A 72,089-nucleotide genomic window follows, 5' to 3' on the forward strand; every position below is an offset into this window, starting at 1 on the left:
TACCGCAGGGGAAACACTGCGTTGCTCCAATTTCAGCGCTCGTTCACGGGGTTCGTCATTGCCCGCAAGCCTGTGCCAGCGGTATTTCCCGATGCTGATAATGTTGACCCGGTAGCAATACAGCATGAGCGACGCAGACGGATAATGGCGGCACAGGACGAGAAGCAGAGATGGTCAAACATCACACGCGCTTGATCTTCGAGGTGCACACGCCTCAGCTTTTCCGAAAGCTGTTCCATCGAAGTCTGCACACTCAAGAGCATAGCATCGCTCTTGGCATTGTATTCGAGGTAAATCTTGACGTTTGTACGGAGAGTGTCAACTTCGGCGTTGGCGGCCTTCAAGGAGCCTCCGCGTTTTCACGGGCCATGATTTCGGTATCCACTGAACGTACGGCGTCTGCGGGCTCAGTGAGCCCACATCTGACCCTCCAAACGGACAACTCGGTCGGAAAGACCCGTTAGCACGTCAGGAAGAGGATGTACATCCGCGAGAACATCAGCGAAGCCCACCGTGGTCTCAAGCCGACGCTGGTACGAGCATCGCCGTGAAGAGCAAGGCCAAGAGACTATCGGGAGGTTTACGTGACGGCTTAGTGTTACCTATTTGCACGACTGGGAGTGCTTAAATTGCATCCCTATTATTCGTTCAGCGGAGTGTCGAGAACTCGATGCCCTCGTAAAAGGCTTACCCGTGCCTGATGCCCTCCCGCTGTTGGGCCATAGGGTTTCATAACATCTATTAGCTTTGCTGGCGCTAGTAGCGTGATTTCATTTTTACTGGTTGGTCTATATAAGTCGTTTACAAGGTCCGGTGCAAGTGCAGAACTAGGGTCTTCAGGTCCACCCGAACGATCGTTTGCTATCCTATCAGGCGCATTGTTGTGGGAGCTTCCTAACTAGATTTGTAGCTAGAGCTCACGTGGAATTTCCAGCACCACTTGATCTTGAACGTACTGACGGACAAATATACATACGTGCGAAGGCCAACGCGAAGTTTTAGTACGTGGCTTGTCCTTGAACACATCCATGTCATGCAAAAACGTCTTTACCAGCGCCCTAAACTTCGTGCAGGTTGTGCCTAGAGCAGTGGCTACAGTAGGTGCTGCTTCGACAGAGTACACGCACATCGGCTCGATCGCTCTCCAACGCATGTCTGTCGAGTAGGTCATCTTAATCTCCTCTGCGGACAGGAAAGACTCGAATGGAATGTTGATTGTCAGCCATTTGGGTATTCCGGCTAGCAGCTACCTCCAGATGACCTTTAAAGGCAGATAGTTTTGCTGATACGTGATTGGACAAAATATCTACAAAGAAAACTTGACGCGAATTCAGTGTTTCTGAACACTTAAAGAAACTTACATCCCCAACCCTACTGAAGAAAAAGTCCCCTTATGCCAAAAAACTAAAATTCACAATAAAACTGCGCTAACCATGGGACGCCACCCAAAACTACCATAAGGACCCGATATGACAAGACCTCCGATAGATGATATGCCTGGCATACCCCGCCGCCCGTCTCGCGAGACGTAAATCCGGTCATAATAATTTGCGGGGTAATTCAGCTGTGCACCCTGACCTCCGGCAACTCCTCAGAGTAAAATTTAATCTGCGCCCATCGCCGTTCTGCTCACTCGCATTACCTTTGACATACATCAGAAATCATCGACATTTTGTACCTGTGCACTCTTTAAGTTTAGAGCTAAATTTTAGGATGACATATGATACCCTCTTATGGCAGTTTTTGGGCGGCGTCCATGGGTTATTGTGCATTTCAATCATTTCACTTAGCCTGATGCACGATTTATAATAAAAAGAGATCGTTTTATTAAATCGAGGTCAATAAAAAGTACAAATCGATCTAGCTATAATAGACTGGCTGATAAATGGAGCTATAGCAGTCAAATCGACCGCTCGGCATCGATCAACCATCAAATCCACATCGATTTTAAATGGTAAGTTGATCACAGATAAAACAAATCGATGTCTGCCTTTTCCCATCTCTTTTTACGCGTGATTTATACTCCGACCATGCTCGATCTAGGCTAAAAAACGGATGGACATTCCATCTGCAAAGCACAATGAATTATAGTCTTTACTCTTGGAATACAGAAAAAATATTGGTTTCTGAAATCAAGTTTACAAGCCTAAAATTATATTACCTCTTTCCTCTCCCTCCTGATATGGAATACAAAATTAGCAGAAATGACTGCTCTGAGGTGAATAACTAGGATAATATCACTATTGTGTAGCGTGAGAGGTAGGCAAGCAAAATGACTTGCTGCTTGCATCTTTCCTACCTGCTTGGCTCATCTCGCACCGCTCTCTGCATCTTTCTAACCCCCTGTTCACTTTTACTGTATCCGACACGCCTGTTGAATATGCTCGAATATGCAACTTTGCGATCGACTTAAGGTGCTCCTAAATATCCGCAAGAATAGAGCTGGCGTCATTCTCTGCTTCGCTGAACATTGGTGAGCATGTAGCGGGTTGACTTAGATTCCTTTGGTGGCAATAGCTTGGAAAATCGAAGAATGGGGGAGACCCGAGAGGACCGCAAACGCAAGGAATGGAATGGATGGTAGCGTGCTCTGTAAATGTACAGTGTACCATTTCGGAAATACACCTGGCCGTGCCAAGAATACCCTTTGCTAGGAATAACATGTTGGTTCCCGGCGTTACTAGACTCTTCTGTTTTGCTAAAAATTACAGAAACAGTACCGTACCCTAATGTGTTTATATTTATCAATATTCGATGGCTCAATTGTATCTCAATTTGAGATGATCACGATTCACCACTGACGAGGTACAGCACTCTGCTGCAGCACAATGTGCTGTACGTGTATTAGTGCACCCTGCTATTAATAATACATGAATCATCGTAATGCAGCGCTTTGAAGTAATATACGTGTAGCAAGTGAAGCTTTTTGCTAGACCCCACACCGAAGGGTTATTAATAAAACCAAACTTGAACCACGCGCGCAGGGTACCTAATGCGAGCGCAGCGAGCACGCCTGGCAGGCGGCCTGCGGTTTTCAGAGCCTGTGCGGAACACGCAAATGCAAACTAGTCCCGATCATGACTAGATACAAGCGAGGCTTTAACCTCCATGTGGTGGATGTTTCAGGGGTTACTACAGTATACCCCTGAGTATACTATCTTGAACATTGCTCTTCATGTACTAATAGTGAGTAAAACTGAGCGGATTTCATGTCTCTGTACATGTACTAGCACATCAAATTTATGCTTCCGGGCTCGAACTGGATTTACAGTACCGGTACAGTCATGCAACCTCAGCAGTGCACCAACAATTCGTACCTGTCCTGTGCATCATCAATTTGTTCCGCGGAATTTAAATTAGGTAAATGAGGCGAACATTCTTCGCGATTTTGATTCTTGCGGCTGTATTATCGGCAGCTGCGGCGTCGACGACAGCCATACGCGATTCCCGCGGTCTCACCAGGAGACGGCTTCGAGCTGCTGCGCTGACAATCGAAGACGACAAAGAAGATCGAGCGCTCCCAACGTCCGCATTAACAAACGCAGCTAAGTCTGTGACATCAAAGCTCACGGGGTACGCCCAACTTCCAGTGTGGTTAATAACGAAAAAGTCACCGAAAGAAGTCTTCAACCTACTGAAACTTCACGAAGCAGGGTCCAATTTGTTCAAGAACCCACGATGGAAAACTTGGGTCACTTATGTGAGCAAATTCGACAAGACCAATCCGGAACAAACAATGGCCTCCGTGTTAACGCTTCGCTACGGTGACGACGTATTAGCTGAGATGCTCGCGGCGGCGAAGATGAGCCGCAAGACGAAGAGCATTGCGAATAAACTTGAGGCCGCACAAGTGAACAATTGGATGGCCACAGGACAGTCGACCGATGAAGTGTTTAAACTGCTTAAACTCCATCTCGCAGGGGACGACCTTTTCGCTAGGACACAGTTGAGCACGTGGATCACCTTCATGAAGCGATTTAACAAGGACTTCGCAGACGAATCCACGACCTTGCTATCAACACTGTCCAAGCACTATAAGGACGGAGATCTGGCTCGCATTGCCCACAAGGCTTTGTTGATCGACAGCTCTAAGAAAATGGCTAATGATTTCCAGATCTTGCAGTTTGGCAAGTGGGCAAGTGAGGAGAAGACGCCAAGTGCTGTCGCGCACCTCCTAGTTTCGTCTAGAACTGTACCCGGAAGCGCTACCAGTCAACGAACCACACAGCTCGAAAAGGAAATCGTCGAAAACTACAAACGCTTTAATGCTGCATACACTTCGAGCCTACCGTAAATAGACTCCGTTTGTACATCTATCAAGCGTGGTACTTCGATTATCAGCTCGCTTGTGATATATATTATTAGGGGGAGTCGACATTAAAAAATGGTCCAAAAAAAATAAGCATAGACGTATCCAATTTGTAAGCGGGGGAGTGCACATTTACTGAGTAAGCTCAAATTCGCACTTAAAAGAGACTATTTGCATTTTAAAGCAACGACCCGCACATACACTGCTGGGGCGCCGACACAGGCGCGTGCCCTGGTGCACGGGCGCAGCCATTCCTTCATTTCCAATCCGGTCTGGTCGGTGGGAAGGAGGATTATTTAGGAAATAAAAGGGCTAGCCCATAAGGCACCTCCGGAGGTGGCTTACTTCGAAAGTGAGCAGGATATTGTCAAAAAGCGTAACCCGGAGAAAATTTTGAGCCCTTTTTTTTGCAATGTCCGACTCCCCCAATTACTACTGAAAGAGTCAAGACACTATTGTATGGGCCAGTACCAAACTTCGCCTTTGGTTTGCTCCTGGACGATGGTGACGTTCCAAATAGGATAGTTATTGTACTCGTCATTGAACGTTGGACCAGATTTTTTTGAGTCCCGTTACTGCAACCTCATTACGACAAAACGACAGGTCTTGCAGCAACCTATTAGCCTACCGTAACACAAGGCGTAATTTATTTTAGGGCTTTTTTCTTTTGAGAAATAAAATACCGGAACTGTGAAAGTTCCATAAGCCATTTAACAAATACCACAGTTGCCCAAGATGAATAGCGGCTGTTGGCGCACACAAAAAATGGACCAAGGCAGCGGCAAACACTTCGACGGCATTTGCTCCGATCAACTGCCACCGCCACTGCCCCCCCCCAACGCTACAGTCACGAAGTAATGAAGGCACCACTCTCTCGCGCACTCGAAAGGCTATGGTTTGCAAGCAAATACTGCGCTCTCGCCTCCAGAATATTAAGCTGATAGAAGAAAAGCTGGAGAAAATCTCACAGTATTATCTAGAGCTTATGAATGAACGAGACGAGTTGGCTCTGATGATAGCTCACGAGTAGGAGCAGACTATCCGCCTTGCCGCCGCTGCTGGAGTACCTACGCATGAAACAGGCTACGTGATGTCGTTCTCAGTGGCTCTCGTACAGTGCTGCGAAACTCTATTAGAACATATTTAAATCAGCATAACACAAAACTCACAGGAAGAAGACGAGGCAACGTAACTACTTAAAAAGTCGATACCATTTGGCGAAGGCAACTGCTCGTGCTAATGTTTTATGGTCGCAAGTAACTCCAAGTCAGTCGCCTCTATCTCCTTAGCAATTTGGTTTGCTACAGTGTTAACGTCTGGTTGCATAACTATCCTCCACATGATACGTAGCCGCATAATTGCGATATCGTCCTTTGTAACGACACCTTGTGCAAGCGGGAAGCTGCCCTTTAACACGGAAAACACTTGGGCTATAGTCAAGACACCACACGAAGTTCCATCGGGCTGCTTTGGCGACATTAACCATACTTTACGGTTCTCCACTGGGTAATCTTCATTCGGCATGGTTTTATCATGCCACTCTTTCAAAAATGGCACAACCGTAGACGTGTAAGTCGCTTCCATCGTATCGCTATACGAAGATCCGCACATTGGCTCGTAGTAGTAGGGTGTAAAGCACGGATCTTATCTTCTGTAAGCAATAGCGACAATGACGACACCCCAATGGATGTTGCTTAAATGCAGAGGCAACACAAGGTAGTGGAAGCTTAAAATCCGTGACTGTGGTGGTTTCGGACAGCCCATATTTGGAGAAAATGAATCCAATGCGTAACAATCTCCCAGCCCATCACAGATGCATCGAACACTGAAATTGATAATGCCATCAGAGAGCATTATGTCACGCGCAAGCATTCCAACGAGCGTGTCGACCTTAACGGCGCCTTCACCACTGGATAGTCGGAAATTAGAACTCAAACAAGCACCCTCTAGCTGTACCACCACTTCGTTTGCCAGCTCCTGATGTTTTTCCCCGCCGACAGTTAGAATATGTCGTCCGAATCAGTCTCCGCTTTAAACAACTCGGGTTGCAAGGATATTGTCGTTTGCAGCCATTCCATGCCAGCTCTCCATGCGTTGGCTGTTTTTACCACGTTGTAAAACTCCGACATTTTGAAGACGGCTTCACTGTTGTAACGGATTTGTACAGCAGCCAACAACATTGTAGAAGCAAGTCAGTCATATCAACACACCGAGCAACACACCGGGCAACTCAACAAGCAACACAACAAAAGCGTACCTTGTAAATCGTGGCGTTCCACCAGGAAATTATGCAATAATTGCTTCGGTGTTGCTGTCCTGGTGCTCAACCACGGGGTTGAAACACTTCGACCTGGGTCGCTTCTTCCGTTCTGCTTCAATGAACGCTTTCAGCTTGATTACTAGCGGTTTAGAAATCACAAAGTTATAGACGTAGTCCTTGGGAGACACAGACTCTCGACAGCTGTGTGCAACACGTGCATTCATGAAATCGTCGTCCAAGATCGTTGGGTAACCTGCCAAGATCTCGCTGACATGATTCCGGTCGGAAGTATTTGTTGCCCACACGATGACGCGAGACACAGATGGTACATGTTTATCCGGTAGCGTAATAACGGCTAGCTTATTAGGCTTTGCGAGTTTTTCCAGCCGAGCTTGCTTTAGTGTTTTTTTTGCTGGTTGCTTTGTAGTTTGGGTTTTGGAATACGTAGCACTTACAGACGACCTCCTTGTGTTCCAACTTTTTTCGATCTTTTCTTGGTCGCTTCTGCCTTTATTGCAGCTTTTGGGGGGTAATCGATTTTCACACTGGGTGGTGCTTCCGTAGATTTTACCGTGACCGCGGCTTTTGTCGGGTAATACTTCGTTAATCCGGGCGTCACGCCAGGATTCGCCGAAGTAAAAAAGGTGGCGAAGTCAATGTTACTGGATGGAGCTGTTTCATTCCGTGAGGTTGAACTACCAAGCTCACTTCTCTGCGACCACCCGGCCCTTGTAGGTTGTTTTTGCAGATCGAACTCACGTTTCTCCATTTCACGAATGAAATTCATAGTTTCAATGAGATCTGCTGGTGTTATGTCAGACGTAGTGTCAATAGCATCCAAGTCTTCTCCTGATCCGTCTTCATCTGGCACTGTTGTAGCGTCTGATGTTTGCTCTTCGGCTGATCCAACATCGTGTAGACCTTTGTTAACTATTGTTTTCCAGGCCTTCAGGGCGGAGTAGAATGCTGGACTCGACAATTCCGCTAAATGTTCCATCACAGGTTCAAACACAGCTTTTGCATAGCAGTATTTCTCTTCTGATGACAGAACAACAACGTTGGCACGCTCTCGGCGCCGCATCTCTACATATACGACACGGCGTTAAGGCTTACGCTGGGCTCCGCCGCCAATTTGATCATGGTTTTCTTCAGTTGAGTCATGGGTTGCTTCTTGTGTTGCGGAATAATGATAGGTCGCTTCGATCATCTCGACCGAATCAAGTTGTGTTTCGACCGCATCCGATCCCGCTTTCTTTTGAGTCAAACCATCATGTTCATAAGCTACACCTGCTACTTTCATCGAGGTTGAAGCGATGATATACCATCTCTGAAATCCTTCTCCAGCTCCACCATCGCCATCATATCCCAGCGTGCGTGAACAGTCATGGCAGCTAGATACTTGAAACGATGGACATGCTCAGCAAAATACATCAAGTGCTGACATGGTAGGTTGTAACTGCAATAGAATGAGCACGAACAAGTTCACTCGAAATCGTTACATTCATATGTGTACCCATTGGATCTCATCTTCCACATACCAGCCCCACCTTTTTTCTTTGTGCACGTAGTGTCCATCGAATAAACCATAAACTAGTCCCATTGAGAGCGTACTTTAGCCAATGAATCGTGGATTAAGGGCTTAGCAATGATACTTAGAAAGTCTGGAACAGTTCCCGGTAGACGAGAGGTAGATGCATGCTTTCCCATAGTAGCAAGAACCTGGCGAACGATTGTTCTTTGATGTGCCAGAAGCCCGCTGATTGTCGCGTCGAGTCGCGGTCTTTCGCCCAGAAGAAGTTTTACCTGGTTCCAATTTGATTCGATTCGATTGGTAGTGGTATTACCAGCTGAGAAAAATTTACTTCGTACGTGATTTGCCCACATTGACACGCACGTTTTCCAGTTTGCCGAGAAGTATTCTTTGCTCAAAACTTTCGTGAACTCAGCCAGCTCTAAATCGAAGCTCCTCCGACTTGCACTGAAAGTACATTCGAAACACCACCCAATGTCATATTCAGCAACACACGAAGCAACCCAGTGAGTCAGCAACATAAAGAGCAACACAGTCAGTCAGCAACATAAGAAGCAACACAACATATCAGTGAGCTGCTCCGTACCAATAGACGAACTTTGCGAACGCAGCTTCCATCGTTTCCCGCTGTGCCATCTTCAGGTTAAATTTTGGTCTTCTGCAACCTTTCTTCCAGTACGTGAGCGCGTGGAACTGACATAAAAGTACTTTGGTGTGAGGGAACGCCTTTTCCAGCACGCGCCATTCCACAAAGTCTTTGTCGATAGCAATTGTCTGGATTCGCTTCCAAAATGGGTTGTGGCGCTTGAAAAACTCAACAATGTACTCCATCGTAACAGCCTTTTGATCTAGTGCAAGAAAATCAATAATCGGGATGCCTCTTCCAGTAGCTGACGTAACTAACAAGCTCCCTGTGTACAATTCATTCATATAAATTGTTAGTTGTTGCTAGACGAAATGAATAATAATTTGTAAATATCATACTAACCCAAATGATACCCCAAATTGTTGGTACCGTGCGTCCAGTCCATTACCAAACTGTCGCCCCACTGCTCGAAGCATGTCTTCTGAAGCGATGTCTGCATAGCTATGACACAAGCAATCCCCATCTGATCTTGCACAAGAAGAACGTCGTTGTTGTCCTCCCCCACAAATGTATCCAGGAGCACCCTGGTCCGCTCCACTGTTGTAGATCCCAACACTTCTTGCAAAATGTTTCTAGTCTGCTGTGAAGTCAGAACCATATCTGTTAAAGCAAAAATAAAAAAAACAATGTTAATTTAAATTGATAAAAAAAACTTTGGCTGACACATCCTCGTCACGGTCACCAGAAGCACCCATCAAGCTTATCAGAAAGATATCAGTTGATATCTGCAGTGCTGGCCTTCATGTCTGCCAAAAGTCCGAGGTCTTCTCGAACCTTGGACGACAGAGGCATCGACTTAGCTCCGCGGTACGAATCGTAAATAGTCTTGCTAGTTTTTGTGGTTGTGCTTCGAGATCTACAGAAAACCATAATATGATAAGTCGGTGCTCACAAACGAAGCACATAATGTCAAACATTCTTACCTTCGAGTCCAATTGAACGGCGACTTCCCATTTGGCAACCCCTTTCTTTACAACTTTTGCTGATCGAATCGTAAAGCTTGCCTCACACCCGGTGTACCTCCACCCATGGTCTCGTTGACCTTCCCCACGTGGTGCTTGCATTACTCCGTGCGTACACTGCATCTGCTTAAAACTGTGCGATAGACGCTCCGGAATGGGTAGAGCTCCGGGGCGGCTAAGCAACACGAAAACAACACAACAATCAAAATCGAATAATAAAAGCGTTAGCATATCCTTTTAAAACACCACTCGTCAAACCCACTTGAAGATTACCTGTTGTGCTTCTCCCGAGTTTCAGAGCTTCGAATACGGTAGTGCAGAAAAAAATCTGCCTCGTATCTTTCGAGTGCTGTCTGAAACTCAGTCCAGTTGTTGAATGTCTTGACTGGAAGCTCTGGCACAAAGTTATCCACAGGTTTATGCGCTTTCAGCATCTTCTTTCGCTCTTTTCACGTTTTAGTCTTTCGTTGAGGTAGGCGCCGTCCCGTCGACAGTCTGAGAGGAAGTAGCATGGTGAGGATGTCCCCCATAATTAAACTTGGAACGCTTGGGTGGAAACGCAGTTGTTACTGCGTCATCACAATTCGAATCTTCGTACTCCGTTCGAGACGTTTTCTTTTGCGGTTTTGACTTCGACCTCGCAGTTGACTGACAACTTGTTCTGGCGTTGCATGTAGCAGCTTCAGCTTCGGCGTTCTGTCGGGTGATTGTCACTTACTGGCGAGCCGCATCTTTAATATCAACAGCAACAAAAAGTTAGCAACATTACAAAACAGCACACATAGCAACACAATGGAGCAGCACAGCAAGCAACGTACCAAGGCTGCCTTGACTAGCAGGTCTTGTTTCGACAGGTGCCGTAGTTCGTGAGTGTACGCCGTCTGCGTTTGCGGTCTCTGTCGCTACATCTCCGTCTACTGCGGCGTCTGCGCTAGCGGCTTCTCCGTCTGCACCTGCGTCGTAGACCTCGTCCTCGTTCACCAGACCCTCCATGTCAGCATCGTCATTCATTACATCTGCTTGGGTGGCGAACGGGTCATCGATATATATATCATCGTCCACAGGGTCCGTGGTGAACCCTTGAGCAGCGCGGACGTAGTCGACTGGCTTGTGGTATCGCAAATCAGCACGACGTTCTATAAACAAATAAAATATCGTCAGGTGGTGGAAGCAGCACGAGTACCACGATGACTTGAGCCCGTACCTCCATCTGTAGAGCCGTCTTCTCCTAGCCCTGGCGCTCCCTTTGCCGACATCCTCGCCGGGGCTGCGGCCGCTGCTGATTCCTCCCGCTTTCTTTACTTTAAAACGAGGGGACCGTGGGATCCGTACTTACTCGAACAAAGTAAGAAATTCGTATTTACTCGAACTTAGCTATCACAACATTTAAAAATCCGGTTTTTTTATTTTTTACGTAATATAAACCATGGTAAATTACCCAGCAACCCATGAGCGTCGTAGGCTGCTCTCAGCACTTTGTCGTGTAATCGTAGATAGGTTGCAGTAGCGACCCCCGATTATTTTAACATGCCATTTAAATTTGCGAAACTCCTCGAGTTGGCACCCCCAAAAGAGAACAAGGATCTAACGAAAGTGTTCCTTAGCATCTCGTGCATCTAGTGAGCTATTTGCGTCCTTTATTAACATGTCCGAGCCAAGCACCTCGCAGCAAGAGCTGACGCCAGGCCAGAAAGATTACGTAGTACGGGTGCTTTGACTTCATGTCCAAAGCCAAGGAAGATGGCCTCTTCAGAGGGCAGCTAACTCGGGACCTGGTAGCTGAGTGACTACCGATAGCACACAACACTGTTGCGACTGTGACGAGCACCTACAGAGCCGACAATAAGACCAAGTTTGAGGTGCACATCAGCAATTTAACGGTGCATGTTCCTTATCAGCTATTTTAACGTGAACCTCTATTATTTTATATGTGAACTCAACGCGGAAGGAAGCGTGATTACGATCCAGAATAAGATGCCTGCTTAAATACAAACATTTGCTTTTTTCTTGCACTCAAATCGTTACAATCGTAATCGGATTTGCTGCTGTTCAGTTGCGTACTTTCTTGTACTTTCTTGCGCAAAATCCATGTGGTTTTGAGCATTGCCCAATCAGATGACCGCCTCAAAGGCAGCCCGTTTCCCCGTAATCCTGGGGTATCTAGAAAGAGTTTTAACATAGTCTAGTAGCGCAAAAACGACTGCGAATCAGCTAATTCTGACCACTTATTTGAAATCTACGCCTGATTTTACCCCTTATATATAACTGCTGCTATAGGATTTGGGTTATTGAATCCTCATAACAGATAGCTACATTCTGGTCCAAGGACTTGTGACGAGTACATAGATAGAAAGGGCAACTTTCAACGTAGAATCCGATTTTGCAGTCAGATTTGCTTAATTTGGACTTATAATAGGTGAAAACGTAGCTAGAAAAACATGGATCACAAAAGCTTAAAAGTTTGGGTAAAGGGTTCAAAAAGGGTTGGCAAAACGTCGGACCAATTACAAGGTTGTTATTGGCTCAATAGTAAAAAAAAAAAAAGCTAAATGGCGCGTTGGTTAAATTGGGGAAAGACTAAATTGATCAGCTCAAACACTACAAATCCCAGTTGAACTTTTAGTACAATATTTAAAAAGTTATCATATTTTCTGAATCGTCTACCACCGATATTAACATAAAGTTAGACGACTAACTGATATATATCGTTAATAAAGCACATGACCACAGACCTCGACGGAAAGACGCCTACAAATTCCGCAGGATTATGATGTCAATTCACGGCGATGGGAGTAATCCACAGATGCGCACACTCCGTCCACAACGTCTTGTAAAAATAAACAGCTCATTGAATAAATTCACAGCAAGACAAAGCAATCCACGAGATGTTGGACCCTTAGCTGGCTCTATTTTAAGCCAATCACTTCTTGAACAGGTGTCACACCATGATTGGCTATAAATCGACAATGTTCCCCTTCCGAACGTATTTCAACAGCAATCCCTCGTGCAGCTACCTCACATTCTACACGCTGAGCAAGCCCACCGCGCTTTTCTCTCTTTCAAGCCATACTTGATTATCATTGTACAAACCTCGAGTGCATCTGCATCCTGTGGACTGTACTCTCTCCCCTGCGTTGGTTCTACCAAGCTGTTACGGATAAATTGCGTTTTCCTTCACCCTCGGTTGAGAGGAAACTAATCGTGTTTCTGTCGTAGATGCACTCTATAATGGGTAAAGCACTCCGGGAAATGCTACACCGCCAGGTGACGGAGGTTGAAGAGCAGCGCATACTAGAATATAAAAGAATGTAAAGAGGCACACCGCTTCAGTCAGCAACACGGCAAGCTTCACACTGTGTACAGAATTTTCACTCACACCATGTGTGTGTTTGCGTGTGTCGCACCATTGAAGTGCCTGTCGAAGTACAAAAAGCCTCATTGGTAGTAGTAGCAGCTTGGCAATTATTTACGAGCTCGATTTCCATGCAGTGAGAGGCAATAATCGCCCTACTGGGCGTCTAGCATTTGAGCAGCGTGAACCGCACAGTAAATGGTCCGAAGCCTGCACCTATTTGGAATGCGCTCTCTGTAGGCACTCCAGAGGATAGAATACCGCATCTCAACAAGGTGCAAGACTTTGTGACGTAATACCGGAAGACCGACTTGAACAACACATACGAATTGGAGATGTGGAGAAAATAATTAGACCAAAAGCCTGCACCAGACTAGCAGGAGATAGCACAACGTTTTCGTGTTCGTGTGACATGGATTCACATAGACGGTACCAACAGCAACGTGTTTTTTCACGCTCCTAATGGAAGTATGTAGTCTGTTCGATTTTAGGAGAAACCCGAAGCTAGCGACCAGCTCGGGTGTCGTGCAGTAACATTGCATCATCAGAGCCTTCTCGCCGAATCATCGTCTAGTGACGCGTTTGACGATTGTGTATTTGACATTTAAAAAAAGACCCCTAAATGTTTCGCAAGACCGAAGAATAAACTGAGGAAGTTATGGATGTTACTGTGCGGCTCGGCGCAAACGAGGCTAGAATGGTACGTGACGAGTAGACCGAAGCAGGCTTGGCAGTACATACGATCAGAAGAGGCTACCTGTTCAAATACCTTTTCACACAGCATTCGATACAACATGTTTAACCCTTTGAGACAGAAGCCTCGGGCTTATAAAATTGGATGCTTTTCATAATTTGTTGATGACGTGGTTTCCAGTACACGAAATCGATATGAAGCGATCGCCAAAACATTTTACCTGGGCTTGAACTTGGTTTTCTAATTATTCAGGCTTAGTACATAACACCGTCATATGTTACATCCTCCGCTCGAGAGCTGTGTCAATATATACGTGTGCTTCGGCACTGACCACCATGGAAAACGGATGGTTATCAATCGAAAACGGCATAACAAGAGGAAGGCGTTGGAGGATCAGATCGCGGACGAAGTAAGTCAAAACGTGGGCGGCCTAGTCTAACGGTCCTGCATTAGCGTTAGAGTAAATATCAGTGGCTCGTCGCAATAGTAGCTGGCACTAGACATTCGTAGTGGATGGGAGCAGTAATTTAAGCTGGTTTTGAAAGCAGATATCGATATACTGACTATTTTACAGATGAAGCGTCGAGATGACGTACATTGTATGACTGTTGTTCTAGCAGCTCTCACTTAAGAATCGACATTTGTTTTTTTGTGGACCACATTACCATTTGATTGGCTAAAACTATTGTAGAGCTAGATGCAAATCAAAGACAGTAAATCCTCGCTGTATCTGCAGTAAATACTTGGCCCAAGTTCCCCGCCAGTCACCAAAGTTCCCACCAATAGTCAGCACAATGGCTCGCCAGCTCAACCAGCCCAGCCTCACGCCCAAGAAGATGGCAATCCTCCTCTGTCTTTCCGGTAAGGCCTAAAGGGGGGTACTGCCCTATGGAGACAAGGCGGCTGCGACTCGTGCCTTCTTGTGTCGTCGCGAGACTATTTTAGCTGTTTGGGCCAAGAGAGATACCCTCAGAGGCTCTACTCGCGCGACTTCGCCGCCGCTTGAAAGGGCTGCGATACCCTGACATTGCTACCAGAGTGGAAAAGGTGCCCAGACGCAACGGAGTCTCTCCAGCGCCGTAGGGGTACCCCGCACTACAATCCTGCGATATCTGAAGGGCGAAGGCTTTCTTCGGTGAAACCTTGTTTGACAGCTGCTCATAAGCAGCGCCGCCTCGAGTTTGCATTAGAGCACGTCCGTGAACTACCAGGCATACATAAATTGTATTATTTTAATTATTAATGTATTTTTAGGACTCAGACAACCTCGGTTTGTTGATATCTACAACGTTGTATTGTCAATTCCAGTGAAAATTGGATACCGAGGGTGATTGACGGATAGTCTGAAAAATCAACACTTAGAAATGATTGGTCAAAACTCACCAGCTGCAACTTAGGTTGAACCACAAGCTGATATTGATGCGAAGTAGCGTCCGCTGGGGATGCTGGTATCTGCTGCTCAGGTTGACCAACAGGAGATGCAGCTCGGGGTGATGTTCGACGTCGTGTGGAACGTGGAGTCCGCGGCTGTCTAGCTGTACCAGGGGCTGGAGAAGGTCGAGCTTGAGCTGATTCACCAGGTGATCTTGCTGCTCCAAGAAGTGACGCTCGTTGGGCTGCGGATGACACTGGACCCGGGGTTGAGTATGCCCTAGTCGTCGTCGCTGGCAGTGCTTCTCGGTCTGGAGGTGTACGCCGTCGTATTGGACCTGGGTGGGGCGGTGTAGTCTCCGTTGGCGTCCGAGTACGCTCCGGATATGGAGATACACGGGCCGAATGTGGCGATACACGTGTTCGACCACCACAGCGTGCACCATCAGCTGATGCAGCACCCGCTGGTGGGGGTCCTCTTGCGCTACCAGGCGAGACGTTAGATCGGAGATCCATTACCGTTTGCTGACACGGGAAACGTTGCCGATGCGCTCTGCTCTGAGCTTGCAGTGTGTGGAAACCTGTCGCATGTAATGTTTCCGTATGATGTATGGTAGGATGACCGATTTCATAGGCCATTCAGCGCGGGTGATTAATAAATCAGGCAGTCAAGTTTTGAGTAGAAAGCACAATACATATCGACGAAAAATGGTTTAACATGTACAAGGGCTCAACCCATTATTATATGTATTCCACAGAATCGCTACCGCATCATACATTCGCTAGCAAGAAATACATCGGTAAGGTTATGTTTTTAGCAGCAGTAGCCAGGCCACGCTACGATTATCATCGTCGTACCTATTTTGATGGCCAAATCGGAATTTGGCCGATAGTTGAGCGTGTACAAGCTCAGCAAACGTCCGTCAACCGAATGGCTGGAGTCTGGGATACCAAAAACATCTCGATGACATCAGATGAGTGTTCAAAAATGCTTATCAATAAGGTTTTCCCTGCAATTCGGGCAGTGTGACCAGGTATGTAATTGCTTTCTGCGCGCTTACTTATTTTAATCTTAACTTTTTTAAAAATTAAATTAGGCTGTAAGCGTCGTCGTAGCCGTGTCCAACATGACAATGCTAGTCCACACGCCGCAGCGGCTAGGCTCATCGTGCTTTAAGCTGCTGAAGAGGATGACCGGGGCATCCGAATGGAGTTCCAGCCTCCTAAATCACCCGATATGAACGTCTTGGATCTTGGAGTCCTCAATGCTCTTCTATATGTGCAGTAGCGACAGCCCACACATGACATTGATGGCCTAATCGGTGTTGTGATGGCCACAATTCAGCTACCACCAAGTCGTACGTTGGACAAGTGTTTCGTTACACTACAAAACAATTATGAAGTGTATTTTAATGCACGGAGGCGACAACAACTTCCGCCTGCTGCGTGTGAGCAAGCTGTACATTAAGAATGGCGTTATTCCGAGCTCAATAGTGTGCGACCCGATTGGTTTCGCTAAAGGTCGAGCACTGTTGAAGCAGCTTAAATGATGCTTAAACCGTTGGTTTTTACAACATAAATATTAGTGTTAAATCGCCATTTGTTGTGATTGGTTGTTATTACAGCTGTTAATTGAGGTATCAGCGTAACAACTAAAAAAACCTATTTTTTTTCGTCGCTGAAACGATGCTTCTGAATAGTTTTTACAAGCTGGTTAAATGTTCCGTATCAGCACCGATTAAAAGATTCTGTAAATATCCTTTTCGCGTAATATCGCTAAAAATTGATACCACTGCGAAAAAACAAATAATGGGTAGGATTCGAGGCTGTGAATGGGCCGTATTATATAGCCCCTGAACGGCTTATGGACAAAGTAAACATATAGTGAGAGAGCCCTGATCACCAGCTTTCTTTTTAAGGTATAAATTGGCTGAATACGTTAGCTGAAGCAGAAGCTACATCGGCTGGAGTCAAATGTCGATTCTTAAGTCGACCAGAGTGGTATACCGTTGCATGTAGCTCAGTAGCAGTGATGGACGGTCGTAGCAGTATTACCGATGATTAAGTATGTATGACAGTCTAGTTACATATACGCTTTATATCTCAATTGCTAATAAACTCGTTTGGCTACTGTATCATAGATTAATGGAGATGGCGGTACCCCATAACAATAGAACTTGTTGTCACTCGAATTTCGTCACTGACGACGGCTCCTGGAGCCGACAACAACATCGTTGAGCGTGTTCATTATCATCTCCGCTCCTACGTATATCTCACTCCTAGCGTAAACAGGACTTCGTCATTAATATAGTACCTACGGTTTGTGTGTCGACTTTGTTCGCAAGCGAGACAATGTTAAATGACTTAAGCAAAACATATTACCGTCTATAATGAGGGTAGTAGAAAGGCTGAATGCATCTGACAACATAAGTTCCATTCCGGAAATGTTGATCTGCTCCTGAATGCCGTCGGCATCAGCACCGCCAAGGTGACGAAACTGACCCAGCCATAGCAGCAAGCATCGCGTACCTTACGCCCTACTTTTGATACCTTGTAGATTGAGCATTACGTGAAATCCACTCGAAACCACCGCAGATTAATGTGAGCCCAACACTGTTTCACAATAAGTCGGTGCCGGTTATACTTCAGTTTCATATTAAACAGGCCTATGTTATTGAAAATCCACCTCACTTTCATTGAAAATCCACCTCACTTTTAGAATAAACCGTTACGAGTTATTGTAAGTCCACCTCAATTTCACAATAAGTCGGCTCTGGCTGCTGTGAGTACACTTCCGTTTCCTATTAAACCGGCACAGGTTATTGAAAGTCCACCTCACTTTCACTGACGTCCCTGTTATTTTACAATTTCTAACATGTTTTTGGATATGTCGTAGTGCGGAGAGTCCGCGGCGAGGTGCAACCGGTACCAGATCCGGAGTTGGTACGTGATTACCACCGCTGGATGGGAGGCGTCGATGTACACGACCAACTCCGGATGCAGCGATACAGCATCCAGTTATGCTACAAGACATGGAAGTACTACAAGACGCTTTTCTTAGGACTGCTCGATATGGGGTGAGCGCATATATTGTTTTTCGCTACCACCGAGAGGTTAACAACAGATGTCCGGCAAAGCATTTCGCGTTCTTCGAAACACTCATAGAGCAGCTACTCGCAATTAACTCAAATGAGACTTACGCGACTATCGAGGTGAGCGCCATGTTCGATGTATCCAACAAAACAGTTTGGTTTAGCTACTGAGATACAACATAATTACACTGTATGCTGCATATTTAAACAGAGGGCCACTCAAGCGCGAGACAAAACGGCACCTTCTCCATCGCGGTCAGGATCGGTGCGGCAGTCGTATGAAGGTGACGCGGCAAGTGTTGATGATAGTCATCGGCTAGAGGAGAACCCTGACACTATCATCGGCGAGCAAGGTGTCCAGCGCTCGTGTACAGTGTGCGCGATCTACAAAGTGCAGCCAAGGAAATTTACAAAGTAAATCTGCCTTGAGTACGCGAACGGCAACAAAAGGTGCGTTGCTAACCGCTTCATCATGCGTGTGGTATGTATCTCAAATTTAGATGTGTTGATTCTGAGGAACATACCTATGTAATGTAACTCGAGAAGGGAACGACATGCTTCAGTATCAGCAATGGACTGGACATCCCACGGCTACTGCTGAACGAGCACAAGCTGCGCCATCGCCCACCACCCTCGCACCCGGGAAAGAAGCGTAGACGCCGAGAATCGGAGGCTGGCGAGGCGCATAGTGATGATGTCGCCGCCGAGCAGAGCGACGGAAATGCTGACGAGTCGGCTGGAAACACAGAAGGCGATGAACCGTAGTTAGCACGGTCTGTTTCCTGCTTGCTGTGGTGGCTGATCTGCTTCGGGTGCTTGCAATCACTTGAAACAAAACCAAATCTCTCCTTTCCTTGGTAAATAACTGGCTGCGTATCGTTGCTGGGCGTTTGCAGCAGTATAAAAAATGATCTATCAGTAAAAAGGGCGCTGCTTATGTTTTTCAAGCCAGCAATACTTAATGAAGAGACGTATTGAGACTACATAAAACGAATTATTTTGGAGGTGGGGTGACCGTCCTAGCACGTAATCTCCCCAAACCCTGAGCTTTCTTTTTTTAACCACACACAAGCAGCCATATAAACTTATATGTGACGAGTTAAGAATATACCCTCGTGAATAGGGCCGGGAACTAAGGGGTTAAGGGTCAGTACGGCTTCATCCGTTTAATTTTAGATGACAAGCAGCCCAAAATATACAGATGTTACAATTCCTGGTACAAACTGTTTTGGCCAGTACAATAAAAACTACATATTAGCCGTAATATTAGAGAACTTTCGATAGCGGACCAATAAAAACGACATATCGGCCGAAATATTAGAGAACTCTAGATAGCGCGACCAAATTCGTAAATAAGACGGAAATAGCACGGATGAACGTTCAAATAGCTGCCATCGGAATACCGAATATATTTTGGAACCATCGAATTGACCCTTTTTCTGACAATTGTCCAGAAACTAAAGATCAGCTACCAGAATGTGTATCTTACCAGAGGTGGGCAAAATATGCCCATTTTCTGATAAAAGGTTATAATTTGAAACTATAAAGTCATTTTTCTTAACTACTTTTGGATTAAAAGCATGAGACTGAGCATCAAATTAATAACCAGCCACGGCTGGGCATCGTCTTTTTAGAGAGAAAAAAAAGATTGGGTGTAGTAGAGTGTACTGGCTGGTGAGCACTGTGGCTTTGTCTTCTTGAAGTAGTGGTCAAAGTGAGCTCGTTTTCTCTGTACTTGGGCTGCATCAGGTTCGTCGAGTAATCGCTCAAAACCAATTGCTCCCATTGTCACAACCGAAGCCGCAGTGCGCTGCGTATGTGCGCGCTAATTAGCATTAGTACGATGCACACACATATTTTACAATCCTTCAAAGCTGTGATTACAAAAGGAAGAGCCAACTCGAGCCCTTGGGGTCGATTAGCGTTAATCGACATTGGTGTTTTTGAAGCGCAATAGAGTGCATGTTGAAGCCCCTATATAACTTATAATCATGTACACCAAGCTCATCTGCCTTCACCCAAGTTCGTGATTTCCTTTAACCCCAGTGAAAGTTATTCTAAGAGAAAGGATCAAATATTTCCGAGCCAAAAATAGGCTGCTTGATTTTATCCTATGGCTCCTTTTGCATTAGGATAAAATTGTCTAAATTCACTCTTCATCGCCCCTTTCAACTCAAGCGATTCCGCGCGGATTGCTCCAACTAGCATGGCCGACTCCGATGCTGAAGAATTGTTATCAGAGCGTGAAGATGACGGCGAGCTTGATAGTTCGACCATCTCGAAGTGGAAATGCGTCGAAGAGACGTCATTAGAGCTCGGGATTGATGATGTGGAGCAACACCTTCTCGCGAAGGCAAGACTAGAGGTCCCCCGGGTGGCTGAGCGTCTGATGGCGCGTATGTACGGCAAACGTTCACGTCCTCTCCAGCCTGAACTTCCTGTTGAGGACATCGTACAATTGTGGCTACAGTAGATCCGACCGTGCTGATGCTGACAATGCAGCATATAAATGCAAATCTGGATACCAGCGAGTTTGCAGCGGTGAATGAAGTAAAACAAATGCTTGAAGTGGAGCTGTCGTTGTGCTTCTACAGTATTTCGCCGACAAAGTTCTATGCTGATGAAAACAAGAGGTACTATTTTCCTGCAAACAAAGCAATAAATCGTAGGCGATATTACACGTTGTTGAATGCACTTGGGACCCCAAGTGCGGCTATTTCTACTTCTTCAGACTTTTGGAATGTCCCATTTTCACCGGACCGCCACTTATCTCAAGCAATGGATGCAATTCGTCGAGTGTGCTCCAAAATTGGATTTGTAAACGAAGTTTCGATTGCCAGTCTGGATGATGATTTGCTGAGACTTCGCTCGAATCGGTTGATGATCTCGGGCTGACGAGAACTCGAAATCCAGCAAAAGGGTAAGCATGTAACGCACATGTTGCTATATATACTAACACGATCATGTGCCTAGATTCGGCCCTGTACAACACGGCATCGTGTCGCTGGTCACCGAATTATTCTTGTGTAGTCATGTGGCGTCCAGAGGTGAGACCGTGGCTGACGTGCTGCGAATTCTGATGCGATCGCTCTGTGGTGTATCCACGGATAGCCTAAATAAACTTCCGGGGGTTGTCTTTGCTTTGGATCGTGGATATCAGTCCAAGGAAGTAAACCGCCAAATTATGGAGTGTGGCGGCTAGTTATCGGGACTCATAAACGTGATCGGAGCTTTCCGTTCACATACGGAAAACTTGGTACTCAGAGGCAGACAGTGATGACGGAGAAAGGTGTCAAAACTACAAAATGGGCTACCATGAAGCACTCTGTCAGATCTACCGAGAGCACTTCTACGATGTGCGCTTTGGTTTATCGCTCTGGGCTTGGCAGTGTTGTACTACGCAACACTTCACTTAAATCGGCTGGTCCTGGAAAATGGTCGTATATTCCATTGCCTAGACCACAACAAGCTCATCGTGACATCCAAGGAAATGAATTTGCGAGTTTTGAAAGACGTGTGCTTATTCTGACGGAATGTCAGAGAACTCCCGACTGGTTTCTCATGCGCCAATTTCGCATTACTGGACTTGTTGCAGTTCAGATTCTCCGCGCAATTGTTAAGGCTTCTGAGAGTCCTGACGAGCTAGAACAAGCCTCCGAGAATCGGTGCAGTGTTTATCACAACTTGGCGCAGCAGACTTCCGTTCAACTGGTGCAGAAAATATTAGGTATTATGACCGATTCAATCTCGGGTGCATCCCGATCTTCAACTGGTAGTGAGATTCCATCAGAGTCGGCTCTCAGCACAATGAAAAACAAGGAGTTGCAACAACTGTGTCGTGATCAAGGACTCCCAGTGTCAGGAAACAAACGTGAGCTTATCGGCCGTCTTTTGAACGGGGAAAGTGACACAAATTCGAAAAAGAACACGATTAAATCTCCCGCTGCAGCGCTACTTAGCGCTTGGTTCTTAGCTCCAATTTCGTCTACGGACATGAAAGCTGAATCTAAGAACGAGGAAAATATTTACTCACGTGTACCAAGGTTTCTTGAAGCACACTCAAACTTCCGCATTCTTCACACGAAGTCTTATGGTCTCCTTTGTTGGTACGCTGAACGACTGCCACAGCTACGTACCATTATTGATTTGTGAGAATGATGCATGATACAGCCCTGACGAGCGCTATTTGGCATTTTCTCCGAATGATATCGCATTGGTTACTCGGCCTTCTAGTAATGATTCGTTTTTTGCTGTACTGGAGTATAAAACGAAGACTAGAGGCAATACTGTCGACACAGAGCGAAATATTGCAGTGCGATGCGGTAAATTCGCAACTGTAGAGCTGAATTCCCATTCTGATAGTCGGTACTTGAAGACGTTGATTTCCGACCAAGGGCACCGATCTCAGCTGCTACACAACATCATTTCTGGGTCTCTAAGAGATGGATTCTTTGTGTATGCGTCGTCAACAGCAATACTTCGTGTCGCTCACGTTGTAATTGGTGACGATATTGTGGATGCTTATCGACTGGCTCTCCGGAATATCAAAGAAGCATGCATGGACTGGATCTACACACCCGACGCTCCCGTACCGCCCTTTACAGTAGCCGAATTAGGACATTGTGGAGACGTATCAACGCTGAAGCAGCATCTCGCGTTATGACGAATAGTTGTGGCTAAAACCGAAGACCGTAGAAGCTCACTCCCTGCAGCAAAACACATAATCCCCAGCGTGATAGCGATCTGGAATCAAGTCAAAGGAGGAATCGACGTACATTCCCGGTACCTGAAGAAAATTAAGCCATCGCACGAGCATTTACCACCCCTCGCTGCTATTTGGCTGCGGTTTTTGATGACTTAAGTTTACAACGCGTTCCAGTCAGCCCAGTTACTTAGCGTGCGTTGTACATGCGATCAATACACTGTACAGTGTACATGTACTCATTTCTGCGTATGCTTTGCTTAATTCAGGGAGCCGCGTTCTTAATGGACGAAGATAGGTGCAAGTCCTACAGCAACTACCAACAACACAAAAGTGAAAATGCATCATTTCGAGATTTTTGCGGAGAAGCCGCAAGCTGTTTGGGAGGAAACGCTTATGACGACGACAGTATCGATGCACCGAGACGGCCGCTTTCTGAGGTTGATACAAATGTCTTAAGCGCGAATGAGCTGGGAAGCATTTTTTTTGAAGCCGCATTCGTTTGCGTACCGGGTACGTGATTATTTTGACGATGACCCCGAATGGCGGAAGCGTCGAAAGTCCAGTGGAGAGCTTCACAACGAGGTATGATCAGCTCATTTATTATGTGGTTGTGAAGCTAGAAAATTGACACTAACTACGGTACTTCAGAGGTTGCTGCTTTCCGGAAAACAACTTCGATGTGTGCTGTGCTGTGAGCGAGATCATGGTGAAGAGAACACTACCCGCCATCGACTAGGATATAAGACTAGATACGAATACTCCTTATGCAAGGTTGCTCTTTGCGACACGTCACGCTGGGAGAACGGTGAATCTTGCTTTGACAAATTTCATTCATCAGCCAAGCTGCCCGATGCATGTCAGCAAGCAGCAACAAAGTCCAGGCAAATTCGTGCTCCACCCCCATTACGTAAAAGATCACAAGCATCGGTTGAACAGTTTGAGCGACGAGTCACCCGACACAAATCAAAGCCACTGCGGCGATCGGTAAGATTGTCTACTGAGTCCGACGCATAATAGTTTATCCTAGGAACTAGGATAAAACTCCATCTTTAGCGAAGATTAAGCGTCACACTTAAGCTTGTCTTTACAACATTAATGCGCATGCGTTTGGGCTGAGGTCCTCGAACCTTGCTAAACGAAGTCTTAACGTCATGATGAGCCTTAAGTTTTTTCAGTTTGTGCTCTGGTTGCTCCAAGAGAGGCCATCAAAAGTTGATCCTTCCCATTTATCCTACCAAAAAAGCTCACTGGGGTTAAAGCTGACTTTGAGGGTCTGCGGTCTTCCACATACTCTGAGAATCGGAACGCTTTCTACTTCTCTCCGACAACAGTTTTGCGGCGGGGACCATCTCCGTATAGTCGTTCTTGTGAGTGTTTTTTAGGAGCTAATTTCGGTCTCTACACAACGAGAAATACATAGAAGCACGAGCAGAAAATATAAGAACTACATTGTCTGCCTGGGCGTCATTTCGATTCACCTGAAGCTGCAAAGGCCGCTCTAAACCACTCCGCGCAAGAACTCGCGCGAGTTAATGTGACTGCCGGTAAAATTTATTTTAACTCGCGCAAGTTTTAATACGAGCTTCTAAATGTGATTCCGACATGTGAGATAATAGAGTGGACCCAGACTCTTGCCTCTTATTCGACTTTAGATGGTTGTGCGATTCGCTCACTGAAGAAAAGAAAGATCGACCTCCTCAACACATACGTTTCCATGTCTTATAAACTGTGTAGAAAGCTGAAAGGGGAACTGCAGACTGGAATACCAGAGTAGGAGATTCAGCAATGCTCAACTTCAGTCATTGTCTTGCCTTAAAGCCATCTAAATATAGGCTTCAATCGCTATTCAACTGTGTTTCAGAATATTTCTTATTCCTTATTTTATCACTTTGTCCAAAGGCTATTTTGATGTCGCGGTAATTTAGAAAAATGTCTTCGGTAGTCATAGCGTCGGGAACCATTCCTAGATGCATTATCTTGTTGTGGCCAGGTGTACCTTTGAAATGGTACATGTAAACCGAACAAGCGCACGCAACATCCATTTCATTCCTTGCGTTTGCAGTCCTCCCAGTTTACAAAGATAACATCTAAACTACACGAACAGCGCCATAGCATGAATGTCACGGGCGATTTTTGCCAAGTGGCTTGACACAAAGTTTAGAACATAGCACCGCACGTGCTTACTGATCATCGGCAATGCAAGCGTCCATGGAGGCTACGACGCTGATACAATTATAAATGTCGAAGTGGCGTTCCTACCGCCAAATACTACTACATGTAGTAAGCGAGAGGCTCTTGACGCCGAAATAATTGCTGCGTTCAAGCAGCGTTACCGGCGTCGCCAGATCCAGCGCGGTCTTGATCAGCTTGAAGCCGACCCAGCGATGGACATGTCGAAAGCGACCAAGTTATACAAGTTTGACGTTCGCCAAGGGGTGGTATCGAGCATCGACTGCTGATATTCCATGTCACCCTCAATACGTGATAAGTTCTGGAAACACACTGGTCTACGCGACTACTATGCGTGCGAATACAGTGAGCCAGAGGAGGAGGAAGACTCTGTAATCAACGAGCAAACTAAAATGATGTAGCGCCTAAATGCGTATGATCCGATGTCGATGACTGAGCCGCTGTATCCACCAGATGAGAGCGAGTACGATGACCCCAATGATGAAGATTTCTGCGAAATCGAAGTGGAGGACGTTCCCGCGAGTGGTAAGCACAGAATGATGATGCAGAGCTCGATTCCGCGGATATTAAGGAGCACATCAGGTTGATTGCAAAACTGCTTATTCGAGCTGATTGTGTCGGATAGAAGAGCTGCGAGATGAGCTAGCAGGAAGGAAGAATGCGCATATTTTGGACGTGTTGCACAATACAGTGATTTTCCCATAGTTAAACACCTTAGAACAGTAATTTTTCGTAATTTGTTGGAGGGTATTCGGCTGCTACCGGTATCTACTTCTAAACCGGTACTGTCAAACAAGTACCGGTAATAGGCATTCAACATGCCATTTACGGCTTCAACACACAGCAAATCATTTGACCTGACTTCTGAATTGTTTTGACCTTCTGAGTATCGCAATAAGACATAATCGACGATTAGATGTCACAGCATAAAAGAGACCAGCCGCGCTTCGCTTGACTGGGCGCCCCCGCGGTTCGCTGCGCTCGCAATATGGAGATAGAATGTACTGGAAAGTGTAGTGCTCGGCTGGCACCTTAGTTGGCGCCGCGGCTATGGCAACCACGTCGCCCAGCCCCGTGTGTGTTATCCCAGCGATGAGCGTGTGTTTCTACTATTTTCTGTTCAACGTTGAGTTGTCACAGCGAGTCAGCACGATCATGTGGGCCACATGATGTGGCACACTCGGCTAGTTGCCACAGGATTCTTTGACCGCGTGGTTCTCACGAAGCCCCCAAACGCATGCGCTTTGTGTGTCTCTTACTGCTGCTGACGGCTTTCGCCATGCGAAAGGTGCAGAACTCGACCACCCCTCAAGTGGCTGTGGTGGAAGGCAACTGCGCACGACCACGACAAACGATGAAGAACAGAGAATTCGATTGATACCATCGGCTTTCGAGTATGGTATCATGAGGTGGAGAATCAAGTCTTAGATGAGGAACATAAAGACTGACCACTACGTTCTGGAAAAGCTGGCACTTGCTGGAGTGACAGGAAAGACTCTGACGAGAGATCCGAAGTTTAAAATATTCCAGAAAGTCAAAGTTGATGGCTGGCTCAAGGAAGAGGCGTCTACAACAACAGTCTGGGAACATCTTGGGCTGCATAGACTTCCTATTACTGACGTGGAAAAGGCCGACGAGCTCAGTACCTTTGTGAAATACGTGACGGCGCTGAATGAGAAGACCAATATGAAAAGTGGCCGAAACTTTTTGAGGGAGGATCTCGGGAAAAATTGGCAGCCAAATCATACATATTGAGGAAACTGAAGAGAAATGATGTTGACCGCAGAATCATGTTAGGTGTCTACATGTAGGCTCTGTAACTCGAATCCTTATGAACAACCGAAAGAAACCCATTTTGTTCTTCTTCGCAATCTATAAATTCCGTTTTCCATTCGAGACGCACCAATTGAGCTAGGGGATAGGTACACGGACATAAAGCCTATGGTTTCGTAACAAAAGCACCCTCCTCCTCAAAGGACTTGGTACTTCAGGAGACTAGTACAACGTAGTAAGAGCTTCGTCAAGCTGATAACATCTATCTCACCACTTAAAACACGAAGAGAAGCTAATCTATGCCAGTGATGTGACCTCTTCGGCACTAAAGGTATGTTCCTCAAAGGATTCATTCCCTTAGGTCAGAAGATGGGACCAAAACGGTTTCTTCCATGTAGTGTCCAAACACGCGGCCTCAGCTACAATATCTACTCTGCTAGTGGCAGTGCCGCCACACAACAGTCCGTGGGTTCTACGCAAATACTGTGCAGCTATATTACGACCCGCACTATCGCCAAGGCGTCGGATCAGAAGCACAAACCTTGCTCAAGGTGAGCCTCACCAGGCTGGTGCGTCCACACAAGCACGAGGTCGTGATTAGCATACCGGTATCTTAACCACACCGAAGATGTTGCTACATTCACGGATATTCAGTCCGCATCAAGATACATGTACCTCATCAAGAATGACGTCGATATCATCATCAAAGTGAACTTTGCTCAAATTTCGATGTACAAATCGGGCATTCGGGGCATCTACGGACAATTCTATTAATAACGCTTATTCATATCAGTCATATGATATGACTCATATCAAATGGAAAAATATTATGACTGATGAAGGAAACAAAGATTGATATATTATTGATTTCACTACAACACTTGTCTAAAGGGGTGTACCCAGGTTACATGAAGTGTGACCCATCACACTTAAGATTACCTGGTACATGGTACCAGGTCCAGCACATAGCTTCACTATAGGTGACTTATAGTTTGCAATTGACCCCTATTTATAAATACATTGAGTTCGACACTTGCCTTTAGCTAGTTATTTCCTTTGACAAGGGGCCTGAGAGGTGCTGCTCACTAAGAGTTTGTAAGCTCTTGGAAGGCGACTTTTTCAAGCGCAAGGTGCTGTGTGGTCTGTCGCACCTGGTAGCATTTGTAGTCAATCCACGCCAATGCGGGTAGAGTACCCGACCATCTGAAGTTATGTCGCCTTGGACAGGAACGCCTTTCTCACCTGAACGACTCACAGCTCTTCTGTTCGTAAGATGCCTGGCATCTTCGGGATGGAGGCCCTGCAATGCCTGGTGGTGTCAACACCGGCTGAGCAGCTCGAGCGCGTCAATGCCTTCGATGCGTACGAGCAGGGCCTCATCGCGCATGTGCGGGAGAACCTGCAGGCTCCGGCGGCGGAAGCAAATCCGCCTCACCCGAAGCCAATACGGCTGAAGGTTAAGCCGTATGAAGGGAAGGAAGGGGAGAACCTTCACTTCTGTGTCCGAGAAGTAGAGCTCGCGATGGACGCGGCTCTGATCTCGACCGAGCAACTCCGTGTTGCTTTTGCACTCTCCAACCTTAGCGGCCGTGCTAAGAGTTGGGTGTACACACGGGAAGCAACATCCCCTGGATGTTTCACATCCTGGGCTCAGCTGTGTGAACAGCTCCGAGCCGCGTTCCTCCCGGCGAACTACGAGTACCGCCAGCGTTCGCGCTTCCTCTTGTGTAAACAAGGGAGGCGTGAACTGCACGAGTATGTGCAAGAGATACGGGAACTCACGGCGTCCCTTGTGGGAAACCCACTCAACGAACACATCAAGATGAGTGAGTTCATGGACGGCATTCGATTGGGTCCCGCACGTACTCAGCTGTCCCGGGTGCAGTCAAGCACCTTTGAAGAGGCGATTCAAATGGCTCTTCAAAAAGAGTACATCCATCACCAGGCGCGTACGCCGGCCTCACCATGGCCAGCGAGTTCCTTGTCGGCTCCCGGTCAAACAAGCCCCAACGGACCAGTTTTCATGGAGCTCGGGTCTGCCGAACAGCGTGACATCCGCTGCTTCGGCTGCGGGAAGATGGGCCACTTCAAGCGCGACTGTCCCGCGGAAAGACTCCGCAGACGGTCCTTCCCCAAGCCCGTCCTCAAGGGTCGCTGGCAGAAGCCAGGATCCCGGGGATAGGGGAACGCAGGGAACCAGTAGGGGCGGGGCGCCCTACTGGGGAAGAACTAAGTCTTCGTGATGGGCGCGCGGGTGGCGCGTACCACGGGGACTTAGCCCCTGAGAGTCTTCGCACTCTCGAATCGGCGAAGAGCAGCGGCGGGCTGCTCGTAGTACACGGATGTGTACGGGGATACGATCATCCCTTTAGAATCTTGATCGATTCTGGGGCGTCGAAGAATTTCGCACGCCGCCAGACGGTTGCTCGCAACAGCAACAAGTTGTCCGATGCTTTGAGAGAAAGCAAGGGCAACGGGACGGTGTCAGTGCGACTGGCCGACGGGAAGGTCGTCACTGTCCCCAACGTCCAAGTGGATCTGGCCGTCAAGTTTGAAGACTTTGACAGCCTCGAACAGTTCACTGTTCTCGATATGGATCCATATGATATGATCCTGGGCATGCTCTGGCTTGAGAAGCACGAGCCCTGGATCGACTGGCGAGGCAAGGCAAGGCAATCGGTGCCAGCCGCCATGCGCAATCCGACAGAGCATTGGTGATTCATGTTCCCACCTCTGTCAGGGCCCGGGGCGCCCGCAAGGGCTGCCAGGGTACCAAAGCATCCGGCAGATGCTTGGGAGTCGTCGACGTACATGACGACTCCGAGGATGCTTTGATGGTGGCGGCGCATAGAGAAGGCGCTTGCCAAGTGAGTAACTTAGGTCCACAAGCGGGTAACATAGTTCCGCAGACAGCTGCAGCTGTCACGAACACTGAGAACAGCGTGTTCAGAGTGGGTAACAGCGCTCCACTCACGGTCGCCCAGAACTTAACTAAAGGGGAAGACGTCGGATACGCTTCCTGTGTGGGTAACACAGTGCCACACGTGGTCGCCCAGACCTTAGCTGAAGCAGAAGGCGTCGAACACGCTTCCTGTGTGGGTAACACAGTACCACACGAGGCCACGAGTGCCTCGGATGTCGTAGCGCCGACATCCATAGACGTGGGCAGCAAAGCTCGACGTCACGGTCGCCGTCGTCAACGACGCCGCCGCCGCCTCAAGTCGGATCCGAATTTAGTTCCGATCGACGTCGCTTCAAGCGACTCGGAGTCCAGGGCCCGGGCTCCTCCGACTAGGCCGGTGAAAGAGTGTTATCACATCTTCGATGGCGAGACCGGTTTACCCGTCAAGGCATCTGGTGTCCACTTGAAACCGTTGCCAGAGGTTGCAGAGATACTGAACCTCGAGGAAATGACGGCTGAGTCTTTCCTGACCAACCTCAAGGCTAAAGAGGTTGCTGAGATGGTACTCATGAGACCTGAGACCACTCGGGAGGAGCTGAACGCCTCCTCTGTCTTAGACGAAAACATCCTGGAAGACCTGAACAAGCGGCGTCAGACGCGCTTGGGTTCTGAGAACCTTAAGAACCCCAAGGATCCGGTGTATCCTTTGGTGACGGAGTATTCGGACGTGGTGAACAAATATCCACCGACCCAACTCCCACCGGATCGAGGCGTACGGTACGAGATTGATCTCGTGCCCGGCACAAAGTATTGTGTCACGAGGCAATGGCCTCTCCCGCGCGAACAGTGTGAGGTCATTGATGCCTTCTTCGCCGCGAAAGCGAAGGCAGGCATGGTGCGGGAGTCGAAATCCCCGCACTGGACGCCGACTTTCTGCGTTCGTAAGCCGAACGGAAAGTGTCGTCTGGCTCACGCTTATAACAAGCTGAACAACGCGACGGTGCCGGCCCAAACACTAATCCCACGAAAGGATGTGTTGCTGAACAACATGGCTGGAAGCGTACTGTACAGTGCGCTGGGTTTAGTAGACGGATACTACCCGATCCTGGTGCGCGCGAGCGACATCCCGCTCACCGCGATGAGCACTCCAAGCGGCATGCTTTGGGAGTGGCTCGTCATGCCGCAGGGCTTGTCTAATGCCCCGGTGACGTTCAACCGCCTGGTGACGAAATTGTCCAGGCCATTGCGCGCCTATGTACAGACGTACTTCGACGACATCTTCGTCCATAGCCGTGCCGAGGGAGACAAGACGGCCATGGAGGTGCATCTGGGGCACCTCCGTCGAGTGTTGGACGTGATGCGAGCGCACAAGCTCTACGCCAACATCGACAAGTGCGTCTTCGCATCACCAGAGATTAACGTTCTCGGTTGCTTCGTAAGCAACATGGGCGTTCGGGCTGACCTAGACAAGGTCAAGGCCATTGCAGCATGGCCAACGCCCCGATCCCAGAAGGATCTCCGAAAGTGGTTAACATCCTTCACAAGTACAGCGCGGGGTACGCGGGTTATGCTAAGCCCTTGTCGGGCCTCCTTCAGAAGGACATCGACTGGCACTGGGAGCGAGAGCACCAGGATGTCTTTGACAGCATCAATGCCAGTCTCCAAGAGGCCCCTGTCCTGGCCCTGCCAGACGAGACGAAGCCGTTTAGCGTCGTCTGCGATGCCTCCGACTACGTCATCGGGTGTGCACTGCTGCAGGCCGACACGGCTGGACGTGAGCGAGTCATCTCGTTTCAGTCCAGGTAGCTCAAAGCCGCCGAGCAGAACTACCCTGTCCACGACAAGGAGCTCCTGGCAATGAAATATGCCCTTGTGAAGTTTCGTGTTCACCTTCTGGGCTCTAGGTCCTTTGTGATCTACACAGACCATGCGGCCTTGCGGACGGCGACTAACTCGCCTCACCTCTTCCAAAGGATGGCGAGGTGGCTGTCCTTCTTCGCGGAATACAACTTCCGCGTCGAATCCAAGCCGGGCAAGCTCAACGTACCTGCGGACGCCCTCTCTCGGCGTCCTGACTATGAGTTGGTCCACATCACACGGGTGACAACGGATCTATATGATCGGATACGCATGGCGTATCGGGACGAGGAGGCTATCGCGCCTATTGTCAAGCTCCTTATGGCCGGAACGAGCGCGAAATCCGACTGGCTCTTGTGGTGTAGGGATTTCCAGATTCGACCTTACGCCGACCTACTTTAGGTCAAGAATCGGCTCGGTCTGATAACCCAGAGCTTAGGAGCAAAGGATCACGGTAAGTACTTGGCGATCTGTCCGGATATGCTATCCGGATAGCTGCTGAGCTCAACGGTCGCCCGAACTCAGCTGAAGGGTCGGTACAGATCCGAAACGACTACATTTCACTAGATATTCGTATAGGTAGCATAGGATTAAATAGGGGGAGCCGAAAAGGCTCCCAGAAGATAACAGAGCAGAATTTTCCTAGTCCAAGACACGTGTACACTTTTCCGGTAAGTCCCTGCATAGAGCTGGATTATGCCTGCCGTCAATACTCGAGAGGCATAGCTTGTAGGGTATTGATTGGTAGCGCCAAATGATTAGGTCGGTCCGGGTAGGACAAAGTCTCGCTACGCGCGAAAGAAAGCCCCGCATACTCAGCGGGCAGGTACGTCGGATAGCCCGGGTGCCGTAACACTTCTAGCTGAGCAGCCTCTGCGCTCGGTGACCTGTAAAAGCGCTCGCGCGCCGTCGTCCATCCTTTGGTGGAGGGCACAGGGCTGTGAACGAGCTCAGCCGAACCCAAACTCGGCGGAGCCTCGGAAGTGATCTGACTTGGTTAGTCGGACCCGAGTGGAAGCGAGCCACTCGTCTGTCCCGAAAGGGCCGGACCGCGAGGGGACCACCCTCTGCGCAGGCCATACAACCGCCGACCTAACTCGGCGATTTGTTGTGGTTTGTGTAAGGAATCCACATCTGACGGTATTTGTGTGTTCTACTACACCACAACTGGTGCCGCGATCCGGGAACAGGAGTGTGTGCTTGTTTTTATAGGTGCCAGCTAACCAAGTTAAGAGGAAGAGAAGAGAAAGAGAAGAGTGAAGATAGTCAAGGGATCAGCAACACCGAGCGACGGAAGCCCAGCGATGGCTGGATAATCGCCTCTCGCGGGGTCGGACCCGGCGGATCAACGACTCATCGCCATGACGATGGAGGTGGGACGAACCGTCCAGTTCGACGAGGATGACCAAGACCAGGAGAGCGAGAACGGAGATGCAAGTGAAGGAGAGTATGAAGAGAAGGCCGAGACCGCTGAGCTCGGAGAAACGAAGACTACCGCCGAGCTACTTGGCGAGGTGGAAGAGTTGACGCTGCAGGTGGGACGCATGGGAGCCCCACGTCCTGTCGAGCGCAACTTATCCGCCGAGCTCGACGAAGGTGCGGACGATGAAGAAGATGAAGAAGAACATGGTGTAGCTCAAGGGGACCGTCCGCCCCCTATTCCGAAAGCGACGAGGAACGCTGATACGCCGAGCACCAATAAAGTGTTGGCTCGACTCGGCGAAGAGATGAGAACGAGATCGGAATGGATGATGATGTTCGCGCCTGTGGCGATGGCGCAGGCGAAGTGGCCGATGTTGGGTCCCGAGTTAACTCAGCCGGTGCGTGCAGCCAACATCAATCAGTTGGTGGAAGAAACTGTGTTGCTGTTGAAGGCGATGGGCTATCGGTGCAACAGCCGACCAAACAGCCTCATCCTGTCCGACTGGAGTCTGACCCGTGGTGGAGCTGATCTCTGGCAATGGAAGAAGAAGTTGAGAGTGGCGTTTGGATTGGAGAAGGCCCCTGGTGGAACGAAGAAGGTGTACAGCCGAGTAGCCGAGTTCAAACCACTCGGCGAAGACCCAAGCAAGATTCCCTTGCCGAAGACCCCGGAGACGAAGAGACGTGAAGTGTTCCGCGCTACGCAAGGGACTCCGTACTTCGAAGACTCCCACATGCTGACTCCAATGAAGCTAAACGCGACTCAGCGAGCGCCGAGTCGGGGATAGCGAAATGTTGGTCGTTACCGTGAATTGTATGACGCTGCAGACGAGGCCGAAGCTTACGAGGAGGATGAAGAAGACGACGACGCCTTCGACGTGAGAGGAAACCGTGAAGAAACCGTGAAGGACTACATCCGAAACTTGAGCTTTGACGCAGCTGAAGAAGACTCGACGCAGTACCTAGAAGTCCGAACCCACGCCTCGCTCGACAAAATCGCCGAGCTCGAAGGAAAGCGCTACCGCTCTGACGCGTCGCTCCAGTGGCTCAAGCGTTTCATCTACGAGATGAAGAGCATTAGGATGCCCTAAAGTGCCTTTCTCGCTATGCTTGGGACGCGCGGCGAAGAGTTGGTATAGGCAGCTACCGAAGAAGACTCAGCGACGTTGTAAACTACTCAGCGAGGCGTTCCTGGATTATTATTGCTCACAGTTCGACCAATCCGCCCGCACTCGTTACTACTCGGCGAGACGTAAAGTCAACGAGCCGATCTGCGACTTCCTGATCCGACTCAGTGGGTATGCTCGGACAGCCAAGATCCAGTACGAGAAAGGTGGCGCCGACGCAGCTGACCATGTCGAACACTTCTTGTTACATTGTGGTGATGCGATGTGATGGATTTGATGTACCCCTTGCAGTTGGAAGACATCAGTAAGGTGGAGCAGATAATCAATCGTCGGATCCTCGGTGAAAAGCGCAAGAAGCAACGCGACCGACTAATGATCGCACGAGGCCGCGACGATAAGAGGAAGGATCAAAGCCGTCGCGATGAACGCCGAGAGGACGTCGAGATGAGAAGCGCAGTCGCAAGGAAGAAAACCGCGACCGCCGAGTCACTGTCGTTGACGCTGACTCTGACGGGGAGGAACTCATCGATCAGAACCCGCCGAGTCCGTACAACTCCGAAGACGAATGGGATGATGAGGACCAGTCCGGAGGACACGACTCCGCGGAAGACGACGATTACATAGACGCCGGCGTTTCCAATGATAAAGGAAATACACCGGACCGCCGAGAGAACTCGGCGGGAGACCAGAATGGCTCAAACCGAAGTTGGGGAAACTCAGCGAACCGACCTCCGCGACCGTACAACCAACGAGAACAGTCGAACCGTGGAGATGGATCACGCGACAACACTCAGCGTGGACCTTGTGCAGCTTGTGGAAGAACGGGGCACTCGGCTCACTACTGTCGACGACGCTGCAAATTCTGCAGACAAGTCCATGAAGGCGGCCAGTGCGAGCTGTTTCGTCAATATGAGAAGCTGGCTGCGTTCGTAAAAAACTTTGTCGACAAGTCGCAAGTGCCAGAAGACCTGCAAAACATTTACGCGCCGAGTGATTTAAACTCGGCGGCCCGCCAACACTGACTGGGTTGGAATATGCCGGGCTGCCACAGTCAGCTGAACCTGCAGTAGAGGCGAACTTCTTGTTTGCCTTCGTAGGCGAAGCAGGACGGCCCGAGGGAAGAAGCGGGGATGGCAATTGGATGTGTGAAATCGACGGAATTGAACGTGAGCTCGGTGAGTTAGATGATAACCACCGAGCGATTGCAAGTGTAACTCGGCAGTCAGACCAGGCTGTGCATCGTACCAGAATCATGAAGCTGCTTCCGGGAGAACGGCTGGGATGGTGGTCAGCACAGACGTTTGATCGCCGAGTTAGAATGAGATTTCTCGTATTGGGAGCAGTGAACGACCGAAGGACCAAGATATTATTGGATACCGGCGCAAATGTCTCGGCGATTAGCGAATACTTCGCGAGGAAATTGCGTCTCAAGAGAGTGGCCAGCCGAGATAAGCGAATCGACATACAAGGAATAAGTAGGACAGAATGGTGACAACGTCAAGAGCAGTTGTGAAGGTGACACTTGGCTGGGAAGTGGCATACGAGTTTGAAGTATGGATAATGCCTCATCATGCCGGAGTCGATTTGATTCTCGGCGCCGACTTCATGATCCCAGCTGGGATCCGTCTGGATCTGTACAACTCGGCTGTCAAGCTACCCGATGAGATGGTGATTCCACTCATCCGATCAAGTAATGCGCCGACCAAGACCGAGTTCGGACCAAATGTCCCATGTGGGCCATCAGATGGGTTAACAATCGAAAGTCGAATGACCGCTGAGTTCAAATTGCCCAGGCGACAACCCAGTGAGTCGACGCATGACTTGTGGGTGCGACGGACGAAGGGTTGGATTCCAACGGTTGTTTTTAATCGCCGAGGAAGACCAACCCATGTCCTAATTACGAACGTACGACCGACGTCAGTCTGGTGCCCACCTCACTTTTATGTGATAAAATGGCAACCACACGGAGTACTGGCCAATGAGGGATATGTCCGCGTGAGCTCGGCGAAATACCGTGACTGGCAGATATTGGCATTTGAGTCAGCGATGGACAAAGATTTGCTGCAGAAAGAACAACGACTGTACGAGGACTGGTTGTCACACCAGCCGCCAGCTGTGGAAAGACGAAAATACCCAACTCCGACGGCGGTGGAGAAACGACCCCCTCCAGGGGGAAATGGACCCGAATTAACATGCGCCGAACGCTGGAGAAGAATCGAAGCTGATACAGAAGCCGACGAAGACGAGAGGCGTCGCGGTAACGCCAACGCCATATCGACTTCAGGGGTGACAAGGGGTGACCCGGCTATAAACTCAGCGTTTAAGTTGGAAGACGTCCGAGCGGATCGTACGCCGGTGCTACACGATTGCCAAGATGTCTCCTATCAGCTGTCCAAGTTTGAAGACCATGGCGCCATTTCTGACGTCAACGCAAACTCAGCGGCTGAAGGAACAAGTGCAGTAAGGGCCAATGACCATGTGTCGGCGACTGAAGACTCAGCTATAACGGAAGGAGACCCTGAAGAACGCTCGGAACACGTCTTACGTGACGCCCAACCCGGTTTTGACAACTGAGCCAAGTTTGGAGTCATTAGACCAAGTATTGTGGGCGAGGTGAGCTCAGCGGTGAGCACCCTGACCACCATAAGTGCTGGGAGTAACCATGTGGTGACGGCGAGCTCGGCGCTCGGAGAACCAGCCGCAAGAAATGACTCGGGAGCTGTTCCAGTGTGCTATAGGATGACCGACTACGCGAGGAACGAGTGTGGACGCGTGGATGTTTGTCCAGCCGTCGTAACAGACTCAGCGGTACAGTGCCCTAGCGTGATGACTGCGAATTCCAAGCTGGAGGTATTACTTTTGAGAGTTGTTGAGGATAACAGTGAAGGACTGAGCTGGACGGTGGATACCAGTAGCACCAGTGATGAAGGTGAGGCACGAGCCGAGTCTGGAGTCGATGGGTTAAGTTTTGCAGCCGTTGTGAGCTCAGCGATGGGTACGCCAAGGGCCTGCATTATCCAGTTGGCGGCGGTGGACTCGGCGTCAGGAGATCTAAACACTGAGAGCGTCTCGGACGTGGCTACAGCATGTCGTCAGGATGTCAGCTATACTAAAGACGCGTTTGCACGCATGGAAGCTAGTTCTGCCGTCGCAACCAACTCAGCGGATCAGCTCTCCGACGCAACAGAGGACTATGATAGTCGGGAGGTATTATTACATGAAGGAATAAAGCCCAACAACGACCCAGCTACGGGGGACTCAACGTTGGAGACTATGGAGGCTGAAACCGGCTCGGATGTGGTTAAACAAAACGACGATGATACTATCTACCTCGGAGACAAGTTTGAACGCGCAGATGTCAGATTGGCCATCACAGTGAACTCAGCGGATATGGGCCCTGACGTTGACGACAACTATGATTTATCAAAGGTATCACTGTTGAGCGGTACTGGGACTAAGATCGGAGTAACGAGCTCGGCGACGATGGTGTTCGACCCCGGCGGAATTGGCTACAGTTAGAACGCGCTGTGGATGAAGAAACAGCTTCGCAGAAAGCAGGCCATGTCAGTGGTACAGACCCTAAGACCGTGACCGAGCTTGCCACCGCTGAGCTCAACTGGGAAGATGATGAATGCAACGAGTCCCTGAAATACCTCGCGCCTCCCTCCAAGAACTCGGCGACAGTAAGAATGAGCCCAGAGCTGCTATACGCCCGAATACCAGCTGACTTTGCGGGATGCGTGCTGTCATTTGATGGCTCAGCGAAGACAGCTAAATACGGCGGGTATGGAAGTTGTTCGTGGATACTGTGGCGCCTTCCGAATTGGGACATTGAGATCGCTGCAAGTGTGTACCTGTCGTCCACCACGGTCAACATCGCCGAGTACACCGGCATGAACAATGGAGTCTTGGCGGCAATTGACCGAGGGATAACCGATCTGATTATCGTGGGTGGCTCCCGGCTTGCAATCCAGCAATCCATGGGGGTGATAGCATGCAAGAAGGAAACGTTGCAAGTGGAGCTAGCTCGACACAAGGATCTCACGAAACAACTCAACTCGGTCCGGTATCGACACATAGCGCGACACTATAACGCAGCGGCTGATTCTCTCGCTACAGAAGCACTTGAAGCTAAAGCTGGACGAGTAATTCTCGGGACGGATAGGAAAGCAGAACTGAGAATGATTAACCGAGTAGCCGAAGAACCGTACGCCACAGACAACCCAGCGGAAACCCCGATTGTCACGGCAGTCACTCGTAGCCGAGTACGCCGAGTTCACTATGAGGACGAGCTGGATGAAGACTCGGCTAGAGCCAGAGGAGGAAGTCAGGATCACGAAGCCGTGTCAATAAATCCAAGAAGATCTGCGTTTGAAAGCAATGGAGATGAATTCGAACAAGTCAGCAGGGCGTCGACTCGGCGGATTAACCACACGACCCCGAATGTCGAAACAGGGTCGCAGATGGAGTCAGCCCAGACAGCTCAGAATGCCAACGACATTGATCCAGTGGCAGTACAGACCGAGCGGAGGCGACGAATCGCGAAGGCACAAGATGAAGAACTCAGGTGGGCCGATCTGAAGGCGTACCTGAGAGGTGGAGTGGAGAACCTTACACACCGTCGAGCTCAGAATACCGGCAAAGTCGCAGAAGTCTTTGTACTCAGCGAAGACTGCCTGTTATACCGCCGAGATGAAGCCCGCCGACTAGGCGAACTCGGCGAACCGAATCTCTCATTGAGATTGGTGATTCCGTCAACTATGGTCGACGAAATACTTCATAACTGCCACAACTCGATCGACGGGGGGCATCAGGGCATCGTCAGAACTTATCACCGAGTCAAGGCCGACTACTACTGGATTGGTCTTTACGCCGACGTGGTGAAACGTGTTAGGGCCTGCGAGGACTGCAATACCAGTAAGAGCAAGCCACAGTTGAGAGGTTACTCGCCAGGAAATGTGGTGTCAGACCATCCATTCCAAGTCGTGTCAATGGATTTTGTGATTCCCCTTCCTCGAACTCAGCGGGGCAATACTGCACTGCTGCTGTTCCAGGACCACTTCACGGGATTCGTTATCGCTAAGACTATGAATGACACCGGGGCACTCGAAGTGGCCAAGGTATTCGAGGAATGCGTCTTCAGGCAGTTCGGGGCTCCGTCTCTGATACGGCACGACCGAGATCCAAGGTTTATGAGTGAAGTGTTCCAAAAGTTCTCCGAGATGATGCAGTCGAGATCAAGAGCTACGCTGAGTTACCGACCACAAGCTAACGGTCAACAAGAGAGGTCAGTCAAGACAATGGTTCAGACTATACGGGTCTACGTAGAAGACCCACTTCAAGCCGACTGGGATGACATCGCCGAGAAGATGGTACACGCTATCAACAACTCAAGAGATTCGACTCGGCGAGAAACCCCTTTCTATCTGGTGCATGGTTGGGACGCCAAGTCTACACTCAAGGCTATGACGAGTTTAATACGACGTGGACAGGGACGCCCAGTCAACTCGGCGGACGCAGTCGAGTGGCGCCGAGAAGCGAACAGACAACGAGAAGTGGCACTTCGATTAGCAGCTGAGTTCCAAGTGCGAGAAAAAGCACGACGAGCTCGAGAGCACAACGAAGCGTTGAGCAAGAAGGAGAAAAGATCCATTCCTAGCACAGCAGATGACGAAGGTGGAGTTGCAGAACCAGGCGATGAATCCACCAAATCCTTGTTCAAAGAAGGAGATCAAGTCTGGTTGTTTATGGAGCGAGTCAAGTCGGGCCTGACCAAGAAGTTAGCCCACCGATGGCATGGAACATTCAGGGTGAAGAAGAAGGTGGAAGAATTCGCCTATGAATTGGAGCTACCCGACAAGAGTGGATATAGGTTCTACCCAGTGGTCCATGTATCACGTCTGAAGGCAGTCACCGAACTCGGCGGAAGACCAAAGACGAGGCTAATCGCCGACCTCGAAGAGACTCAGCGATTTGACTTTGACGAAGAATTACTGCCTGAAGACAGCTGGGAGCCAGACACAAGTACGAACCAGTATGAAGCCGAAGCAATTCTCGACGATGAGCTACCATTATCCACGAGTACGTCACGATCACAACGGAAGTTTTAAGTTAAGTGGGTCGGCTACGATGAGCCTACTTGGGAACCACTGTCGAATTTGTCATGTGGGGGTCTCCTGTTTGACTATCTACGACAGAAGAAGCGCGAAAACCGTCTGCAAATGGTGCAAGTTGCAGATGAGGATTAACAGCTATTGCACCAAAAGTTACACAAACTCAGCGGACGACACAGGCCGAGTTGAGATGGAATGCTACTGTGTCGAAACTACATATACTGAATAATTACGAAATGAAGTCCTGAACGATACCTACGGGACGCCCAGTCAAAAGAAGAAAACTAAAAAGTTGGCGATCCGGACTCCAAGTCAGTTGAACCCGACGGAGACAACTGGGAAGAGCTCAGCGGACTCGACGATTGGAGGCGTGGTGTCGTGGCAGACGTCATCCCTTGGGAACTTGCGGAAGGAGATGCAACATTCGCAGCCGTGGCAAGAAGTATCATCGCCGAGCTAGCCAACGAAGCTGAAGCCGAACCAGATGCCTCAGGACCCGACTCGGCTGAAGTGGGTTGAGGCGGATCCGGTCCACTGGGGAGTGGGGTGCCGAACAGAGACATACTCGGAGACGCGCCTCGGAGATTGGGAGAACCCAACCCATCGTCCGCCGAGTCGTCACTAGACGCACTCTCGTCATCTGAGCCGAGCTCACCGATTTGAAGACCCAGTGAAGATATGGATGCCTTGATGATTCAGCCGAGTTGGAGCACCCGGGGCATAGGCAGGAGGCGCTTGTTCGGCAAGATCGAAGTCTTCTTCAATCGCGTCGTCAACAACCTGTGGATCCATACCGCGCGGAGCGAAAATCAAGAAGTCCACGTTCTGAGCGCGGAAGCAGGTATTATACGGGTGGACCGCCGGGTCAGTTAGCCACCAAGCTCGCCAGAGCTCGGCTAGATCCACATCGTGAGCACACTGGACCCAGTCTCTCCCGGAGGGAACCCACGAGAGGTTAACGGGAGAGTAATGGGGACGGACGGATCGAAATAAACCTTTGCGTCCACAAGAGGAGCGGGTTCATCGCCGAGCTTCTGAGTGACCGCCGAGTAAAGCTGGTCGTAGAGCGCGACAACCAAAGATCGCAGGGTATCACTGCGGCGTTTACGCTCGCGCTTGTACACCAGCCACAGCTCGTACACCTCAGCAAGCTGAGCGGGCGTGGCAGCCGGGTTGACGTCAGGATGGAGACCCATCAACACACTTGACTCGACGATCCAATGACGACGCACATAGAGAGCTACGAAATAACGGGTCATCTGGCCATCTGTCTGGATGGGCCTCCCCGCCGAGTCCAAGGGACTGTCACCACGAAGCTTCACCCACATATCTCCAAGAACTTGCATCAAGGTTCGAGGTCGGGTCTGAGAAGCCAAACACCGCCGAGCTTCCTCCAGTAGCGACGGAGAAAAGAAGAAAGGAAGCTCAGGGAGCATCCGCCGAAGACGCTGACAAGGATGGTTCGGATCGAAAACAGCCATGAAAGCTCGAATGCCGTCAAGAGAACACGGCGTAGGGGGCACACGACTCTTGTCTCCTACGAGCTCCATCTGCACCCCTCCGCTCAGTGTATCCAATAATGCATTCCAACAACGGGCTGAGCCGAAATGCATAAATGGTACCTCGCGGAGTTGAGCCATGTGAAGGGTCAAGCGACAATCCTTGGACACCGCTTGCGAGGCTCGAGTCCGTAACGTCGCCAGCGGGAGTGTAAGAGCGCTGGGAAGTGCGACCACAGCCGGACGTGAAGCAGTCGAACTCGGCTGAGAGAGAATCGATATAACCGGGAGCCTACTCGGCGAAGGAGCAGCAGGAATGGATTGAGCCGGAGCTGGATCAGGAGTCGACGGGAGCTGCCGATGCTTGTGGTGTCGGTGCGTCTTGTGATGCTTCTTGTGCTTCTTGTGCTTCTTGGATCGCTTCGACCGATGACCGGTAGGACTCGGCGAGGCACGACGTTTGCGATGCTGCTGCTTCCCCGAAGCCGGCGCAGAGGCAGAACTCGTCCCGTCACCAGAATCCTTCGATGAATGCCGCGAGGAAGGGGAGCACTCGGCGGCAAGGACGCATCACTCATCTCGTCGTCAGAGCCGAAGATTGCCGCATGAAGGCTCCTCGCTTTGGCAGAACGACGAGCATCTTCGGCCGCTGAGTCAGAAACTGAGGGGCTGCCAGCCGAGTTCTCGGATAAAGAAATGGGATTCTAGAGCGACCCAGCGGCAGGATTCGTCGAGCCGGTGGACGGTGCAGAACCATCACCAGGCCCTAACACCTCGTCGTCAGGCGCGTCGAGGTCCTCAAGCAGCTGAGCAGTCACAGTGCGGGCGGTCGCAGCAGATCTCCGGATAGGGCGCCCAGACGGGGACGTCAACACGGCCGGAACCGCAGGGAGAGACGGCCTGGGGACACTCACGGCCGGAGTCACTAGGTCAGTCGGCGTAGTGGATACGCTCAGACCCCGAGAAGAAGAGACGTGAGAAGATCGGCCAGAAGATGACTGGGAGCGTCCAACCACCGTTAGCACGACGCTGAGTGGTGCGCTCGACTGGGGCAACCCAGCGGAGATGGGCGAAGTCGAGCCTGGGGCACACACGCTCGTAGCCGGGACAGGCAGTGAAGCCACGACATCGGATGAAGATATCGGCGGTGGGCGAGTAGCCGCGACTGACGAAGTCAACGGAAGACCGGAAGACGAACAACCCGTCGAAGTCGTCGAAGCAACCGCAGGAACAGTGTCGGCGGGTGGTTCAGGCAGCTCAAACTCGAATTCAGCCTCGCTCGAAGCGTCATCGTCGTCTTCAGAGCGAGCAGAAACAGCGGGTTGGGTAGCTAAACTCAACTGAAGGTGACGAACCTTCTTCCGCCGAGTCCGACGACGGGACTTTCCAGAGCGGGGCTTTCCTCCATCGGACACAGTAGCTTGAGGAGAACTTGGGTGCAAAAGTGCACTGCTAGCCTCGTGTCCATCCTCTCCGGGAAGTGGACAAGCGTACGGTTGAGGCGGATGCGGCGCCGATGGACGATGACGAGGACCTGCAGCAGTGGGAGACTTGGGGTTGGCATAACGTCGAAGCCGCTGAGTCGAGGTCAAGTTTGCCAAAGGCGTACGGTGAAGCTGGGCAAGAGTCGGCTCAGCCTGGTTCGTAGCCGCCGCTGAGCTGACTGGAGCCGCCGCCGAGTCTGCCAATGAAGTCACTGAAGACGCTTGACTAGCTGAGGGAGCCACACTAGGACCAATAATGGAACTCGCCACTGGAGCATCTCGGCGAGGATGGACAATCAACTCCAACCGCCGAGTTTCACCAGCGGGGATGTTGAGAACCTCAGGAAAGCGAGACCCCAAGACACGACACAGCCGGGCGTTGAGGAGAAGGTCGGACGGATCAAGCCCAGGAACTTGCAAGCCACCGCCAGCAGCAGCCATGTGAGGATCGTGCATCGGAATAATACCATTCCGACGGATGAGCCGCTTCTGTCGCAAGATCACAGCCCGCTGCTCAGCGATCACCGACTGAGCGTGCCGCAAGGGTTGAGTACCGGTGGAACTGTACAACCGCACCGACTCCTGCAGCTGTTCGAAGTGCTTGGAAGCAATGCCCTGAAGAGTGACGAACGCCGCATCCCTCTCAGAAATGGATCGGAGAAGGACGTCGACCTCGGCGTCCCGATCCAAGACTTGCTGATGGTGGAGCTGGGCCTGACCCAACGCAGCGTCAACCTTGCTCTGCTCAGCTGCGATGGCCCGAGCAAGTTTTGCCTCACTCAGAGCTACAGCCTTTCGCAGCGACGCGAAGAGATTAGCCGATTGCGTGGCAGCAGCCTCTAATCGAGACACTTGCTGTTGAGCCGACGAGAGCTGAGTTGACAAGTCGACATTGCTGAGAGCAAGCGAGTCCAGTCGCCGAGTCAGTGCGCGGTTCTCCTCCTGAGCAGCTTGATTGTCAGCTCGGAGATCGCCGATGATCTTTGGATAATCAAGAGCGGCGTAGTTACCTTTCAAGATATCCAACGGTGCCCCCGCGGAAGCAGCATGCAAAATCGCTCGCCGCTGCACGGGATCGGAGGGCTCCACGGAACGAGTAAATCCGTAAGCCATGAGCCTCGCCAAGAAGGTCAATTCTTCTCGGCGATCATGTCCTTGCTCGTTAAAATGGCCATAAGGGAGTCGGGACTCACTGGAGCAGCCGAGCTTGGCTGATTGGTGGCGCCCGAAGTGGTGTCGCCCGGCAAGCTCGGTGGACCAGGAAGGCGCACGCGAGAAGACTCTGCCGACTCCGCGTCAGACTCATGGGAAGTTGTCAGGTCAACCAGCCCAGCTTCATGCCGGTCGCTGACCCCACGAGTACCGACGGGTCGAGGAATCGACTCAGCTGGCACGCCTTCACCTCGACGAGGAGTTGGAGAAGAAGGATGGTGCCACGGGTTGTGCTGGAACAACATGCGAAGAGTAAGGAGCTGCCAAGTGAGTGACAGCGGAAGCAACGAACGTACCAAAGAAGGTGGTGGGGAGCCGCGAGACGTCATCAGCCGAGTATGGACCAACGGTGGCAGAACAAAATGAAGGATTAAGACACTCACCAGCTCGGCTCGTATCAAAACCGGGGCAGTTGTGGTGTAGGGATTTCCAGATTCGACCTTACGCCGACCTACTTTAGGTCAAGAATCGGCTCGGTCTGATAACCCAGAGCTTAGGAGCAAAGGATCACGGTAAGTACTCGGCGATCTGTCCGGATATGCTATCCGGATAGCCGCTGAGCTCAACGGTCGCCCGAACTCAGCTGAAGGGTCGGTACAGATCCGAAACGACTACATTTCACTGGATATTTGTATAGGAAGCATAGGATTAATTAGGGGGAGCCGAAAAGGCTCCCAGAAGATAACAGAGCAGAATTTTCCTTGTCCAAGACACGTGTACACTTTTCCGGTAAGTCCCTGCATAGGGCTGGATTATACCTCCCGTCAATACTCGAGAGGCATAGCTTGTAGGGTATTGACTGGTAGCGCCAAGAGATTAGGTCGGTCCGGGTAGGACAAAGTCTCGCTACGCGCGAAAGAAAGTCCCGCATACTCAGCGGGCCGGTACGTCGGATAGCCCGGGTGCCGTAACACTTCTAGCTGAGCTGCCTCTGCGCTCGGTGACCTGTAAAAGCGCTCGCGCGCCGTCGTCCATCCTTTGGTGGAGGGCACAGGGTTGTGAACGAGCTCAGCCGAACCAAACTCGGCGGAGCCTCGGAAGTGATCTGACTTGGTTAGTCGGACCCGAGTGGAAGCGAGCCACTCGTCTGTCCCGGAAGGGCCGGACCGCGAGGGGACCACCCTCTGCGCAGGCCATACAACCGCCGACCTAACTCGGCGATTTGTTGTGGTTTGTGTAAGGAATCCACATCTGACGGTATTTGTGTGTTCTACTACACCACACTCTCGTCGCGACAGCGCTCACGGCTCCACCGATCTGAGTTTAAAGAGGGTCTCCTCTATTACCGGGTGGAGCCCACTGATCCTCCACGGGTGGTCGTACCCAACGACGAGAATCTGAAGTTCGATATCCTCGCGGAGGCGCATGACGCGCCCTCCAGCGGCCACTTGGACCGCGACAAGACCTTTCTGTCGGTCTCTCAGTCCTTTTGGTGGACCCATCTGTACAAGTGGGTCGCCCGGTAGGTTAAGACATGCGAAACATGTCAGCGGGTCAAACCCGCAGGGCACTCTTCGGCTCCACTACAGAGACCGCCCGTACCGGCTGACTGCTGGAAGTCGATGAGTCTTGACTTCATCTTTAGGCTTCCCGCCGACGGACACGGCAACACCGGAATTTTGGTGTTCGTCTGTCGGCTGAGCAAGATGGTACATCTTGCTCCGGTTCCCATCACTGTTACGGGCGAACAAACCGCAAGGTTGTTCGTCGATGGCGTGTTCCGCTATCACGGTCTCCCGGAGACGATTGTCTCGGACCGAGACCCGCGGTTCACTGCTGCGTTTTGGAAAACGCTGTTCCCTTTACTGGGAACTCGTCTGCAGATGTCCACTGCGGACCATTCACAGACAAACGGCCAGACCGAGCGCGTCAATCGAGTGCTCGAGGACACTCTGCGCCGTGTGTGCGCGGGAGCCCCACGTACGTGGTCTGCGCAGCTTCCAGTTGTTGAGCTTGCGCTCAACAACGCGGTGCACGCGTCCACGGGGCTCACGCCGTTCTACTTTAACGGCTTCCGTTCTTCCAGAGTGCCTCTCACTCTTCGAGGAGCCACGGACTCCTCTATTCTAAGTGGGGGAGAGGCTCGGAAAGCCCTTTCCTCCCAGGTCTCGGATGTGAGGCCAGTTTCGCTGCGGAAACAGGTGGAATCCTTTATGGATACCAAGCTGAACATTGTCAGCAGGGTCCGCGATGCCATGGCAGCGGCCCAAGATAAACAAAAGGAGTACACAGACAAACAAGGAAGAGGAAACTTAAGTATATTTAAGGTGGGAGACTTAGTGTTGCTAGACTCGAGGAACCTACCTCTTGACACTGTCAGCTCTGTCGGCAGCAACAAGATGAAGCACCGCTTCATCGGACCATTTGCAGTCCTGGCCCGACATGGTGCGTCGTACACCATCGACCTGCCAAAGTCAATGGCGACGGACCCGACGTTCTATGTTGGACGTCTAAAGCGGTACTTTGACCCGCAGGGGGTTACTGACTCGCAGGCCCCTTGACCCAGCTCCTCGAAGCGAGGGCCGGTCACAGACGTCGACGAGGGCGTCGAAGCAGGCACCCAAGCCTCGGTCAGAACGGCAAGGCTGCGGTCAAGACCGTACGCCGGAAGGGCTCCGTACGAACGGACGAAGAGGCCCGGCGATCCACCCGCAGGTGCAGGCTCGCGACCTCTCGCTCCAACAGGTCCAGGCGGCCCGCAAGACGAGCGAGCTCGCCCTGGTTCCCGGCCTGGGCGGCAGCATCACCGCCCGTTCCAAGGGCTAGTGCAATCTCAAGCACGAGGACACGTTGACGGAGGCGGTCAACCTCAGGGTCCCGTGTCGGACCCGCAGTCGGAGCACTCGGACGAGAGTGGCTTTCGGGAGGCGCCGAGTACTCGCACGCGTACGGGGGCACCTCCGCCCCAGCTTGACCGGAATGGAGAAGTCCACTTCCACGTTGAGCGTATACGCCAGGAGCAACGGCGTCGCGGTAAGCGACAGCTCCTCGTGAAGTGGAGGGGTTATGCCCACTCCGAGAACTCGTGGAAGCCGATTGAACGGCTCCTGATTGACTGCCCGAAGGCTGTCGCAATCTGGGAACAGAAGCGGCGGCAGCTTCATAGGTAGTCCGGGGCTTCTTGCCCGAACGGGGTACGGACTATGAATACATTCCGTACCCGCGCTCATCGTGAGCGTCAGAAGCCGCGCGCTTCATGATGTCCCTTGGCAGCATGCGCTTGCTGACCAAGTGGGCAAACCTCACACGAAGATCACGCTGGTCCAGGATGCGGGACAGCAGCTGATCTTCATGGAGTTCCCGTAAACTCCGTGGGTGAGTACTTAAGGGTCTCCACCCATGGCCAGAACATGTCCTCACAAGAACTCCACGTGGAGCAGTTCTCGGGCAACACCCAGGGGTATCCCCAAATAGGATAGAGACCACCCCGGGTCTCGGGATTCTTACGACAAGTCGTGAAGTCCTTGAGAGGGATGCGGTGTGGCGCGAGAAGCACACACCGAGCAGCCTCCAAGTTGTCAACGAACAACTGTTCTTTCTGAACAAGGGCGCGTTTATAGATGCCCCTAGAAGTGTGGCCGCCCACAAGGCCACGAGGAGCGACGAGAAGCTCTAAGAAGAGGTCAGCCCCAGAGCTCTCCTCGGGAGGCCAATACCCTCTTGAGTTGATGGCAGAGTCCTGGCTGACGGGTGCCACCACCGAACCCCCACGCACACGCTGGGCAGCTTGGAATTCCTCCTGCTGCTGGTCGAGGTCATTCGAGACCTCTCGGGGCTCAGCAATAGCACCCTCCTCCTCCTCTTTTTCTTCCTTCTCCTCCTCTTCATCCGAGGAGTCGAAGATACTCTGATAGGAGTGTTGAGTCTCCTTCTCCTCGCGGAGTGGAGACTTAGAGGCTGTACGCTTCTTTGAGGGCTTGGCGCCTTCGGCTTTAGAGGCCTTAGCACGCGCAAAACCCTCGGCAAGCGAAAGACGTTTGCGAGGTTTCTCTTCCTCATCGCCACCGGCTTTGGGAGAGCCCTTAGCCTTGACGGCCGGACTCTCAGAGCGCACAGACGTTCTGGGACAGTGATCACCTTGATCACTAGCGAGTGACTGCACGCTGTCATCCTTGTGCTCACTGGGCACTGGGCTGAGCCCTCCCACAGAGCCCGCAGGAGCATCGTGCGTGCTCTCGGACTCGGCTTCATCCTCACTGCCAGAGTTGAACTCACGTTCCACGAACCGAGGGTTCGGACGATTGTCTGAGGCCGAGGGCGACGGACTGCGGCGCTTGCTTGCTCGCTTGCCCACAACCGCGTCACCCGAGGAACCGATCGCCTCGGAGGCCACCTGTGTAATGGGCTCTCCCAAGTTGCATATGTAGGTAGTTTTATAGGTTCTTTGTAGTGGTTCACACCATTACATAAGTAGGTAGATTTGCATTACAAAAGTAGGTGCAGCAGCACACGAGTAGCGTGTGCTGAACTGCCGTCACCTTATTGGTTGAAATATGGGGAGCCAGACCCATAATCAACCAATAAAGAGTTGACGTGTATTTGAGTGGTCAGGGCAAGCTGCCCTGGACCTAAATAAAAACAGAGTTGATTTTCCCTTCAGACTAAGTACTTGGTTTCAGTATCACTGAACTTGTACGCTTCCTCATCACTACGTGTAAGCAAGTAACGGACACCCCAGGCCCGTTACACCTGGTAGCACTTTGTAGTCCTTCCCATGACCAAGTTCACGATGAGCCAAGGTATGACGTCTGAAACTCCAGGGCCGACCCTGGAACATGCTGCTTTCCCTCATCTCACTCGTGTCGAGTGGGAAGCCCTTCACCGCCTCGCGGCGGTGTCTGGTGAGGCTGTAATCGCGTCGCTGCTGAGCTCAGCGACTTCCGACCGACAACGCCAAGCAGCCCAAGAGTTCATAGAACGCGAGCTAGCCGATGCGAATTGGCGAGCAACAACTCCCGCGCGTTCCTCGAAAAATGATGTCGTGAAGCTAGAGACGTCTACCTACTCCGGTGAAGGAGCGAATCGCCTCCCGCTGAACCGGTGGTTTCGCGAGGTCGACATCGCGATTGCTTCGAGAATGATCGAAGCGCAAGGGACAAAGGTCAATTTCTTATTGTCCCGGTTGTCCGGGAAGGCCAAGGAATGGGCCCTCGGTAAACTTGTCGTTGATCATGACGCATTCCCCACTCTGGAGTCTCTCCAGAAAGATCTCAGGCTCGCGTTCGAGCCACCTCAAGACGAATCCCGCGTGCGTGCCGAGTTCTTCGCCCTTCGTCAAGGCAAAATGACTATGCGCGACTACGTTCAAAAGACTCGCCACCTCGCGTCATGCATCGTGACAAATCCGATTGACGCAGCATCGCAGGTCCACGTATTCGTTTTCGGCATGCGTGAAGGCATGACACGGTACTGCCTGACCCGAGCGGAACCTTCCTCTCTCGAGGAAGCATTCGCCCTCGCGTTACGCGAAGACTACGTTGTGGCGGCGTCTTACGCGCGCGCGATGTCAACGGCAGCTCGTGAGTCAGCCCCCGAGCCCATGGAGATCGACGCGATTGACGCATCGAATAATCATCGTCAGTCGACTCCTCGTGGGCCCAACGGCCGTCCTAATCGCCCGCTCACTTGCTTCCGCTGCCGGAAGATCGGTTATCGCGCGGCGGAATGCCGCGCGCCAGCGCCGGTACTCGCGCACACCGCTGAAGTCTCACCTGCCGTTCAGTCAAAAAACGGTCAGGGCCAGTAGGTGCGGGGCGCCCTACTGGCTCGAATGGAGGTCCGGGCCCCCCGGTGGCTACCCAACCTTCTAGCCCTCCTGTGCTCCACGCACACTTTAATGCCACCACCACGTCGGGCGACTCGAGGCTGATCATCGTCAGTCTTCATGTCGCCGGCGCCCGGCGACCACTTCGCGCGCTCCTGGACTCAGGAGCGTCGAATAACTTCTGTCGCGAATCGTGCTTATCGATGCTTCCAAGAGAGATCGCAGTCCGTAATGGTCGAGGTCAGGTCGTCGTCAAACTTGCTGACGGAAAGCCACGCCGCGTTGCGCGGCGCGAAACCACGTTGCCATACACATTCGACGGCTTCCGCAGCAACGACGACTTCCTCGTGATTGAGATGAACTACGCGTTCGACTGCATCTTGGGTATCCCGTGGTTGTCACGATATCAACCAGAGATTGACTGGTTGGCTCGGTCGGTTAAACACCGCTCTGGCTTCGATGTGAGTGAGGTGTTCACACACCTCCTGGTTGCCCAGAAGGACTGGCCCCGTGTCAGGGTCGTGGACCGGTTGTCCACAATGCTGGTTGAGCAGAGAGCGAGCGATGGCCCTCTCTGTTTGTCTTGCACAGCGCTGTTGCGCGAAAACCCCTCGCTGCGAAGTGAGGTTGTCATCACTTTGGCGGTAGAGCAGGGCCTCCCGCAATCCGAGTAGGCGGTCGAGCATGAGTTCCCGTCACGCAACACGACGGTCGAGCATGAGTTCCCGTCACGCAACACGACGGTCGAGCATGGGTTCCCGCAACACACCAAGGCGGTTGAGCATGGGTTCCCGCAAAACACTCTAGCGGTTGAGCAGAGGTTCCCGCAACGCGATTCGGCGGTCGAGCAGTTGGAGCTCCCGTCATCCACAGCGGTGGTCGAGGCGTTGACACTCCCACCGGCTACGACGGCGATCGAGCAGGGGCTCTCGCCAGTCGATGGCGCGGTCGAGCATCGAGAGCTCCCGCGCACTACCGACACGGTTGATGGTGCCCCTCCGTGTCTAGAGGGGGGTGATCCCTCGTCCAGCGATAGCGAGTCTTCTGTCTCGAGCAGCGGTTCGAGACGCCGCAAGAAGAAATCCAAGCGACGCCGCCTTAAGCGACGTGGTCAGCCCACCGCCGATATCGCAGTGAATGAGTCCATACACGTCCTGGAACACGTGGAAGGAGGCGTCGTTCGCTCACGCACACTTGACATTGAGAGCCCACCTCGCGAAGCTTCTTCCATCACACGCCTTCCGGGTCTTTCCTGGAAGCATTTTCTGCGCGATCTGAAGTCAGGAGACATCGAGCAGGTCTGCTTGATCACCGAGTCTGCCTCGGCGGAAGAGATGCACACGGTCGCTACCGACAATCTTCCACTTCGTCCAAAGAACGCTGAGCCGAAGTCGGCACGCGAAGAGCGCTTCGCTGCCCAGTCGTGGGAGTCACTCCGCGACTCGGGCAATCCAGTATACGACACCGTCCGCGAGCTCGCGGATGTTTTTCCCGACAAGATTCCAGCTGAGCTCCCTGCTGACAGAGGCATTCGCCATGAGATTGATCTCACGCCGGGTTCCAAGTACTGTGTGACGCGACAGTGGCCCCTCCCACGCGATCAGGTTAAAGTCATTGACGACTTCTTCGAGAGCCGCCGCAAAGCGGGTCACGTGCGCGAGAGTACCTCGCCACACTCGAGTCCGACGTTCTGCGTGAAGAAGGCCACGGGTGGTTGGCGCATTGCTCACGCTTTTAACAAGCTAAACGACGCCACCATTCCAGAACAAACGCCGATTCCTCGGAAGGATATGGTACTTGACACCATGGGCCGCAGTGTTATTTTCAGCACCATCGACCTGACCGATGGCTTCTATCAGATCTTGATGCGACTCAGCGACGTCCCGCTCACAGCGGTGAGCACTCCCAGCGGGATGCTGTGGGAGTGGCTTGTCATGCCGCAGGGCCTGAAAAACGCACCAGCCACGTTCAATCGCATGGTTTCCCACGTTCTGCGCCCACTTCGCGACTTCGCTCCGAGCTACTTCGATGACATCTTCGTTCACAGCCGCGCTGAGGGCGATCTCAGCGCCACAGAAGCTCACTTAAATCACTTACGACAAGTGTTCCAAGTCATGCGCGAAAACAAACTGTACGCGAACTTGAAGAAGTGCATCTTCTGTGCCCCGGAGATTCCGGTGCTTGGCTGTTATGTGAGCAAAAATGGTGTCCGAGCGGATCCTGAGAAGGTCTCGTCCATTTGTGCGTGGCCCACGCCGCAGAATCAGACTGAATTGCGTCAGTGGCTTGGCCTCGCAAATTATCTCCACAAGTACACGAAAAATTATGCTGGTCTGATCCAGCCATTGTCTTTCTTGCTGAAGAAAGACATCACGTGGTCGTGGACTCCCGAACATCAGTCAGCCTTTAATGCAGTGAAGAAAAGCTTGGCGGAGGCCCCAATCCTGGCGCTTCCAGATGATGCAAAGCCATTCCACGTTGTTTGCGACGCGAGCGACTTCGCCATCGGCTGTGAACTGATGCAGTTCGACGACGAAGGTCGCGAACGCGTCGTGAGCTACCAATCCAGACAGATGAAGCCCGCTGAGAAGAATTATCCGGTCCACGACAAGGAACTCCTTGCAATGCGCTACGCACTGATCAAATTCAGAGTGTACTTACTCGGTGAGCAGACATTCGCGATCTACACAGATCACGCGTCGCTGCGAACAGCGACGAAGAGCCCTCATCTCTCTCAGCGCATGGCACGATGGCTGTCATTCTTCTCCGAGTACAACTTCGTCGTTCAGTACAAGCCAGGCAAGAATAACATCCTTGCGGATGCCCTATCTCGGCGCCCCGATTACGATCCACGCCGATATTCGGGTCGTCAGTCACTTGAAGACGCGGACGACGACGAATTGGACTGCGCCACATGTGTGGCTGCAGGTGTGAACCTGATGACGGCGGTATCTCCAATAGTTCCCCTGCGGGAAGAGATCTCTGCCGCGTATCGAGATGACTCGATATATGCCGGTATCCTGGAACACCTTCGCACACCAAGTGATGCCACGCTAAAGACACTGAGCCGCTCCACGCGCGACCAGATTCACAGATACCAACTTGACGGTGATCTACTGATGTACAGTATCGATCGATTCGATGCTCCTCGCGTTGTTGTCCCCAACGACCCCGATCTACGCGCAAGAATTATACACGAATTCCATGACGCTCCAGTGGGTGGCCACTTGGGCCGTGAGAAGACTTTCGCAGCGGTATCCCGCGACTTCTACTGGCCTCACCTATACAAGTGGGTGCGCAAGTGGGTCCGCTCCTGCGAAACTTGTCAACGCGTTAAGCCGTCACCGTCATCGCAAGATCCGCTGCGTTCTCTCCCTCTGGCGACAGAGGCGTGGCGCTCTGTGTCAATGGACTTCTTATTCGGTCTCCCACCCGATACTGACGGTCGTACTGGTGTTCTGGTCTTCGTGGATCGCTTTAGCAAGATGTGCCATCTCGTTCCGGTTCCGTACTCAATCACCGCGGCCGATACCGCGGTGCTCTTCATCGACGCTGTCTTCCGACATCACGGCCTTTCTGAATCAATCGTCCCTGACCGCGATCCCCGATTCACATCGGCGTTCTGGACGAAACTCTTCGACCTCCTGGGCACCAAACTCCTCATGTCGACGGCGGCGCACCCGGAGACTGACGGGCAAACGGAACGCGTCAACCATGTGCTAGAAGATGTTCTGCGCAGTTATGCCCCGTCCTTCGAGAACTGGAGTTCCTTCCTGCCTCTTGCGGAGTTTGCACTCAACAATGCCGAGCACGCGTCGACGGGATTGACTCCGTTTTTGTCAACAACGCGCGTCATCCACGTGTCCCCGCACAACTTGCTGTGGGCCAACCCACGGCGACTGATGGCTTCACTCTGGAGGGGGAGGAATGTGATAACCCTGCCCAACCGGTTCCGATACTGGTTCAACCACCGGTTTCCGGTGAGACAACGGTTCTGCCGTCTACGAGTTCAGCTACTCCTGCACTAGACATCAACGCGGTGACGCGTTTACAGTCGAAGAAGATCCTCGCACCCGCGCAATCCACGTCGTCGCCGTTAGTTGACTGGACACACCGAACGCTGATCGCTCCAGCACAGCCACACTCGACTGTGGCTAACTACGCGCCGAAACCCCCAGCACGACCCGCTGACAATGCAGCGGTATCCGACTTTGTCCTTCATCGCCAATCGGTTACCCGATTCGTCCGTGACGCGCTACAACTCGCGGTTGACAAGCAGAAGGAAAACGCTGACAAACGTGGCCACAAGAACACAAGTGCATTCAAGATTGGTGAGCGGGTATTACTCTCAACGGATGGAATTCGTACCTCTGCTATTACGAACCTAGGCGCGAGCAAACTCGCGCCGCGCTACATTGGGCCATTCAAAGTACTACGAGTTATGGGTGATGCCTACACGCTAGACATTCCTACGTCGCTACGACTACACCCGACGTTCTACGTCGGGCGACTTAAGAAGTATCTTCCCGCGATGATCCCGGAGGCGGAGCAGGAGCATGCGTTGAGCGGCCCTCGTGATGAGCCTGTCGAGCCAGCGTCCCATCTGTCCCAGTTCCCCGCTCGCGCAAAAGAGCTCCACCCCTCGGTCCGCCAAAACACCTGCGCCTCCAGACTACGCAGTCGCTGCAAGAGCTCACGATTCGACTGCCGCAGACTACTCGCCGTCGCCTCGGCGTTCCGAGAGCTCTCAGCCGCCCGCTCGGCCTCCTCCTGTGCGTCCCGAGAAGTGTTCAGCGCCTGCTCAACGTCGTCCTGGTCAACCAGGTCGCGTCGAATTCCACCGCGACGGTCCTCCGCCCATCGTTGACTCGAATGGAGATACGTGCTGGATTGTGGACCGTATTGTTGATCACGAAGATCCTCCCCGCGCGCGTCACTCGACCAAGTCGTCAGCTCAACACGCGGCTCCCGCCGCGCGGAAGTATAAGGTACGATGGCTCGGGTTTCAGCCTGCTGATGATACGTGGGAGCCTCGCGCCAACTTGCTTCGTGACGTTCCTGATGTCGTCCACGACTACGACTCCAGCCTCGAGTCAAAAGCGGCCGCGAGCGACCTCGCGGCGATCGAGAACGCGATCGACTACGTGCCCTTCGAGACGTCGAATGCGCAGGAGACGGGCTCCGTCGCGAACGCTGTCGGCGCGAGCCGCCGCGAATAGCCGCCTGGGTGAACTCGGAGAGTGAGCGCTTATACTTCTCGATCCAAGCGTGTTCGGTCGGCATGAGAGGATACTCGACAATATGCTGATCCCACTCAGCTTGCGTCGGGCGTCGCCCGATGTCACACGAACTGCAACCTTCGCGTACGTTGACATAGCACAAACGGTCTTCGGTCCAAGCGTCGTCGCAGACTTTCAGGCGCAGATCACCGAGTGAATGCTCGGCTTGTAGGGCTTCGCGATCACCGAGCCAGCCGACGACACTTTCTCCAGCCTCATGCATCCGATTCCACCGTCGGATGAATGCGCACCATAATCTCTGCAAAGCTTCGTACGTCGCGCCGTCGAGTGTTTTGTTCCGGAGACGCCTGAAGCGCCGAAAGTGGTCCTGCATGGTGTCCAACGCGTCCGGGGTCACCGCCCCGGACAAGTCGTACAGCGCCCACGGCTTCATATCCTCGTTCATTACGCCGGGCCGAACCCCAAGTCGACTCACGCTCTCAGGTGCGATATCAGCGGTCCACCCATTGTTCAGCGTCGTCGCCGACGCTGGAGCCGTCCGCGTTGTTCCGCTTCCTGCCTGGTTCGCCGCCCCCGTCTGCTGCGCCATGTTGTTCTCGTCCGCGCAAGTTGTATTGTGCTGCTCCTGAGCTTCGCAGGAGCTCCCGCCCGTCAAGTTCTCAAGCGTTCTCTTCTCCGCCATTTCCCAGTTTTTCCCGATTGTTCTCCGAAGCGCACCCCCGTTAGGTGATTGCTGTCTTAAGAGGGGGGTGATGTAATGGGCTCTCCCAAGTTGCATATGTAGGTAGTTTTATAGGTTCTTTGTAGTGGTTCACACCATTACATAAGTAGGTAGATTTGCATTACAAAAGTAGGTGCAGCAGCACACGAGTAGCGTGTGCTGAACTGACGTCACCTTATTGGTTGAAATATGGGGAGCCAGACCCATAATCAACCAATAAGGAGTTGACGTGTATTTGAGTGGTCAGGGTAAGCTGCCCTGGACCTAAATAAAAACAGAGTTGATTTTCCTTCAGACTAAGTACTTGGTTTCAGTATCACTGAACTTGTACGCTTCCTCATCACTACGTGTAAGCAAGTAACGGACACCCCAGGCCCGTTACAACCTGAGTAGCCTCCTTGAGTGCCGAGCCTTTGCCGTGAGGCTTAGTGCTCTTGGCTTGCGCCTTACCGGCCGCAGCCTTAGAGCGTGTCTTAGCACCGCTCTTTGCTGTGCCACGAGGCATGGTAACGGTCGAATTGGAGACCTAGACGAAGAGCGCACAGGTTGCTGCTCGAGGCTCTAACTGTGAAGTGGGCCTCCGCCGCGCTCGCGCGGCCAAGTCGATGGGTTTCGACTTTGAGAATGAGAGTTTGTGACGAACACCTCTTCATTCGGATTGGTCGGTAAACCGAACCTAAGTGGGGGAGGAGGTAACGGGGTACGTATCCCTAAGTGTACCCTGGTTACATGAAGTGTGACACTTCACACTTCAGGTGTATGACACGTCATACTCCGGGATATTTGGTACAAAGTACCAAGGTCGTTCAAAGCCAACCATTGGTCAACGACATTGCATTTCTATAGGTGACTTATAGTTTGTATAAAATCCACATTAACCTACCTACTACCTATAAATATACTCAGTTTACAATCTACCTTATTTAGGTCACTTCGCTCTCTTTTAAACAAAGAGGGGACCTGTGAACTGCTGTTCACTGAGAGTTTGTATACTCTCGGAAGATAACTTCCTCTAGCGCAAGGTGCTGTGTGACCCCGTCACACGTTTGGAGAGAAGGAGAGTGAAATCTTCACTTATGGGCTCGAGAAGTAGAGCTCGCTATGGACGTGGCTCAGATCTCGTCCGATCAACCCCGTGTTTATTTCGCACTCTCCAGCCTCAGCGGTCGTACTAAGGTTTGGCGTACACGCGGCGACCTTGCGTGAATGCTCAACATCCTGGGCTCAGCTGCTCAGGTAGCTTCAAGTCGCGCTCCTTTCGAGTGTCGCCAGCGCTTGCGTTTTCTCTTGTGCAAACAAGGGAAGCGTAAGCTGCACACTTGGATGCGGGAGCTCACGGACTTCGTGTGGTCCATGCGCGAACCTTGTTGTTCTGGGTGCCGTCAAGCACCCTCGAAGAGGCTATTCAAGTGGACCTTCAAGAAGCATGCCAATCTGCAGGTGTCCACCGGTCTCAGCACGACCAGGGCGTTCAGCGTCGAATTTCAACTGGCCGTACCCCACCGGACAAGTTCACATGGCCGCCGAACATCAATATATTCGCTGCTTTGACTACGGGAATCTGGGCCACTCCAAGCGCAACCGCCTCGAGGAGAGACACCGTAGCCGGACTTTCCCCAAACTCGTCTCAAGGGTCGCTGGCTAAAGCCAGGACCCCGGGGACAGGGGAGCGTCAAAGACCAGTAGGGGCGGGGCCCCTTACGGAGGAAAAGTTACGCCGGTGGCACGCACCAGGGAGGGTACTTAGCCCCGCCTACATACTCTCAAACAGACAAAGGGTAACATCGGCATTCAGGCTGACCCCACCAAGGTCAAGGTCATTGCAGCATGTCCGACGCACCGATCCCAGAAGTTGCTAAGACAGTGGCTGGGCTTGGCCAGCTACCTCTACGAGTACAGCGCAGGGTACGCGGTCCTCGCTAAGACCTTGTCGGATCTTCTTAGGATGGACGCCGACGAACGCTGGGGGCAGCTACAGGATGTTTTTGGACAAAATTAAGGCTAGCCTCTAAGGGGCGCAGACCTGGCATTGCCGGACGAGCCGAGCCCATTTATTTTCGTCTGCGATGCTTCTGATTATTTGATCGGTTGCGCATTGCTGCAACACGATGCGGACGGCCAAAAATGAGTCATCTCGGTCCAGGCCAGGCACCGCAGAAGAAGATCCTTTCCATGAAGTATGGTTATGTGAAGTCTCGGGTACATCTTCTGGCCCCCAGCCCTTTGTGATTTACACTGACTACGCCTCCTTAAGGACGGCGGCCAATTCGCCTCACCTCTTTCAACGGATGACGAAGTGGCTTTCCTTCTTCGCGGAGTACAGCTTCCGCGTTGAATACAATCCGGGCAAGCTTAACGTACTTGCCGACACCATGTCGCGGTATTCGGACTATGAGCTGGCCCACATCGCACGCGTGACGACGAATCTTTCCGATCCCGGCGACTGCCCCAAAGCCCATCGCCTTGAAGAGGGAATAGGTTTGGAGTATCGGCACGACAAGGCTATCGCGCCTGTTGTCCGGTTCCCGACTGCCGGTACGAAGGCAAGTCCGATTAAATTTCGGCGCAGTAGCGCTCCCGACCCCACCGATATGAGGTACAGAACGGTACCTTTATTATCGGGGATAGTCTATCTAATTGCTCGGGGTTGTCATGCCTACCGACGAGGATCGGACCTTCGACACCCTCGAAGAGGCGAATGATGCGCCCAATGTCCACGGCAACACCGGCATCGTGTTTCGTGTGTCGACTAAGCAAGAGGGTGTATGTCGCTCCGGTCCCCGCTACGGTCACGAGTGAACACGCCGCGAGGCTGTTTGTCGATGGCGTGTTTCGCTATCGCGTTCTACCGGAAACGATCGGCTTGGACCGAGACCCGTGCATCGCTGCGTTCTGGAAGGCGCTGTTAATCTCGATCGGACATCGTTTGCTGGTCCAGACAGAGCACGTCAATCGATTTCTCGAGGGGACGCTGCGCAGTTTCTGGGTGGGAGCCCCACACACGTGGTCGGCGAAGCTTCTGGTTGTTCGTTTCGCGCTTAACAACGTGGTGAATACGGCGTCCACGAGGTTTAGGTCGTTCTATCTTAATGACTTCCGCCACCCCAGCACTCCTTGAGAGACAATGCGTCCCGTTATTTAAGTGGGGTAAATGTTTGGATAGTGATTTCCTCCCAAGTCTCGGATATGAGACAGGTTTTGCTGAGGAAACCAGTGGAGGCTTTTGTGAACACTATGTTGAATGTAATTAGCAGGGTCGGCGATGCAATTGCGGCGGCCCAGGACAGACAAACGAAGTACTCTGACAGTCATTAAAAAGGAAACTTTAATGTGTGTTCAAGTGGGTAAATACGTATTATAATTCTACAGCTAAACACTGTCAGATCCGTCGGCACCAACAAGCTGAAGCACCGCTTCATTGGACCGTTCTGGCCTGGGCAGACACGGTGCGTCCTACACCGTCAACCTGCCAAAATCAATGAAAACGCGCCCGACATTTTGCGTTGGTCTTTGATGGAACCATGATCCTTAGGGAATTGCTAGCTCGCAGATTCGCCCTCGGAGCGAGAGGCATCCGTAAAAGGCCCGTGTGAAACAGAAAGGTAGTGATTTGGATCGTACGCCGCGGGGGCCGCGTACAGCCGGACTCCAGGAGCATGCACCGGGTACCCACTAAATGCGTACGGCTAGGAGTGCGCATAACGCAGCTCCGGACGTTGCTGTCACCAACACGTTCAATTAGACGATACGCCTCCTCCAGATTGGACGAGTAGGCCTGGCGGTTGGCCCGCGCATGCCTGACTGCTACCCCTAGATTCAACCGATCGAGGAGGTCAATAAGTTAGGTGAGGACCACACAATTCCCGATCAGGGCGGCATACGCACCACCAGCCTCAAGGCTAATTGCAATCGCAAAATTGCAAGCCTGAGGACACGGCGGCGAAGACGGCCAAATAGAGGGGGCACACGGGTGAGAGGATCGTCCCGGAGGAGCCTCGTACTCGTACGAGGGCATGCTTGATCGGAACGGAGAAGTCGTGTGGATACCATGTGGATTGGGTTCTCCGGGAGTGGCGACTTCGTTGTATGCACCACCTCCTTGAGAAGGGAAGGGCTTATGTCCGCTCCGACAGCTCGTGGGAGCCGATTAAACGCCTCCCGGCCGACTGTCCAATGGCTGTCGTAATGTGGAAACAGAACGGAAGCTTCGAAAGTAGTACAAAGGTCCTTGTCCTGAACGAGGTACGGACGTTGACGACACCCCGTTCTCGCGCACATTGTGAGCGCTAGAAACCGCGCGCTTCAGGATGTCTCTTGGCATCTTCTGCTTGCTGACTAAGTGGGCAAATTTAACACTGGTCCACGATGTGGGACAACAGCTGATCTTCGTAGAGTTCCCGTAGCTCAGTGGGTGAGTACTTAAGAGACTCAGCCCACGCCCAGAACATGTCTTCGCAAGGCTTCAGCTCCAACAGCTCTCGAGACGTACCTATGGTAGCCCATACAGGGTAGACATCACCCCGGCTCTCAGTCTTCTTACGACAAGTCGTGAGCCCCTGAGAGGGATTCTGTGCTGCGCGCGAAGCACGCTCCAGGCCGCATCCACGTTGTCGACGAGCAACTCATACTTCTGGAGCAGGGCGCGCTCGTAAACGCTCGGGTCACCAATAGTCCCACTAGCACAAACGAGTTTGTTCAGAAAGCGCCCCCAACGCTCTCCTCGGAGGCCAATCAACTCTCGGGTAGATGGCAGCTCTCTGGCTGATGGGCGTCGCGACCGGACCCCCACGCATATGATGGCAGATTGGAAGTCCTCCTGCGGCCGGTCGATCCATTCGTGATCTCCCGGAGCTCATCAATATCATCCTTCTCATGTACATCCGAGGAACGGAAGCAATTCCGACAGGAAGACAAGTCTTCTTCTTGTTGCGGAATGCCGATTGTGAAGTCATGCACTTTCTTAGGGATTGGACTTTTCGGTTGCTGCTTTTGCATCGCGCATCGACCCATCCCATACCACAATCACATCTCAACCTCGTTCAAAGCTGGCAGCTGGTCCATATTGGTGCAAGACGTCGAGCAAAAGTTGAGCAAGTAACGGGAGCGCAAAATATCATGATAGTGAGAATAACATGCGTACTTGTCGTTTGTTCCGTGCCTTGCTCTGTTGCAAAGGCGGTGAGCTGATGCTGTACAGGTTGAGCAAGGCCGGTTATAGCATTGCGGGCCGAACACGCAATGCGCCGTGGCGCACTGCTCATTGGGTTAGAATACAGGTGAATAACGAGCCTTTTCAAGTAGCTGATAGAGCGCCAGTTCACCCTATCATTTTATCTGCATAATAATCATGGCTTATTAGTTTTAACAACAACCCCCTAGTTATTTATCGTCGCATATTTCATTTAAAAGAAACCCAAATATTTATTGCGATATTGTTTTAGCACTAACATATTAACATCTCGATAAAACCGACACTGATACGAGCCGCTGGCGGTATAGATCATGTCGTTTTGCAGAATTCGAGTCAGGCTGAAGTCTGTGAATGCAACATGCGTAACGGTTTTATTATTTTCTGTTTGTGTACTCATCTTCAGTCTAGAGAACAGATTGAGGACTTCCAGTGGTCTTCGTAGCCGAAAATCTCCTTGACCTTAATGGATTCGTACACATATTTATTGTCTTACATTTCACTGATGCAAGTTACAGTGCATCAGCGAATCTAAATGACAACAGCTCAGCACATGGCTAGGGTGTGCTGATGCACCTACTTTCATAATGGGGTGGCTTATTGCATTACCCCCGCCTTTTAAAGTTGCACTTACCCAGCGTACGCAACGGGTGAAAAAGAAATTAATCTGCGTGCGAATGGCGAGCAAGGACTCGGCTAACCGGCTTAAGGAACCTTGGACGGAGACATATCTTGCAAAACGCAGGAGGGCCAGACTCGGCTTGCAAGGAGATGTGCGGTGAAGTGCTTCCTCAAAAATAAGAGAATGGACCTAACGAAGGGGTCACTATCCCGAATCAGTGGCATTTTCAAGTGATTAGAGAGGATTTGGATCGCCAGGCAGGGATTCACGTTGCCTGAGGTGGATTGGCCATGATGAGCGGCATCCCGTATGAGCCGACGATGGATCTGGTATGCGTGACGTATGGGAAGGCAAGATCCACCATGGAAATACTCGGATCCACCCTCACCTAAGTTCACTTAGGGGGATATGGGATATTTTATGTACGGGTGGATCGAGTGTGGATCTTACGAAGGAATGATAAGAGGTGTCATCTAAAGGTGTATCTGGTATCAACGACTAGCGAGAAGTCAAGATCTACCACGATATGTCTCAGATCCTATACTCCCGAGCCCGGATCCAAAGGGGTGAGGATCTCGCACGGAGTGACCTGGATCCAGGATATGGGGACAGTGGGTGAGTGGATCCCGAACTTCCGTGGGACAATGGAGATCACAGACGGTCGCAAGACGATGTTGGAGGACTGGAGAGCTCAGATCCATGACGAGTGTACACTTGCAGTGAGGTGGATCAAAGCAACCTGGATCCGGATGAGTGTACCCATAATATGGCGACCATGATGATTACGCCATGGATCCGGTGGATCTGATGATAATACAGCTAATATGATGGGTCAAGGGGAGAAAGCACATGCAGCCAAGCCTGGTAAGGAATTTAACAGGTAAAAGACATAGAAGGTAGCAATCCAGGCAGGTATAGGCTTAAGTATCAATATAGAACTCAATTTGCGCAGTATCACGCAAGTGCCTCGCGGCCCTCAAGAATCGGAGCTACATTGGTCTTGCGAGCTAGGAGAAGGTTGGGAATTGCGAATCTAGTGTTGGTAGTGATAACTGGATAATACATTGGCCAGATCCTACAACCTAGTAAACTTTTCTATACGCGTGCAGATCCGACAGGTTAACCGAATTTACTACTTGGTCGGTTACACCCTAGAGACTCTCAACTCTCAAAATCCCGTCACAAGAGGCGGCAAGTACGACGCAAAGGAAACGCAATGGCAAGGGAATACACCCGCAAGGCAACCCTACGGCCAGATCCACGATCTAGGCTCTGGATCCACTTAAGCTCGAATATTCGCTTAGGATCCAAAACCAACCACGGACGCAGAGTGAAGAGTTTACCACTGCTGCTCCACCCCATCCCCACGTCTCGCCAAGCCACTTAAGCTTCACCATTTAAACGCTTCGGAAGTTACCGAGAGAGCAAGATCCCGCCCTACTGACGGGTACACAAGGTGAGGAAAGTTCAGCAGAACACGGATCATCGGGGGGGCCCCTCCGTTAGTCGGTGTCTGGGCGCTGTTGGTAAGTTGGATCCAGCAATCTCGCAGATTCTACTGATTCCGCTATACCACAGCTGTAGCAAGCACCGCAATGGATTAGCAGCGGCCGGGAACACCGACGACGGCGACGATGTCGACAACAGCAACAGCAACTGCACGCGCGTGATGGACGACCAGCTTCGGCCGTGCGCTCTCTACGATATAAACGGGGCGCCAGCTGCGGACACGCTGGACACGATCAAGGGCCACTTCTGGCGCTTCCGCGTCCTACAGCAGAAACCTGTCGAGGGTCGCATACAACGCGTTGCCGGGGTCGTGATGCGTTTTATCCAGCGCTGGACCCAGACGCAAGAAGAAGGTGAAAGCTTCGTCGGCTGGCTGGTAAGTTGAGGTGAGACCATCAAGGCGCACTCGCTCACGGAACGCTGTAAGCGCGTCTGCACCGACGCATGGGAGAGCATGCGCCGCGTCTGTTACACAAGGATCGCTTTAGTTTTTTTGGACTTGCACTAGACCGCGCCCGACTTTCGAGGAGTGGAGGAGTCACGTCGCCGAGTATCCGCTCGGTGAACACAAATACGGGTGGATCGAGAAGTAGCGATGCTTGCAGGACGAGGACGTACGCACCTCTAATCGCGCTGACGCTTTCCAGGCGAGGACACTCGACGTTGGTCTCAGTCTCGTTCGCGTGGCCACTCAATTCGCTGATATCCGACTTGTTCGCGTGATCGATCATGTCGTCGGTCTCGATCACATTCACGTGGTCGCTCAAGCTGTTCTTCTTTTGCGCTCGCATACATCGCATGTTGGCTCGCAGCGAGCTTGGACACATACGCCTGGGTCACCTCCTGGACGTCACGCAGGACATGGCGCGGGGCTCCCACGTATCATCGTCGAAAGGATTTCGGGGTCATCGTACCCGATAGTGACGACCGGCTGAAACGTCATGGTCGAGGTCACGCTTGTGCTTGGACACGATGGTCTATCCTCGTGGGCAACAATGCGCTCAACAAGCCTGCGGTATATTGTGCAGAGTCATCAACAGGAGGGAAAGGTCACGTGGGTCGCGCTCGCGTTCATGCTGTCCCGGGCGAGAACGACTTGTTGAACCGCTGCTACTGGGATGCCAAATCGGAATTGGATGAGGCTCTGAATCAGGCTGGCCGGGCTACTGGGTAGAGTGCGCAGCTTCGTCAGTCGAACCGGGGGACCCTCTCTCGGCTGCAGATGCTGAAGAGATCCGTTCACGGTCGCAGCCACGGGATCCGATCGATGGCTCGCCGTGCGTCTCGACAAGGTCGATCGACGCATGCTGGGGCTCGGGATACTTAGTCGACCGTGGAATCGTGGCTGGGCAATATTGCTTGAGTCGTCCGCCGGATCACATCAGATGCAGATGCAGTGACGCAGGAATGTCCAGCGTATAGGCGTTGCCGATGACCTTGATTACCCTAAACGACCCAATAAAGCGCGAAGCGAGTTATTCGCGCCGTGTTTGATAACCGCAGATTTTCTGATACCAGGGGCACTCGTTCGCCTGTCATAAATGTGGCAGGGTGCTTGCGGTCAGTCATGTCTGCGTCCTCCTCCTGCTTGTCCACTGCGTCCTGTAGTGCGTCTCGAGCATAGCCGCTGACCTCTTGACGCTGTAGTACGAAGTCGGAGACGCCTGAGGAGTCGATCGGTCGCGCTGAAGCGAGCGGCGCGTAGCTACCTGGCGTAAGTGTGCTAGAAGCGCTCCGGGGCTGGTCGCGTTACGGTTAGGCCAAGCTTCGAGAGCACGCTGCGGAACGTGTCCCTGCTTTATCTGACTTTGTCTTTGGGAATACACTCGAGATATCATCAGCAGCCGGTGTAAGCACCGGTTAACCTAGTGTCGATGCCGTACTACTGGCCGGGTATACCTACGAAGCTCTCAACGCTCAAGACCCCGCTATAAGGGGCGGCGAGTACAACACAAAGGACCGCAAAGTCAAGGGAGCACACCCAACCCTACGGACAGATCTCAGCCATAGTTCCACCAAGCTCGAATATTCGATTGGGATCCAGAACTACGATTGGACACAGAGTGAAGATCTTACCGTTCCTGCTTCACCCCATCCGCACATCTCGCCATATACTCAAACTTCACCATATGAGCCTTCGAAAGTTACCGTGACAGCAAGATCCCGCGCTACTGACAGGTACACAAGGTGAGTAGAGTTCAAAACAGATCACGAATCATTCCCCCCGTAAGTCGGTGTATGGGCGTTGTTTGAAAGTTAAATCCAGCAATCTCGCAGGGTTTGCTGATCCCGCTACACCACATCATCCTGTCAATACCCCCAAAGAGTTATACTCTTATAAGGACGGCCACGACCGTACTTGGACTTCTTTTAAGGCTTGTTTTGTCAATTTCGACGATATGTCCTTCACCACCAATCTTAAGTACAGCACAGCTAGAGAGCATTCACAACACCAGATAATAACAGCACATGCTCACCTTGTTTGTGTCTGCAAAGAAGTTCCTTTGAGCACTGCACTCGACCTGCAACGTACCCGTTCGACACGTTCTTCTTGCTGGCCGTGGCCACGTGTGGGGCTTGGGTATGTGATGCTCGCATACAACATCCAAACATGAGTTCTAAGACTTGAGATAGCGATATCTTCATCTTCAAGAGCCACTTGCTCACAGAGACGCTTTGCTGCAATTGCTTCCAGTTTGCGTGACGCTTCTTCTTGCAACGCAACCATGAACATGTCGTCGTCATCGTCATCCTCGTCGTCATCGCCAGTCTTGCAGAAGTTATGGCTAACTGCAGCGTCTGTCTCCTCTTTATCATCCTTCATCTCGTCTTCCTCGTCATCTCCATCGAGCCAAGCGGTCTGGTAGCTAGACGCACCCTTGTTAGCCGCAGTATCCGCCTGGCGCTGCTTTTTGGCTTCGGCCTCAGCCTCAGCAATCTCCTTGTTCGTTGGCCACGTCTGCTCCGACGCGAATGGGTCGTACTCGGTTTTTCTTGCAACAGCGCCAATATCTCCCGCATGTGTTGGCCCGCATCGGCTGGGCGCCCTGGGGGAACATCACCGTCCCTTCTCCAACAGGCTCACCTCCATGTCCCTGGCGGTCGCCTTGCTCTCGTCTGTGGTTGCCACCATGACCGCGCCAAAGTCGAAGAGGTGACGCCGTTCAAGCTTGTTGCGGTGTGCCATGATTGGCACCTTACTAAAGGCTAGTATTAGGCTGGGCCAAGTTTAATGTAGAGCGAGATAGTTTTCAAACGGAGCTTTAAATTCTATATACTTCGAATTTGTGAGGATGGTTGCAGCTGCACTTTCGAAATGCGCGCAAAAAGTGGAGGAAAACGGTCACGGGTATGATACATGTGTGTAACACATCAGATGCTGCTTACTTCAGATTTAGTCATTTGAGACCTACATGGAATCTGCTTCAAGTCTTCTTTCTCGTTGTCTTTACGGCTGACAGAAAGCCCCCACCGTGCTCTTGTCGCAGAAATAAAATATTTTTAATTAGTTTTTCGTCTTAGGGCCCACGCTAGATTAGCAATAACTCGGAGGTGCTACTATCACCGTGGTAGGCACCAACATTTTGGATGGACCAAATACCAACGATTTTTTTTCAACGAGAAATCCGATTTTAAGGTCCGTGTGATTTGGATTTAGGCGATCATGGGAAACCTTTATTGCCCACACGATTGAGGTCGAACTTCGCTACTTAGTAAAGTATTGAAAACTATCTTATAGGTAAACAGGATCAGGCGTCGTCTACCCAAGTCGTTATCGTAAGAAATTCCACCAGACGGTGAGGGCGAGAGCTGGCTCAAGGATACCTTGATCAGGGAGAAGGGCTCTCTAGCAGCAGAGACTTTCCTCAACACAGTCCACTTACAGATGCTGTATCGTCGAAGCCTGTCCTCACAGTGGCACACCGTGAGGTTTACGACCACAACACGACCTAAAATCTTCGATTCCTAGTGCGTAACTCACCTTTCGCCGGTCTGCACTGCAGACTCTGCAGTGGGTAGCACGCATGCCATTTGTCTAGCCGCGACCAACGCCACCTCATTTGCACCCCTTCACTTGAATTTTACGCTGGGCAATCGGTGCAGCCAAAGCAGGGGTTCGTTGCATAGACTCTGAACATTTAATCTGGATGTTGCGCTTTGTTTTCTTTACCAAAATGAAGAGCTCAAGCAGAAAGTTGATGTCATAAACCTCGCACCTCTTGTGAGGGCGTCAACTGTATTGGATTCATGTGCATCTAATATGCAGCAATAGATTAAGAGTACACTAAGTCACTCACGGGACAACACCACGGAGAAGGCAGTGACTCTAGTTGGATATGTCCATGCAGTCTAGTGGCAATCGAGGTAAGGCGCGACCGGCCTCCGTAAGCTTGACACTACTGCTGTGGCTGAGCAGAGCGATTGCCTTGGCTGCAGTCTCGTCGTCCGAAAGATCCGATGAGCGGGAGCTGGATAAAGATCGACTACGGCTGCGGTTCGAGGGCGAGCGACCGGCTTTAGCACGTTCTAGAGCGCGCTCCTTTCGGATACGCTGCGCATCCTCGCGCGAGATGGCCGACCAGTTGATGGCGTTCTTCTTGGACTTCATGAGGCGGTAGGGCCAGACGATGCCGAGGCGCCGGCAGTTGCGCTTGATGGTGACCGTGGCGACGCCGAGCTGCTGTGCGGCTTCGCGCTGGGACATATGGAAGTACTGGGCCATCTCCTCGGTGGTGAAGTCGAAGACGACGCGGCTCTTGCGGGTTTTCTTGTTGGGACTGACACCAGGGGCACGGGTCTTGCTGTAGGTCACGGTAGGCGACGCCAGTTGCGACGGAGACGCAGTGGGCAGCGTGGCTGCAAAGCTGTCGAAGCTTACGTTGGGGCAAGAGTGTCGTTGGTGGTAGACTGTAGTGCCGCGATGGAGTGGGTGTGCTACACTGAAAGTACTGGGAGCGGTGACGCACACGGGAAACGGTGGCAAGCTCTGCATCGTGGTGATCGCTTTGGTGATGTTTATTGCGGTGGGGTTGGCTGCTTGCGGTGCAGCGGGAGAAATCGGGAATGACTCGTTCCGACCCACGCACATTTCTGCCTCGGGGTGAGCGCAAAGTGCAAGCTCCGTTCCGGACGGCGCTGACATGAGCGACACTGGCAAGAACCGGCCATCGGCTACTTTGCTCTCGCCATCGCCTGTCTCGTTCGGGACAATAATCTTAGTCTGCAGACGTGACGCGCCCGATGTCTAGCAGCGGTGTGTGGTTCAGCGACGGCGGCGACGCTTGTGACCGCCACAACTGGCGACAAGTGAGCCTGCCACACGGGACTTGACCCCTTTGAAGTTGGAATAAGAAGAATAAAGATCGCTTTAACACTCACTTCTGCAGAGCCTGGCCGCTTTACCGAACTCTAAATTGACCGCAAACGCTGAGACAGTGGACTTTTTTTTGGGGGGGGGGGGGACAGGAAACGTCGAATTAGTTACGTAAATGGCGGCTCTTCTGAATAGTTGTTGTGATGAAGCTATTCCGACGGAGCTACATGTATTCCCTTGCACGCCAACCCGGAAGAAATGCCTGCACCAACACATGGTTTGGTGGTTTGTGCGTGGCAAACTGATCGATCGGAGTGGCAGTCCACACGCCAGACCGTGGAAGTGTGTGTGTTTCTAGCAGAAACGTTTTGCCAGATATGATGCGGAATGTCGCGCCGCGGCAGTGCGTCCTTCGCCGAAAGAAAAACCGTTTCGATGTCGCACCTTTGCGTGCGGTTGTTGAAGGCGTGATGCAGCGAGGTTCAGGAAATCATGCGACCTGCACTCTCTCGTGACGGAAACTATTCACTTGAAACGTTTAAACTGAATGTCCTATTGTCACCTCACGCACAGCCAAGTGTCAACTGCGGACTCTGCCTTAAGTAGTGGTGTAGAGTCCAGGGGCATATGGTTTCGCCAGTACTTTCGCCGTCTACATTTTCTGCGATGTCGAAAAAACCTTGCGCATTTCGCCACCAAGACTTCGGTGTTCTTCTTCCTTGTCCTCCGCTCGTAATTCTGAGCAGTTCCAATACAGATCGAACACTGGGGTTGCTGTCATGAAGACTTCACCTGTGTTCGCGACCATGATTGAAGCGGCCAGCACCAAAAGAGCTTGCTGCACACCGAGAAAAGGTCTGACGCTCACAGCTGCTCAAGCATCGGAGTTTGTTCGCGCTACATGGCACTTAAGGATACTTTCGGGGGATTGAAGTGAGCCCTCGCACTTACTACAAAGTATTAGAACATTTCGCTTGTATCTTCCTGGGCTGCGTGGGGAGGTAAACACACTCTGTGTGGTTTCCAGCTTGGTGAGCCCCTTCCTCTACATTGCATCTACTGTAAAGCTCGTACTGGGTTACTCTTAGCATATCATGCACAACGAAATCGCCATTACTGGATGCTGCAGCAGGCCATTTCACTGACTTTTGGACCTAGTCTGACCACACATTTGATTTGACGTATGGAAGATACGTGATTGCCCCACACAAACATCGGAATCCGATCGCTGAATGCCTGCGAGATGCTACATGTACCGTATGCACATAGCCAACTCGACTAGCTCCGATCTTGCTCTTTAAACATGGCTCTAACGTCTCCAGTAATGGCCCTATTAGGGCCCCACTGATCATACTGGACCCTATGTACCAATGCTTATTACCTAGTTCATAAATTAAACTTCAAATATATGTCGGTGTCGCAACAGAGAGGGACTGCCGAGTGCGGCTTTAGTACATGGTATATCTTCTACTATGCGGGGTTTCTTGACAATATTCGTCACCATCGCGTAGAATTCTGACGTAGCTCGATCTTGCTGGACAGGGCTTAGTGCTCGGAAGCAATTAGGAAATACGCTGGCATTTTTACTCGTTAATGTCAGTTTCGTCCAGTCCTGTCATTATTGTAAAGCTTGTCAAGATTTGATATTTGTACTACGTGCCTGAAACGACAAATGCATCCAATTCAGTGTAGCTTCATGCTGCCTTTACACCTCATAATTTGGCTTTAAGTGCTACTAACGTGTTAGCTCGGAAAACTAGGCACTAGCTAACATATTACATGTAACATGCGCATGTACCAACATGTCAGCGTTAGAGGGTAGCCTAGCTCTATCGTTACAATCGCTCATGCCGGACCGGAACTGGTTTAGCTGTGCTATCGTCGTTAACTGAGCTGAAGTTAAGTCATCAGTTTTGCCCTAGCGGCAGGGCATTATCTAATATCACATCGCCTGATTGGGAAGTCGTATTGTAATATGCTAAGTCAGCCGTTGGAAACCCTAAACATAGTAAAAATTAAAGGACAACATTTTTGCACCCTTTTTTGTTGCTGTTGCTACATTACCACTTTTGATTATACTAGCCTGTCTCTCAAACGAACTTTAGCATAAAAAGATTTATTCTATCCAAGTAGAAGCTGATCTGATGACTTCCCCGGTCCTCAGCACGTGGACACATTTTCAGGCATCAAAAGTGTATCCGGTAGAGCTACACCCACAGTCCGATCAAGTACTATCTAAAGTGCCGTTAAACGGGCAAAAATGCTTGTGTAAGAGATCATATCTCAAATCAAGCTGTATATTTATTGTGCTGAACAAAATATGCTATATATTATTGTTTTGTGGGGGGTGTCTCTGACCCGGACTTTATGGATACACACTGACCGCGGGGACCGTGCGTAAATGACGAATTCTAAAGTTTTATTCAATCAAACTGCGAATGTACCACCGCTCGAATCCGGTTCTGCTGGCTCGAATGCGGAACATCAATCTGTCACTGCAACAAGCACTAAAATTATACATTAGCTCGCTTCACCTTACATCACTGTATCCCGTTGCGACTGACTAACGGGCAACAATTTCAAGAAACGCATCGGGGCAATTGCTGAATGATTCCTCGGCCATCTTCGCTAGGCTGATCGAAAGAGCTATCATAGTCGGAGGCTAAGTGTCATATCGGCATAATCTGTGACGGGATCCCACAGCACCTTGCGCTTGTAGAAGTTTCGAGTATGTACAAGCTCTCAAGTAATAGCAGCTCACAGGTCCCTTGTCAAAGGGAGCGAAGTCACCAGTTAAAGGTGAGTTGCAGACTGAATATATTTGTACGTATGCTTATCGAATCAAGCAATAAGCCACCGATAGTAAAGCTGTGTAGCAAGCCAATAATTTGTCTCTGGAATTCCTGGTACCATGCACCAGATATCCTGACGTGTGACGTGTCACACTTCATGTAACCAGGAGTACACTGGGTACGTACCCTGTTACATCCTCGTGTAACCAGGAGTACACTGGGTACGTGCTGCGTTACATCCTCCTCCGATTTAAGTACGACTTACCGATTAATCAGAATGAGGAAGTAAACGTCACAAACTCTCATTCTCAACGTCAAAAGACATCGACTGAGCTGCGAGAACACGGTGGAGGTTTACTTCACAGTTAGAGCCTCGAACAGCACTAAAGCACACATCTTATCAATCTCCGCTTCGCACTAAGCATGCCCCGTGGAAAT

General features: G+C 51.3%; 5 protein-coding genes across 5 annotated transcripts; 4 read left to right on the top strand and 1 right to left on the bottom strand.

Annotated features, from left to right (window-relative positions):
• Nucleotides 1-3,364: 3,364 nt before the first annotated feature.
• PITG_16845 (secreted RxLR effector peptide protein, putative) lies at nt 3,365-4,294 on the top strand (the record flags this gene model as incomplete). Its single annotated transcript, XM_002897238.1, has 1 exon — nt 3,365-4,294. One exon carries the CDS (start codon nt 3,365-3,367, stop codon nt 4,292-4,294), a length of 930 nt encoding a protein of 309 aa, XP_002897284.1.
• Nucleotides 4,295-20,423: 16,129 nt separating this feature from the next.
• On the top strand, nt 20,424-22,590 carry PITG_16847 (uncharacterized protein; the record flags this gene model as incomplete). Its single annotated transcript, XM_002897239.1, has 5 exons — nt 20,424-20,617; nt 20,746-20,850; nt 21,191-21,264; nt 21,813-22,088; nt 22,580-22,590. 5 exons carry the CDS (start codon nt 20,424-20,426, stop codon nt 22,588-22,590), a joined length of 660 nt encoding a protein of 219 aa, XP_002897285.1.
• Nucleotides 22,591-23,461: 871 nt separating this feature from the next.
• PITG_16848 (uncharacterized protein) lies at nt 23,462-24,363 on the top strand (the record flags this gene model as incomplete). Its single annotated transcript, XM_002897240.1, has 3 exons — nt 23,462-23,504; nt 23,761-23,906; nt 24,343-24,363. The coding sequence occupies 3 exons, from the start codon at nt 23,462-23,464 to the stop codon at nt 24,361-24,363; spliced, it is 210 nt and encodes a 69-aa protein (XP_002897286.1).
• A 623-nt stretch (nt 24,364-24,986) lies between these two features.
• PITG_16849 (uncharacterized protein) lies at nt 24,987-25,699 on the top strand (the record flags this gene model as incomplete). The annotated part of the gene is made up of 1 exon (XM_002897241.1): nt 24,987-25,699. One exon carries the CDS (start codon nt 25,535-25,537, stop codon nt 25,697-25,699), a length of 165 nt encoding a protein of 54 aa, XP_002897287.1.
• A 42,173-nt stretch (nt 25,700-67,872) lies between these two features.
• PITG_16850 (uncharacterized protein) lies at nt 67,873-68,538 on the bottom strand (the record flags this gene model as incomplete). Its single annotated transcript, XM_002897242.1, has 3 exons — nt 67,873-67,976; nt 68,058-68,323; nt 68,381-68,538. 3 exons carry the CDS (start codon nt 68,536-68,538, stop codon nt 67,873-67,875), a joined length of 528 nt encoding a protein of 175 aa, XP_002897288.1.
• Between the last annotated feature and the right edge of the window lie 3,551 nt (nt 68,539-72,089).

This window comes from Phytophthora infestans, genomic scaffold (assembly GCF_000142945.1).
Source record: "Phytophthora infestans T30-4 supercont1.46 genomic scaffold, whole genome shotgun sequence".
NCBI classification, from domain to species: domain Eukaryota; phylum Oomycota; class Peronosporomycetes; order Peronosporales; family Peronosporaceae; genus Phytophthora; species Phytophthora infestans.